The 72,089-nt window shown below is 39.0% G+C and overlaps 1 protein-coding gene, 1 long non-coding RNA gene and 2 pseudogenes across 3 annotated transcripts; 1 reads left to right on the top strand and 3 right to left on the bottom strand.

Annotated features, from left to right (window-relative positions):
* The first annotated feature begins 47,111 nt into the window (after nt 1-47,111).
* Nucleotides 47,112-48,188, top strand: LOC143570751 (putative clathrin assembly protein At1g25240 pseudogene; annotated as a pseudogene).
* Nucleotides 48,189-48,338: 150 nt separating this feature from the next.
* LOC143570744 (uncharacterized) lies at nt 48,339-49,176 on the bottom strand. Of its 2 annotated transcripts, none has more exons than XR_013141986.1 (3): nt 49,053-49,176; nt 48,888-48,956; nt 48,339-48,806 (listed from the first exon to the last, which is right to left on the bottom strand). It is a non-coding gene; the product is annotated as an uncharacterized LOC143570744 (long non-coding RNA). The 2 variants fall into 2 exon arrangements; XR_013141987.1 differs by having other exon boundaries at nt 48,888-48,952; nt 49,053-49,148.
* Nucleotides 49,177-50,897: 1,721 nt separating this feature from the next.
* On the bottom strand, nt 50,898-51,458 carry LOC143570750 (uncharacterized). The gene has a single exon (XM_077056322.1). It carries the CDS (start codon nt 51,456-51,458, stop codon nt 50,898-50,900), a length of 561 nt encoding a protein of 186 aa, XP_076912437.1.
* Nucleotides 51,459-58,419: 6,961 nt separating this feature from the next.
* On the bottom strand, nt 58,420-63,284 carry LOC143570749 (5'-3' exoribonuclease 3-like; annotated as a pseudogene).
* Nucleotides 63,285-72,089: the final 8,805 nt, after the last annotated feature.

The following is a 72,089-nucleotide window of genomic DNA, read 5'->3' as shown; positions in this document are numbered from 1 at the left end:
AAAGCAATAAAATTTCTAACCTGATAGCTTCTCTACAATCTGATCAATAAATGGAAGAGGGAAATGATCCTTTGATGTAGAAGAATTTTGCTTCCGATAATCAATACAAATCCTCCACCCGGTAGCTACCTCATTACATGAGTTGTTCTTGAAGACTTGGATGCCCACCTTCTTGGGTATAGTCTGAGTCGGGCTCACCCATGTGCTATCAGAAATGGAAAATATGATACATTCATCAAGACACTTCAGCACCTCCTACTTGACTAACCATCTCATGATTAGGTAAAACCTCATTTGAGCGTCATGCGCAGGTTTGACTTCCAGATCCGTGAGAATTTTGTGCATGAAAATTGAGGGACTAATCCTTTTTAGAGTCGCGATGGTCCACTCGATAGCCTCCTTGTTTGCAACCAGCACCTCCAGTGGAGCACTTTCCTGTTCAAACGACAAATTAGAAGCAATAATAACTGGTAAAGTTTCATTCTTATAGAGAAAGACATATTTTAAATGCTTTGGTAGCTCCTTCATCTTGACTTTTGATGACTCATGCAACGACGGTTTTAACCAAGTATCAATCTTCTCGGGTAGTGGCTCCACCTTAACCGACCATGGTGGTCGATCTCCTCTTAAAGAGGCAACCTCCAGCTTCCTTTCTTCCTCCAGTTGCTTGACAATTTCCATCTGTAACCTGTCAAACATAAAACACGTCTCCGTTGTGCCATCCGTGTGCACGACAAAGTCGTATAACAGAATGCACTTGTCAATAACATCCGCCATAAAGCACTCATCATCGTCCGAAGAGTTATTTGCATATGTGAAAACATTCATCCTAAACTTATGGTTACCAAATATCATGTCAACTGCACCACTTCTGCAATTAATGTTGGCATTTGCGGTTGCCGAAAATGGCTTACCAAGTATAATCGTGGGCTGTTTGGTTCTTTCACCCAAAACATGGTCAAGAACCAAAAGTTCAACTGGGAAATAAAAATCTACCACCTTAATAATCACATCAATCAGTATCCCTCGGGGAAGTTTGGGTGTTTGGTCGGCTAAAACAACCGTGGTGGCGGCTGCCCAAAGCGGACGAAGTCATACTGACCGTATAGACTTCCTGGAAGAATACTAATACTAGCTCCAAGATCTAGGAGTGGTTGTGTCATTTTAAAATATCCCACTTGGATGGGTATGATATCCGCTCCCGGATCTTGCAACTTAGGTAGGAAAGCACCCGAAAGAACTGCACTCACATTATCGGTGAAGTCAAGTTGTTTAGGATTTTATGGTTCCTTTTTTGTGTGCACAAATCGTTTTGATACTTAGCATAGGCGGGAATTTGTTTTATGACATCTAGTAAGGGATATTAAATTTAACCTATTTAAATGATTCCCATATCTCCTCTTGTTGTGGGCCCCGTTTAGTTGCCATTTTCGCCTTAGATGGCGCCAACAAAGCATCGGGATTGGGGGAGGGTTTTAGTTTCCTTCTCTTTATCCTTAGGATCGGTGGTGTCATCTTTCAAAAATGGTTTGTTTTCTTTCCCGTTTTATTTTGTTCAGTTAAATCAATCGGTTTTGGTTTGTCATCACTGATGATATTTTCATCAACTTCTTCCACCACCCCCTCAACCAATGGTGGTGGTAGCACAACCTTATTATCATACACCTTTTAACTACTTAAAATACTTACCTGGTTCATGTGTTTCTTTGAGCTCGTACCGAAGTGTTGTAGGTTTATTGTGGTACAACTCGGTTGCCAACCCACACTTTTATGCAATTTAGCCACATCGGAGGTTAACTAACCAATCTGCTTCGCCATATCTTTTGTTGAGTCAAAGATTTGACCTAAGTGAGATATATGGAAGATTGGAATCTTCTCAACCTCCTCAGAATTCGCTAATTATGGATCCGGGCACACCTTAGACCTCCGAGCAAGCTTTTACTTAGCCGGGCATGATATTTTGTCTATCGGGCAAGGTTATCTTCAAGAAGTCTTCTTTAGTGGATATCCGAGCAGAGTTTGCAAATTAGAGTATTACCGGGCAAGGTTCACTAGTTTATGCCAATCCGGGCAAGGATCACTATATCAAGCAAATATGTTCTTCATAGCCAAGTATGGTTTACTTCCAAGTAAGCTTTTGGCTAAACAAGCTCTTGAAGCCAAGTGATTGGAAGACTGGGAAAGGTATTCTTTAATTATACAGTGGTCCAAGTAGGCTTGATGATTTAATGGAATATCTCTAAGTATCATCGGGCAATGTTCAACTCAAGCAAGGAACAGTGCTGTCGAACACGCTTTGCTAATAAGCTATTCTCTAGCAAAGAGTTGAAAGGGACCTTTGAAGAGCAAGGTTGCTCATAAGGGTTTGTCAGGCAAAGTCTGGCAAAGTCAAGAAGATTGAAGTCTACACGGTGAGTATTTTACTTGGTAAAATACTCTTCAAGTAAAGTCTACCCGGAAACTGATCCCGGGCACACTTCTATGTTACCAAGTTCTGAAGGATGGCAAAGCACACAGCCTACTCGGAAAATCAATTGTTGGGCCTAGTTTTGTGGTTTGAGCTTGTTTGTACTTAGTTCTAGCTATTGGGCTTTGGTTTTGGGTGCATATGTAAACCGAGAACACTCTTGTGTTCTCGGTGGGCTTTTTGGTGTTTGGGTCGGCCTTTTGGTTGTTATCCCTATGTATAGAGATGTGATGTATAGGGTTATGGTTGTTCATTCTTATTATTCTCAAGTATTGTAAGTGCTTAAGCACCCGACGTATTCAATAATATACGTGCATTTTGAAGCAATTCCGTGTTACTTTACTTGTTACTATTCGTGTTCTTGAATCACCGTGGATTGGTATTCCGCACCAATACTCGTTTGGTTGATATCATATTGTAGTGATACAGATTCGGGAATTACAATTGGTATCAGAGCCTTTGACGAATTCAGGCTCGTTATTGTGATATTAACAGATTTAAGATTTTGATTTGGTGGTGGTTGCGTTTGTTTTTCCGGTGAAAAGGGTGATAGGAGAAGAAAGAGCTATTTTTGGGAGAATATTGACTTTGGTTTGGAAATCAAATCAAACTCCCAATTTCTCGGAAGTTTGTTGCTGCCAAAACCCATAAAGTTTAGAGTTTTCGGCCAGGATCAGATTGTGGCCAAGCTTTGTTCTCGACTTCACATTCCTGTCCAAGCTTAGTTCTCAGCTCTCATTGATTCTCGGTTTACATTAGTTTTCGGTCAACACTGTTCTCGGTCAAGGACTTGGTCAACAAGCTCTATTTTCGGTCAAAAGCTTGTCAACATATCGAGTTCTCGGTCAAGGGCAGTTTTCGGTCAAGAAATTGGTCAACAAGAGTGGTTTTCGGTTTAGGTCTCGGTTGACTCTAGGTTCTCGGTCAACATATCTCAGTGTGTTCAGCCCAGACTGTTAGTGTGGGCTTGCCTTCTTGGACTTAGCTATTGGACTAAAAAATTTTTTGGACCTAAAAGCAAACCGTAAAAAATTTTAAATGGCACAATTAACCAATGGCAGCAATTCAACCAACTCGTCACTTCACCAAGAACTTGATTCCATCATGGGCACCGCTACTCGCATACCCCGTCTGTTATCCCATGAGGGGTTCAGTGAGTGGAAATTCCGTTTCGAACATTATGCCAAAATGAAAGATTCAAATATTTGGAAAAGTATTGTAAGGGGACCTCAAAGGATTACTTATCAAAGGGCTGGTTCAACTGAGGTTCTTGTGAAACAAATTTCTCAATACGATGATGATGACTTTGCAAAAGTTGAAGAAGATGAGAAAGCTTTATCAACTCTAACTATGGCACTTTCACCCGAGATTGCTCTCCAGTTTAGAGAGCTCCAATCAGCAAAGGAGTTGTGGGCCGCACTGATAGAAGTTTATGAGGGTAATGAGGATATGAAGAGAAGTCGCCAGGATTTGTTTCGACAAAAGTTTAATATGTTTAATCATGTTCTGGGAGAGACATTGGAATCTCAACTTCAGAGGTTTATATCCCTCGTAACTGAAATGAGAACTGCTAGGATTTTTCTGCAAACCTCAGAAATTAACAACAAGCTAGTGAACTCTCTGCCGAAAAATTGGGATATGAATGTTGCAGTTATCAAAAAGACCAAAGATCTCGATAGAATGAGCATGACTGAAATGATTGCCACCATTAAAGCATGCGATATGGATGATAAACAACGGGCAATAAATCATGCGAGTTCTTATAGTGCTGCTGGTTATAACGTTGCTTATAATAGTGCCCTCATGTCTCAAGATAGCTTCTCACTGTTCAAACCTACTCAACAACCACCACAGGGAAACTTTCAGATGTTTTCGTCCACCCTTGGTCAATCATCATCATCATCACTTTCACCTAATCCAGCTCCAGTATTTTTCACCAAATCTGCTCAGTCTACAAATGATTTTGTCAAGACCACTTCTAGTCCAAACCCCAATCAGATTCCCACTATACCTAAGGAAACTCAAGAGAATATCGCTCTAATGGTGGGCTTTATGAATTGCTACCACGCTTTTCTGGCCGGAGACTTGGTTCAACCGGTGGTTATTGCTGAACTAGATCAAATTCATCCCGATGATGTTGAAGAAATGGACATCTCGTGGAAAATTGCCATGGCAGTTTTCCGTGCAAAGAAGTTTACAAAGAGGACGGGTAGAAATAACTGGAACATGCCAAATAATCAAAAGGTGGGTTTTAACAAAGAAACTCTCAGGTACTACAATTGTCATGAGCCGGGTCATTTTGCTCGTGAATGTACTAATCCAACTAAGGATGGGAGTACGGAAAGGGCTTTGGTTCCAGTTGGAAATACTCGGGGTGAAGCTGGAGGTAGTTCAGGTAATGGTGAAAGAGGTATGGCTGCGCTGAACATTGGAAATCAAACTGCCAATTTCGCAACAGTTGATGAATCTGAAGAGGAAAACACTGCTGAGGAGAAGGTTAAGGAGCTCCAATTTACATACATGGCGTTCACTTCTCCGGATTCATCTGAGGTACGTTTTCAACCATGTTCTTTAAATTGTGGTGAGAAAATTGAGATGTATCAACTTCATAATGACGGTCTAATTAGAGATATGGAAAGAATAAAATCAGAGAGTTTTAAATTTAAGAAAAATGAAAAAGGGTTTTTAGACAAAATTGAATCTCTCAACAAAGACATTAAGAAACTTAAGTTTGATTTTAGTATTAAGAGCTGTCACTATCTTGATGCTAAACAAGAAATCGCTGAGTTGACTGCTAAACTGGAAACCGCCAAATCTGAAATTTTAAATTTAACTAGCAAGTTTGAAAAGGCTGAACTTGATTTTAAGAAATTCGATGGATCCAGTAAAGTTGTCAACTCAATGATTGAAAATCAGTTGTGGTGGAAGGAAAATGAAGGTGAGGGGATAGGATTCAGTCAAGTTCCCCCACCATACAACCACAATTATGTTCCTACTCCTGTTACCAAAGAACAGGAAGAAAAGATAAAGGATTTGAGGTACAGTAAACAAGATAAAGGTGAGGGGACCGGTTCTACTAATGCCGGTTCATCTACTTCAAGTATGAATGATTCTAACGTGTCTACTTCATGTGCAGAAAAATTAATTGTGAAGGAGTGGACTGATGAGGATGACGACCCTTGTTTTGATTTTGATAATAATTTTGCTTCTAATGTTTCTTTAGAACCTCCTGTTTTGAATTATGTTATTTCGACTTTTTGTGTGGGCTCTATTTTAAAGAGCAAGGATACTTGTGTGACTGATTCAGTTGAAACCTTAAACTCTAATAATGTGATTTCTAATAATACCAAAATTTCAAAAAATTTAAAAACATCTGAAAATTATGTTGCACCTAAGTTTGTCAAGGAGGGATGCTCTAATGACAAACAAGGTGATAAGTTCAAAAAGGAAAATGTGAATTCTCGCAAATCTAAACAGAATGGTCCACACAACCAGTCCAGAAAAGGAGCTGCCCAGAGTGAATTTTTCATAAAACGTCAGACATGTTTTAACTGTGGCACTCCTGGTCATATTGCCAGAAATTATCCACATCGTCCTTACATTCCATACTACGGATTTTATCAAAGGAATATGCCATATGTGCCACATAATGCATGTAGGCAATGGTTTAGACATTATTCGGCTAGTTCCTTTGACGATGATTGGAATCGAAACAAAACTGGCAGGTTTCGTCCTCATCAGACCAAACCCAACATGATCAAAAGAAGGGTTAGTAAGGGTGTTTCAAGTTCAAAATCTAAACACTAACACTAGACCTAAACAGGAGAAGAAAACAGTTTCATCTAATCATTCTACGTCTAAAGCACCGGAGATAATGACAACCATTCGTACTTATAATTCCAAATCTTCCAGACATAAATGGTTGCCTAAGTCTCCGGTGAAAGCATCAAATCATTCTATTTTTGATGATCAAAAGGATATGTCATGGCAGTCAATGTCGACCATAGATGAGTCAGGGTCACCCAGTGTAAGCATGGACGGGGTACCAAAATCTAATTAATCCCGCGCTTCATGCAGGGACAGCTATGGAGGAATATCATCAGACCTTGGTATGTTGATAGTGGCTGTTCCAGGCACATGACAGGGGACATCACCCTGCTACACGACATTCATACTTTTAATGGTGGGTATGTGTCCTTTGCGGGAGGAGAGAAAGGAAAAATCACTCAAAAGGGTACTGTAAGTAACGGTGTGTTGAAGTTTGAAAATGTTAATTTTGTTCCAGAATTGAAGCACAGTCTTTTAAGCATGTTGCAAATTTGTGACAAAGATTTTTCAACTCATTTTACTAAAAAGGAGTGCCTGATTCTGAACCTGGTATAATCATACCAGAAGAATGGATTCTTGTTCGATCACAACGAAAAGATAATGCTTATGTGATCGACATGAACCAAAATGTTCCTGACGAAATAACATTTTTGTTTTCAAAAGTGTCAGAACATAATGCGATGCTTTGGCATCGTCGGCTTGGTCATGCTAATATTAAAAATCTAAATCGTCTTGCTAAAAACAATTTAGTGCGTGGTTTACCAATCAAATATTTTGTGACTGTTGAAAAATGTGTAACTTGCGCTTTGGGAAAAGATCATTGAAAATCTCATAAGCCTAAGTTAATTAATACCATCTCGTCATTCTTTCAGTTACTTCATATGGACCTCTTTGGGCCGGTTCATGTTTTAAGCTTGTCTCGTAGTTCTTATTGTCTAGTTATTACTGATGAGTACTCACGTTTTACATGGGTGTTTTTCTTGTCAAATAAGAGCGAAATTGCAGATCTGATCAAGAAGTTTGTGGAGTTAATGGAGAATCAACTGAACCTAAAGCTGAAAGGAATCAGGTGTGACAATGGAACGGAATTCAGGAATGCAGTTCTAAATCATTTTTGCTCAGAAAAGGGGGTGCTTCCTCAGTACAGCGCTCCAAGGACACCGCAAAAAAAATGGTGTCGCTGAAAGAAGACACCGAACTCTGATCGAGGCAGCGAGAACGATGTTATGTGACTCCAAACTGCCATTATTTTTCTGGGCCGAAGCCATCAATACAGCCTGTTATGTTCAGAACCGGGTAATAATCAATAAGTCCAAGATGAAGACTCCGTATGAGATCGTTTATGGTCATCAACCCACTGTCGCACATTTCAGAGCCTTCGGGTGTCCGTGCACGCTGCTAAATCTAGAAACCACTCCAAAATTTGGAGCTGCAGCAGATGAGAGTTACTTCGTTGGATATGAGGGAAATACAGCTTACAGGGTTTAGAACAAGTCCACTAAACAGATTATAGAATCCTATGAAGTTCGTTGGTTAGAAGAAAATGAGACTGATGCCCGTGTTGGTCCTGATTGGTTATTCGACTACAATGAATTCTTCAAGCCTTTTAATGTGTTTCCAGTCATCATCACAGACTCTCAAGGTGGTTCCACAGTGGAGATTACTCAAGACAGTTCTCAATCACTGTCTCATAGTTCTCCGTCACTGGATGATGAGGTTATTGAGATGACTAGTCTTCGACCACAACCGATAATCCGCCTATCCAATCTTCAGAGACCGATCATTCACAACCAATCTCGTCTGAGAATACTGCAAATGTTGAGGGGGAGAGTTCCGTTCGTCAGATATTCGAGAGCACATTATTTCCCAACGCAATTCCAGATGAATACGTTGCCGGCACCTCGTACTCTCACAATACAGCAACGTCTGGATGGAAAAACCCCCTCACTAATTCTGGGGAGAACATAACAAATCTTCAACCTAACAGTGATGTTTCTGATCAGCTTATTCCGTCAAGAATCCAAAAGAATCATCCGATTGAAAACATCATAGGTCCATTGAAGCAGGTGTGTCCACCAGAAGTCAGACCGGACATATAAACAGTTGTATGTTTTCCTGTTTCATATCTCAAATCAAGCCAAAGAATGTTGAAATGGCACTTCAAGAACCTAGTTGGGTTGACGCCATGCATGAAGAACTGAATCAATTTGATAAGTTGAAGGTATGGAGATTAGTTAAACTGCCAGAAGGGAAGAATGCTCTTGATACAAGATGGGTATTTAGAAATAAGCAAGATGACACTGGGGTTATTGTTCATAATAAGGCTCGACTGGTAGTTCGCGGGTTTCGCCAGGTAGAAGGGTTAGATTACACAGAAGTCTATGCTCCAGTGGCTAGACTTGAGGCAATTAGAATACTTGTCTCGTAGTTCTTATTGTCTAGTTATTACTGATGAGTACTCACGTTTTACATGGGTGTTTTTCTTGTCAAATAAGAGCGAAATTGCAGATCTGATCAAGAAGTTTGTGGAGTTAATGGAGAATCAACTGAACCTAAAGCTGAAAGGAATCAGGTGTGACAATGGAACGGAATTCAGGAATGCAGTTCTAAATCATTTTTGCTCAGAAAAGGGGGTGCTTCCTCAGTACAGCGCTCCAAGGACACCGCAAAAAAATGGTGTCGCTGAAAGAAGACACCGAACTCTGATCGAGGCAGCGAGAACGATGTTATGTGACTCCAAACTGCCATTATTTTTCTGGGCCGAAGCCATCAATACAGCCTGTTATGTTCAGAACCGGGTAATAATCAATAAGTCCAAGATGAAGACTCCGTATGAGATCGTTTATGGTCATCAACCCACTGTCGCACATTTCAGAGCCTTCGGGTGTCCGTGCACGCTGCTAAATCTAGAAACCACTCCAAAATTTGGAGCTGCAGCAGATGAGAGTTACTTCGTTGGATATGAGGGAAATACAGCTTACAGGGTTTAGAACAAGTCCACTAAACAGATTATAGAATCCTATGAAGTTCGTTGGTTAGAAGAAAATGAGACTGATGCCCGTGTTGGTCCTGATTGGTTATTCGACTACAATGAATTCTTCAAGCCTTTAATGTGTTTCCAGTCATCATCACAGACTCTCAAGGTGGTTCCACAGTGGAGATTACTCAAGACAGTTCTCAATCACTGTCTCATAGTTCTCCGTCACTGGATGATGAGGTTATTGAGATGACTAGTCTTCGACCACAACCGATAATCCGCCTATCCAATCTTCAGAGACCGATCATTCACAACCAATCTCGTCTGAGAATACTGCAAATGTTGAGGGGAGAGTTCCGTTCGTCAGATATTCGAGAGCACATTATTTCCCAACGCAATTCCAGATGAATACGTTGCCGGCACCTCGTACTCTCACAATACAGCAACGTCTGGATGGAAAAACCCCCTCACTAATTCTGGGGAGAACATAACAAATCTTCAACCTAACAGTGATGTTTCTGATCAGCTTATTCCGTCAAGAATCCAAAAGAATCATCCGATTGAAAACATCATAGGTCCATTGAAGCAGGTGTGTCCACCAGAAGTCAGACCGGACATATAAACAGTTGTATGTTTTCCTGTTTCATATCTCAAATCAAGCCAAAGAATGTTGAAATGGCACTTCAAGAACCTAGTTGGGTTGACGCCATGCATGAAGAACTGAATCAATTTGATAAGTTGAAAGTATGGAGATTAGTTAAACTGCCAGAAGGGAAGAATGCTCTTGATACAAGATGGGTATTTAGAAATAAGCAAGATGACACTGGGGTTATTGTTCATAATAAGGCTCGACTGGTAGTTCGCGGGTTTCGCCAGGTAGAAGGGTTAGATTACACAGAAGTCTATGCTCCAGTGGCTAGACTTGAGGCAATTAGAATATTTAATAGACATAGCCTCGTATATGGGTTTCACATTATATCAGATGGATGTTAAAACCGCATTTTTGTACGGGGAGGTCAAAGAAGAAATTTATGTTGATCAGCCACCGGATTTCCTTGACTCTAAGAAGCCAAATCATGTTTACAAGTTAGACAAGGCTCTGTACGGGTTACATCAGGCTCCACGAGCGTGGTATGCTACACTGACCGCTGCACCTACTTGACCACGGTTACAAGCGGGGAACGATTGATCGAACTTTGTTCCGAAAAACTATCGGAAAGGATTTGATTCTGATCTAGATTTATGTTGATGACATCATCTTCGGTTCCACCAGTGCTGACTTGTGCAAAGAATTTGAAAGCATTATGAAGAAAAGATTTGAGATGAGCTCGTTGGGTGAAATGACAACATTTCTGGGGTTACAGGTTCGGCAAAGTCCAACGGGAATTCTGTTACATCAAGGAAAGTATGTTGAAGATATGCTGGCTAAGTTTGAGCTTCAAGATTCCAAGAGTGCTAATACTTCAATGGCAGAAAGACCGCTATTGTCATCCGATCCTGAGGGGAGTCCTGTAGATCAAACATACTATCGATCAAAGATCGGGTCTCTGATGTATCTCACAGCCAGCCGTCCTGACATAATGTTCGCAGTCTGCCAATGTGCTCGCTTCCAGGCTAATCCTAAACTCTCTCATTTAATTGCTGTTAAACGTATTTTTGATATCTGAAGGGACAACCAAAGTTAGGTCTTTAGTATCCCAAACAATCAGAATTTGATCTTTATGCTTTTGCTGATAGCAATTATGGTGGAGATGACATTGACAGGAAATCCACGTCAGCTGGCTGCCAGTTTCCCGGAGATCGGTTCATCTCATGGCAATGTAAGAAACAACAAACAGTGTCCACCTCGACGGCCGAAGCAGAGTATGTTGCGGCATCCGCTTGCTGCTCCCAGGTTATCTGGATGCAAAATCAGTTGCTGGATTACGGTTTGGAATTTCTTGACACTCCTATTTTCTGTGATAATGATGCAGCCATGCTATTGTGAAAAACCCAGTCCAACATTCTAAAACCAAGCACATCGATATTAAAATTCATTTTATTCGTGACTGTTTCGATCGAAAATTGATTCATCTTGAACAGGTCCACACAGATAATAACGTGGCGAACTTATTTACAAAACCGGTCGGAACAGCAAAATTTAACGTGCTTGTGAGTTTTCTTAAAATGCTACGTTTCGAGGATTGAGTCTTTTTGGGAATAAATTTTTCAATTTTGGTTAGTTTTTGCACAAATTTAGGGGGAGAAAAATCAAAAAGACAAAAACAGTGTATGTGCGTTGTCTCAAAAAGACAAAAACAGTGTGTGTGCGTTGTCTTCAATTAAAAAAAATTATATATTTGAGCTTTTCAAGGTTCATTTTCGCTTAAAATTATGTTGGTTGCTCAAGTTTGAAGGACATATACTTGTATATGGTTGGTCCGGTGTTCTACTTGTAGTTTCACAGGATAGCCATTCACCTAATGACTGAAAGCACCCGGGGCGATTATGATATGTTTTTGTGTTTCATGTTCTTTCACTAAAAATTATGTCGGTAACTCTGAGTTGGAAGGACATGTGTTTTCATGCATGTTTGGTCCGGTTAACCACTTGTGGTTACAATGGATAGCCATTAACCTGAAAGCTTAAAGTGACCGGGGTGATTGAATGCTTAACACGTGTGTTTTACTTAACTCTCCGGGAAGTGATATTACTATTCAGTTAACGGTTTTTAAGAAGCCTTAAAATATTTTCAAATGAAAATTGATCCAACCTTTGGAAAGTGATAGATAAATTGTTTCTGTGTGCCTAACGGGTGAAGTTATTAAGCTTAAAAGGCTCTAGAACAGTCATTGATATGTATGGTACTTTCCACGATGCGTAAAAGTTAATGTAATATAAACTAAATTTGCTAAACTTAATGTGGAGAGTCATTTTGAAGACAGGTGCATGTCTCCAGATACATCTCTCCGAATGATAGGCAGAAAAGCAATTACCCAGTCATACACGAGCCCGTTAGTGTCTTAATCACCAAAATATTGTAAGTCAAGCTATTGCTATTTTTATTATTATTATTTAAAAAAATTGATTGAAGTTATCTCTGTTTATTAAAGCTATCTCTTTATCAAGGCTTAAAGGGTCAAACTAGAACTACAGAGATGGGGGCACACAAGTAAGTCCTGTCATGTCTCGAATGAAAGGCTTGTCAGTTTGCTGGCACTAAGTCCAACGTTCAACCCTTAAAACTAAGCCTGCTTTGTATAAAATTATTTTGATCAAGCACTAGGGGTTGGAGTCAAATTGGGGTGATATGGGGAAAGCCAAATACGCTTTGAGAAGAGATAGGATGCTTCACAGGTCCATGAGTGATGTCCATCTAAGCTTTATACCTAACTGAACCTTAATCGTATCACTGATGCGATGAAGGATCATGCTAATTATGGGATACACGCTATCAATTTGTCTCTTAATGTCATAATAACGCTGAACATGAATCCTTGTGACAGCCTCTTGAACGATATGATTTCATGTTCGGATCTTTTCATAAAAGGGCGGTAGATTTACGAAGAACTGAAATTTGATCCCGACGTTAAAATAAAGGGAGTAGTTTTTTTGTGTGAAAATTTATTTCTATTTTGTTTGATTTTATCTTATTTTATTTTATCCTGTCTTGGGTAATTTTATCTTTCTTCGAAATTACTCTCCTCGAAACGTTTGTGTAAATGGTGCTTCTCTTAAACCTGGTTTTGAAAGATCTGGTAATGGGTCATGAGTCCAGATGGGCTGGTGTTTGGTGTTCGGCCTACTTTGAGCCCACAAAGAGTTTTCAGCCTACTGAGTTTGATATAAATATCCAAAGGGCTTCTCTTTCTCATTTTTATTATTTTACCAATCACAAACCCCTCTCAGCCGAGATCCTCTTCTATAATACCCTTGCCGAGATCAAAACCTTTTCACTCATCAAAGTTTCAAGTTTGTTTTGTGATTCGTAGGTACTGGATATAGTTATATGAGGTTTACATGTCACTAAAACCTATTGTTGTGGTCTCACAAACTGTTCTTACGGATGATTTGTTGAACTGACCATTGGTGTTATGAGTAATTGGGATGTTGATGGATATCTTAGGTTTGATTTGGGGTTTTCGGTTGATCTTAACCAGTTTGTTGCAGGTTTAATGGACGTTTTAGGGATCTCGGTGGGTTGAAGGCGATTACTCATTTCCCGAGGTTGAATCCAAAAGGGTTTTCTGTCCACAGCTGTGAAGGAGTTCTCGGTTGACTTTCGTTGACCGAGAACCCCCTATCATGACAGAAAATTTCGTTCTTGGCAAATCTTGACCGAGAACCCCTGTTCTCTGTTAAATGCTGACCGAGAACCCACTATCATGACAGAAAACTTCATTCTCGGCCAAATCTTGACCGAGAACCCCTGTTCTCGATTAAATGCTGACCGAGAACCTCAGTTCTTGGCTAACTCTTATTAACTTTTGTTGACCGAGAATCCAACTGTTTGACCGAGATCCCTCCTGCTGGGCCTAATTCTCACTGATTGGGCCCAAACCTTCACAGAAGGGTGAATTTGGATCAGACTAATGTACTTTGGGCTGTCTGACGAGTTTTATTTAGGCTTCTCTTAGTCTAACTAAAGATCCTTATTATTTATGAACAAATTGTTGATCAACTTCAAGTTAATTTAATTATTATCTAACTTGAAGCGTTTGGTGCAGATATGGCTTATCAAAACCCGTTAAAGTTTGTTGATACTCATAACATAGCTGGACACTTGTATGATCCACCAATGGCTCATAAGGAATTCAAGTCGATGATTGTTGGACTCAATACTTGCAGGATCTCTCATGCTCTTCGTGAGAATCCTGTCATTTGCAAGAAGATGGTTACTGATTTCTGGAAGAATGCAAAGATCAACTCTCAAGGGGCAAATGGAGTGATTTCAATCGACTCCAAAATACAGATGAAGCCTGTTACTGTCACTGAAGCCATTATCAGAGAGGTACTTTTGTTTGGGGATCAACCCGACTACCCAACAGAGTATTCTACAACTGAAGTTACTGAAGTGATTACAAGAATGGGTATGAAGGCACTTATCCACCGGCAATCAAGAAGTTGTTTCACCCTTATTGGAGATACTTACTGCACACGTTCTTCACATTTATCTCGGGAAGAAATGGAGGTTCAGATGAAATCAGTCACACCCAAATGTCTGTTGTTGCTGCTTTAATCATGGGTTGGAATTACAACTATTCCAAGTTCGTCTTCAAAGAAATGATGAGCAATCTCAGGGCGAAGAAGAATGAGATGTTTTTGATGTACCCAAGGTTTTTGCAGATGATTTTTGACTCTCATTACACCGACTTGGTTAAAACTATTGAGACTTTGGATATGAAAACTATGGGACCCAACTCATTTGGGTTAATGAAGCAGTCAAGAAAAGGAGCCAAAGTGGTTTACAGGGGATTGAGACCCCTGGAAAAATTCGGTCATTTTGCTGAGACCGAAGCTGAGCCTGTCATAGCTCAGGTTGCTGACGAACACGTGGTACCCGGCTCAACCACGTGCTGCTACGTTTGAGATCTCCGATGATTAAGCTGATGAAGAAGAGCTCCGTCAGCCAAGTACTTTTACAGATGATGAAAGATTAAAGGCCCTCGAAGTTGCTAAAGTCCTATTTCAGTCAACTGCTCGGAAGCCTCCTCTGACAGTTATCGAAGATGCTGAGGATGACTATGTTGAAGAGCCAACTGTTGATCTCATCCATCGCAAACGAAAAAGGGATGATTTGAGATCAAGCGAGTTGGTCAGTGAAGTCGAAACAACCAAAGCTACACCAACACCAACAATCGCACCAGCACCAGAATCAACCACCAGCCCTCAACAAAACACCGATCAACCAGAATCACATGCCCCAGAATCGTAAACTGAACCAGTTGCATCTACTGCTGAGCCAACATTTATGGAGCTATTGTCCATTGATTTCGGTGATGATTTTGATTTTGAAGCAGAGATTCCACACACTGATACTGAATATATTCCCTCTGGTTCAGCGGCCAATTTGATCAAGGTCAGTCAACTTCTGGTGTTTCTGAAAAGGTTGTTCAAATTCTGGCCATGCGGGAAACCTATCTTCAGAACAAGGGAAAAGGAGTGGTTCTCTAGAATGCTCCTGTGGATGTCCAGGCGCTACAACGTCAAGTCTTTGAACTCGAACAAGATTCAGTGATTAAAGACATCCATATCCAGGAACTTGAGGCTAGCAACTCGGATAAAGATTCCAAGATTAAAGAGTTGCAGTCTGGCATGGGAGGTTTGACAACTATGTATCTTGATCTCCAACAAAAGCTGTTTCAGAAATTTGGAGATGAGTTCAAATGTAATGAAGATATGACATATCAAACTTCAACTGCTAATCAAAACAAGGATTCTGATGATCATCCAGATGATAACACTGGTGTCAGTCGACATGAAGAATCAGAGTCTATAAACCAGTATTTGAATGCACCATCGGTCACAAAATAAAAATCTGAGAGAATTAAGAAGAAACTGCTTGAAAAGGGAAAGAAGAAATTGCTGGTAATGAAAAACTCCGATCAAAATGTTGTCTTCGGATCACCCAGAGAGATATGTTGTTACGCTTCAAAAGGGTTTCTCTGATAAATATGGTGATCGATCTGGAGTTCTATCCTGGGGTTTTGATGCAGATAAGAACATGTGGTGGGTCAAGAGAAAGTCAGGGACAATGGAATACTATAAAAAGATGAAGGACTTTGGTTCTTGGACTAAGTTTATTTGAGTGACTTAATAAATGCTCCGTTTTCAAATCCATCACACGACAAACGGGGCACAGATTTCTGGAACATTCTCAAGCGTCAAGTTGATAAAGGCTTTCCAAATATGCCAACTGCTGAATCTTTCACGAACTGGGAAAACTATGGTGAATGTGATATGGCCTTCCACAAAGAAAGCTACTTACATTCCCGTACCAGGTGCCATTCCCGATGGTAAATTGGATAACATGAGATTCTGGTTCTTTGATCCCTTTACTGCCATAGCTGTTGTCAAGCTACAAAAGGGGAAAGGTCAATATCGCTTTGTTGACCCTAAGGATCTGTTGAAATTTAATGAGAATGACATCAAGACACTCAGTACGCATCAGATTGTTGCTGATGGCATTTTGAAACAGCCGCCAAAGAATACACGAGCATGGTGGCATCTATCATAAATAACAAGTTTTGGCAAGGAGGATTGAAGGATGCGGATATTGATTACATGGAGGAAGAGTAATGACAAAGCTACAAACCAAGGGGGTATTGTTGGGCCTAATTTTGTGGTTTGATCTTGTTTGTACTTAGTTCTAGCTATTGGGCTTGGGTTTTGGGTGCATATGTAAACCGAGAACACTCTTGTGTTCTCGGTGGGCTTTTTGGGGTTTGGGCCGGCCTTTTGGTTGTTATCCCTATATATAGAGATGTGATGTATAGGGTTATGGTTGTTCATTCTTATTATTCTCAAGTATTGTAAGTGTGACACCCGGTAAATTCCCAATCCCTTAAGCCAAGTAATCAACCTAAATATTAGGTAATTATGTTATATGCGCCTTACGCGAGCGCGCCATGTTAGAATCAGCGCGTGCATTTGTTATGTGCGTCCTGCGCGAGCGCGCCATGTTAATCAGCGCGTGTATTTGTTATGTGCACCCTGCGCGAGCGCCATGTTAAGAACCAGCGTGGGCATATGTTATATGCGCCATGCGCGAATGTTTTGGCTTTATGTTTTCATGTAACTTAACGATATGTTGTCTAATGGGTTGACCATCCCGCATGATGCTAAGGCGGGTGCATCCTAAATCGTTTATGCGCGTGCGGAAGGGAACTAACCTCCCCGCATGGCGGGAACATTGAGAGCTAGTTTGTCTGAAGCTCCAAGATGGAATTGACTTCAACATGACTGATCACTATGTTGAAATACCAAGACACCTGGAGAATCTACAAATGAAACTCAATGTCCCTAACTGCGAGAAGGTTACGTGCCTACCCGCAGCAAAGAAATGTCCTTCACGCAGAAAGCTATGCGCACAAAGTGATACGCACAGAACACTCAGTCTATTCTCCAGACGTAAGGAGATTACTCCCGCCCAAAAGGAAACAGTAGCGTGTTTCAGAGATTTTCCACTTTTTACTGTACACTGACAAAAGTACCTGAAAAAGCACACTGTAACATGAAAAGTCAACTGTCAGCCACCCTATTCTCACCAACCCCAGACCTACATGTCCTGACCAAATCAAATCAAAATCTTTTATCCACTACTCCACTTTTAAATAAATAATAATAATTTCCATACTTTATCATCATTACACCTAGATATGAAAAGATTACAATCCCCTAAAGCAAGGGATTGTGTTCCCTTGAGTTTGACTATAAATATGTAACCTAAGTTATCACCCAAACACACTTCAAACTTCTCTCTTAAGAACTGCAAACTTGCACTAATCATCTCCCAAGCATCCGATCCTGTTACTAGACCTTCAATTCAAAGGCCAACACCAAGAAAACCCGAATCTCGATTAATCCCTTAACAAGAACCACAGGTGAGTCTCACAGCCCCTATTTTCACTGTTTTCACTATTTTTAAACTGTTTTCGGGGCGAGGGACACGTACTTAAATTACGATTTATCATGGTATACTTACAAGTTATGTAAACGATTATGTTTAAATTATGTTTCATGATGAGCAATGCAAACGGTTAGCTATGATTTACGATGTATGTGCGCCAGAACTCGAGTAAGTGATCACTTTACCATTGGAACTCTAAGGGTAGGGACTGCTGGTTTGATCCGCCCACTCGTAGGGGTCGCACCTCTTACACAGACGAGTGCCTCGTATGGTCATGGGGCAGTACTATGGGTTTGAGCCCGCTCGTAGAGGTCGCTCCTCTTACGCAGACGAGCGCCTTGTTTTCCGGCACAACGTCTGCGCGTAACCCGCGGGACGGTATTATTCGCTCGTAGTGGCAGCGCCACTTACACAGACGAGCACGGTTTTTCAGATGTGTCCGCGCGTAACCCGCGGGACGGTATTACTTGTTTCGCTCGTAGTGGCAGCGCCACTTGCACAGACGAGCACAGTTCCCAGAAATGTTCGCAGCGTAAACCGCGGAACGATTTTTATCAGATTATGTTCAGAACTATGTTTTACTAAGCATGTGTTTCAATGATGCTATCAGAATTATGTTTATGACGCGATACGATTTATCAAGTTACTAAAACTTGTGAACTCACTCAGTTTATACTGATTCAAATGTTTTACGTGTCTTTCAGGAGATAACTAGGTAGCGCATGGAGTCACACTTAGAGCACCTCACGCTGAACATCTAAAACTAGCTTTTTGGAAGATTTTAGTTCTATCCCTTTGATGCGCATGGTTGTTCCCGCCGCGCAAAGGGGATATGGCGTGGAAATCTTCAACAGTTTTTATACTTGGATGTTTTATGTAATTTTTAAACAATGTAATGTATTTGTATTAAACATTTCATGCGCAATGAAAATCTTTGAATGTTTGCAATGGCCCGTGCTTAATTATCAATCCCCACTCGCGCGCGCCCGGCTGTTTCCGCCGCTCAGGGCCGGGTGTGACAGATTGGTATCAGAGCACTGGTTATAGCGAACTAGGAAAAGAAGTTTTAACCTAGACTATAACCGTTGGGGAATCGCATGAAATATTTTTTTCAAAGAAAATATTTTCAAAAGAAACTATACACACACTTAGGAACACGGGTCACACAGTGTCTAGTGAATAAAGATAAAGAACATTATGTGCTCAGAGTACATGCGCTAAGTTTAATATATTTTCACTCTTTTAAAGCGAGAATGCCTCCAACCAGAGCCAAGGGAATTACCATGACACCCGAGGAACTCGCGGAAATAATCGCGCAGGCGATTGCGACACATGAGGCTAGCAAGGCCGAATCAAGTCAGGGTCGTCAGAACGAGACCCCAGAACCCGATTCAAGAGCCTTGGACAAAGGGTGCTCCTATAAGACATTTATGGCCTGTAGGCCTTGGCCATTCAAGGGTACCGAAGGGGCCATTGGGCTCTACAACTGGATTGACAAGATGGAGACAGTTCTCTCCATTAGCAGATGTAGTGAGAACCAGAAGGTTCTTTACGCGACATGCATGTTCCAAGAAGCAGCTTCGTCTTGGTGGAAACTTCAAGTGAAGACTTTGGGGCGAGAAGTTGCTCTTCACAAGACCTGGGAAGAACTGAAGGAAATGATGATGAGAAAGTTCTGCTCTCGCGCAGAAATCCAGAGTCTGTAGCAGGAATTCTGGAACCACACCATGGTAGGAATGGATATCGACGCCTACAACAACCGGTTCAACGAGCTTTGCCAGTTGGTACCAGACATGGCAAACACGGAGGAAAAGAAGATCGAGAGGTATATTTTTGGGTTACCTCCTGTTGTTAGGGTTCCGCTCAACGCCGCAGCGCCTCCAACCTTTGATGAGGCGGTAGCACGGGCCATCACCCTTACAAGGGATACGGTCCGTGCGGGTATGTTGACTACGCGCGGAAACGAGCAGCGAACCTCTGACTCCAAGAGGAAATGGAACTCTCACCACCGAGGGTCCGACTCCAAGCAGCCACCGTTCAAGAAGCAGGAAAGCGCAAGGGTTTACGCGATCCAAGCCGCGGAGCCATCAAGGAAAGGATACAGTGGGCCTTACCCATGGTGCAACAAATGCAATTTCACCACGAGGGTGAATGCGCGAGCGTCACGTGCGCCAAATGTAACAGGCCAGGGCACAAGACGGTGAATTGTCGTGCTAAAGAAGCTGGAGCCAATGACAACTGCTACGCATGCGGAAAGCCAGGGCATTTCAGTCGGGATTGCCCGCAAAGGGGAAACCAAGCTCGCGGGAGAGCTTTTGTGATCGGCGCGGGTGAAGCTAAAGAAGAGCCGAATGTGGTAACCGGTACGTTTTTGCTTAACGGCCATTTTGCATCTGTCTTATTTGATACTGGCGCTGACCTAAGTTTTATATCTGCTGAGTTTAAAAACTCCCTAGGCTTAGCAACCAGTAGGCTAGACACGCCTTATACTATAGAACTAGCCAATGGAAGGCAGTAATGCGCGAACGAAAGAACTGAACAATGTGTTATAGTCATGGGAGGTCACGGGTTCAATATTAACTTGTTGCCAATAGACTTGGGAAGTTTTGACATCGTGGTAGGTATGGATTGGTTAATCGAGAACCGCGCGGAAGTTATTTGCCATGAGAAGCAGGTTCGGATCCCACTGTTGAACGAAGAAACCTTGGTAATTCAAGGGGAAAGAAGGGGAGTTGCGACAAAACTGATTTCGTGCCTAAAGGCGCGCAAGTGCCTAAGGAAAGGGTGCTACGCCTTCCTGGCGCATGTCGTAGAGAAGAAAGGAGATGAGCGAAGAATTGAAGACTTACCAGTAGTGCGCGAATTTCCAGAAGTTTTTCCTGAAGATTTGCCCGGATTGCCGCAGCCGCGACAAGTAGAATTTCGTATTGATTTAGTCCCAGGAGCTGCGCCAGTAGCTCGAGCGCCTTATCGATTAGCTCCATCTGAGATGCAAGAGCTATCCAATCAGTTACAGGAACTATTGGATAAGGGTTTCATACGCCCAAGCTTTTCACCTTGGGGAGCTCCAGTACTGTTTGTTAAGAAGAAGGATGGTTCCTTCCGGATGTGTATTGACTACAGGGAGCTGAACAAGCTGACAGTCAAGAATCGGTACCCTTTACCGAGGATTGATGACTTATTTAACCAGTTGCAGGGATCCAGTTATTATTCGAAGATAGATCTACGGTCAGGATACCACCAACTTAGGGTCCATGAGGAAGATGTGCCGAAAACAGCCTTCCGAACTAGATACGGCCATTATGAGTTCTTAGTGATGCCCTTCGGGCTAACTAATGCGCCGGCTGTATTCATGGATCTGATGAACCGCGTGTGCAAACCATACTTGGACAAGTTTGTGATTGTGTTTATAGATGATATTCTGATTTACTCTCGGACCAAGGCCGAGCATGAGCAACACCTGAGATTGATTTTGGAATTGTTGAGGAAAGAAAAGTTGTATGCGAAGTTTTCCAAATGTGAGTTTTGGCTTAGAGAAGTTCACTTTCTGGGTCACGTTGTAAACGAGAAAGGAATACACGTTGATCCTTCCAAAGTCAAGGCCATCGAAAACTGGGAAGCGCCAAAAACCCCAACTGAGGTGAGGCAGTTCCTAGGACTAGCTGGCTACTATCGACGCTTCATTGAGAACTTCTCCAAGATAGCTCTACCACTGACCGCGCTAACTCAGAAAGACAAGAAGTTTGTTTGGGGCAAAAATCAGGAAACAGCATTTCAAATGTTAAAACAGAAGTTATGTAGTGCGCCAATTCTGTCTCTGCCCGAGGGGACGGATGACATTGTCGTTTACTGCGACGCTTCACATCAGGGACTCGGATGTGTCCTTATGCAGCGGAACAAAGTCATAGCGTATGCCTCGCGCCAACTCAAGACCAATGAAAAGAACTACACAACGCATGATCTGGAACTTGGAGCGGTTGTCTTCGCGCTAAAGATTTGGCGCCATTACCTCTATGGTACAAAGTGTATAATTTTTACGGATCACAAGAGCCTTCAACATATATTTGATCAAAAGGATTTAAACATGAGGCAACGAAGATGGGTGGAGTTGTTGAATGATTATGATTGTGAAATTAAGTACCACCCTGGAAAGGCGAATGTGGTAGCAGACGCGCTAAGTAGGAAGGAGCGAATAAAAACGCTGCGAGTCAAGGCTCTAAGGTTGACCATTCACGCAGATCTCTCTACCCGCATCCGAGACGCTCAGCAAGAAGCCTTGAAACCAGAGTTTGTTAAAAACGAATCCCTTGGGGGTATGATTAAGAATTTGGAGATCAAAGAGAACGACACTCGATATTTTGCTAACCGCATATGGGTCCCTCTCAGGGGAGGATTACGCGAGCAAGTATTAAACGAAGCTCACAAGACGCGGTATTCCGTACATCCTGGCGCAGACAAGATGTACCAAGATGTTAAAGCGCTGTATTGGTGGCCCAATCTTAAAGGCGCCATCGCAACGTATGTCAGTAAATGCCTGACGTGTTCGAAGGTGAAGGCTGAATACCAGAAACCATCAGGGTTGCTTCAGCAGCCAGAAATTCCCATGTGGAAGTGGGAACAAATCTCTATGGACTTCATCACCAAACTGCCAAGGACACCTGGGGGTTACGACACGATCTGGGTTATTGTGGATCGGCTAACTAAGTCAGCGCACTTCCTGCCGATCAAGGAAACCGATAAGATGGAAAAGTTAGCCCGATTGTATATTCGAGAAGTAGTTTCAAAACATGGAGTCCCAGTGTCCATCATTTCTGATAGAGATAGTCGGTTCACCTCAAGATTTTGGAGATCGTTACAAGGGGCTTTAGGTACTCGTCTTGACATGAGTACGGCATATCATCCTCAAACGGATGGGCAAAGCGAGCGAACAATCCAGACATTGGAAGATATGCTACGCGCGTGCGCAATCGATTTCGGAGGTAGCTGGGATACTCATCTCCCATTGGTTGAATTTTCTTACAACAACAGCTATCACACAAGCCTCAAGGCTGCGCCGTTTGAAGCTTTGTATGGGCGTAAGTGTAGATCCCCACTGTGCTGGGCTGAAGTGGGTGACAAGCAAATGACTGGTCCAGAATTGATCCAAGAAACAACAGACAAGATTTTTCAGATACGGGATCGCCTTAAGACAGCGCGCGACAGACAGAAGAGCTACGCAGATGTGCGAAGGAAACCGTTGGAGTTTCAAGTAGGGGATAGAGTACTTTTGAAAGTCTCTCCATGGAAAGGAGTCCCCCGTTTCGGCAAGCGAGGAAAGTTGAATCCGCGCTACATTGGACCATTTGAGATCCTGGAAAGGATCGGTCCGGTTGCTTATAAACTCCGTTTACCCGCCGAACTCAGTGGAGTTCATGATACGTTTCATGTGTCCAACCTCAAAAAGTGCTTATCTGACGAAACGTTGATTTTGCCGTTGGAAGAGATTCACATCGACAAACAGCTGCACTTCGTAGAAGAACCTATAGCAGTAACCGATTGGAAAGAACAAAAGTTACGCAGAAGCAAAATCAAGTTAGTAAAGGTTCAATGGAACTCGAGGCGTGGGCCTGAATTCACTTGGGAAAGAGAAGACCAGATGCGCATGAAATACCCACACCTCTTTCAGAGCATGGCTTCTGCCAGCAACGTCTCCTAAATTTCGGGACGAAATTCGTTTAACAGGGGGAGAATGTGACACCCGGTAAATTCCCAATCCCTTAAACCAAGTAATCAACCTAAATATTAGGTAATTATGTTATATGCGCCTTGCGCGAGCGCGCCATGTTAGAATCAGCGCGTGCATTTGTTATGTGCGTCCTGCGCGAGCGCGCCATGTTAATCAGCGCGTGTATTTGTTATGTGCACCCTGCGCGAGCGCCATGTTAAGAACCAGCGTGGGCATATGTTATATGCGCCATGCGCGAATGTTTTGGCTTTATGTTTTCATGTAACTTAACGATATGTTGTCTAATGGGTTGACCATCCCGCATGATGCTAAGGCGGGTGCATCCTAAATCGTTTATGCGCGTGCGGAAGGGAACTAACCTCCCCGCATGGCGGGAACATTGAGAGCTAGTTTGTCTGAAGCTCCAAGATGGAATTGACTTCAACATGACTGATCACTATGTTGAAATACCAAGACCACCTGGAGAATCTACAAATGAAACTCAATGTCCCTAACTGCGAGAAGGTTACGTGCCTACCCGCAGCAAAGAAATGTCCTTCACGCAGAAAGCTATGCGCACAAAGTGATACGCACAGAACACTCAGTCTATTCTCCAGACGTAAGGAGATTACTCCCGCCCAAAAGGAAACAGTAGCGTGTTTCAGAGATTTTCCACTTTTTACTGTACACTGACAAAAGTACCTGAAAAAGCACACTGTAACATGAAAAGTCAACTGTCAGCCACCCTATTCTCACCAACCCCAGACCTGCATGTCCTGACCAAATCAAATCAAAATCTTTTATCCACTACTCCACTTTTAAATAAATAATAATAATTTCCATACTTTATCATCATTACACCTAGATATGAAAAGATTACAATCCCCTAAAGCAAGGGATTGTGTTCCCTTGAGTTTGACTATAAATATGTAACCTAAGTTATCACCCAAACACACTTCAAACTTCTCTCTTAAGAACTGCAAACTTGCACTAATCATCTCCCAAGCATCCGATCCTGTTACTAGACCTTCAATTCAAAGGCCAACACCAAGAAAACCCGAATCTCGATTAATCCCTTAACAAGAACCACAGGTGAGTCTCACAGCCCCTATTTTCACTGTTTTCACTATTTTTAAACTGTTTTCGGGGCGAGGGACACGTACTTAAATTACGATTTATCATGGTATACTTACAAGTTATGTAAACGATTATGTTTAAATTATGTTTCATGATGAGCAATGCAAACGGTTAGCTATGATTTACGATGTATGTGCGCCAGAACTCGAGTAAGTGATCACTTTACCATTGGAACTCTAAGGGTAGGGACTGCTGGTTTGATCCGCCCACTCGTAGGGGTCGCACCTCTTACACAGACGAGTGCCTCGTATGGTCATGGGGCAGTACTATGGGTTTGAGCCCGCTCGTAGAGGTCGCTCCTCTTACGCAGACGAGCGCCTTGTTTTCCGGCACAACGTCTGCGCGTAACCCGCGGGACGGTATTATTCGCTCGTAGTGGCAGCGCCACTTACACAGACGAGCACGGTTTTTCAGATGTGTCCGCGCGTAACCCGCGGGACGGTATTACTTGTTTCGCTCGTAGTGGCAGCGCCACTTGCACAGACGAGCACAGTTCCCAGAAATGTTCGCGCGTAAACCGCGGAACGATTTTTATCAGATTATGTTCAGAACTATGTTTTACTAAGCATGTGTTTCAATGATGCTATCAGAATTATGTTTATGACGCGATACGATTTATCAAGTTACTAAAACTTGTGAACTCACTCAGTTTATACTGATTCAAATGTTTTACGTGTCTTTCAGGAGATAACTAGGTAGCGCATGGAGTCACACTTAGAGCACCTCACGCTGAACATCTAAAACTAGCTTTTTGGAAGATTTTAGTTCTATCCCTTTGATGCGCATGGTTGTTCCCGCCGCGCAAAGGGGATATGGCGTGGAAATCTTCAACAGTTTTTATACTTGGATGTTTTATGTAATTTTTAAACAATGTAATGTATTTGTATTAAACATTTCATGCGCAATGAAAATCTTTGAATGTTTGCAATGGCCCGTGCTTAATTATCAATCCCCACTCGCGCGCGCCCGGCTGTTTCCGCCGCTCAGGGCCGGGTGTGACAGTAAGTGCTTAAGCAGACGTATTCAATAATATACGTGTGTTTTGAAGCAATTCCATGTTACTTTACTTGTTATTATTCATGTTCTTGAATCACCGAGGATTGGTATTCCGCGCCAATACTCGTTTGGTTGATATCATATTGTAGTGATCCAGATTCAGGACTTACATCAATATTGTTGTAAAGCCAACCCAGAAAACTTATTTTACACTTAGAATAATTTTGAATATGTAATTTGAATATGTATTAACGTTTGGGGTTTCTAGAAGGAATGACAGCTGTAAAGGAGGTGTCAGGCCTATAAATAGAATAATTTAGGGCACACCTCCTGCGGCGAGAAGGACGGATTCTATCCTTTACACTTTTCGGATAAGAAATAATATTTCTTGAAAGTGACGGCTGTCCTAGGATTTGTACGGATAAACTTTCCTTTCAAGAAACCCTAAATCGATTATCCTTTTGTATGATGAACATTATATGAATGAATATCTTTTGAGTAAATCTTGTGTGTGTTAGTTACCTTTGATTATTGTTTAGCAACCACATCATTTGTTATTGATTCCTACTTTAACAAATGATAATCTTTCTAAATATAGCAACCTGTCATTAACTCCCTTGTCGACACATCTATTTGTGTGAGTTATGACTTGATTTGAGTAAGATCCAGCTGAAATCGGGGACCTGACAAGTGGTATCAGAGCTTGTTGCTACTATTTTGGAAAGATTCATGTTGCTTATTGAAGATTTGAAGAAAGATGACGTATGCAGGCCACTGTTCCATTGAAAAGTGACGTCAGCAGCTCTGTTTTTCATTTTTCTTCTAGATCTACAATCTTTTTGTGTCTTCTCTTCCTTATTTTATTTAAAGCTTTAATTTCTATATATAAATATTGTTCTAATCGCATCAGACACATCAGATCTGAACAACCGATTTTCAGATCTGATTATTTTTAAACTCTGTTTTTACAAAGAATCTATTTTTGATTTCTCAAAATGTCTGGTTATGAAGAACAAGAAGTGTCTACTAACAAGATTCCTAGACTGTATGGACAGGAAAATTTCACAAAATGGAAGGTCTTGTTTGAAGGAGCCGTTTGCTATAATGATGTGGATAGTGGAAGTCAATCAAGGAAGGTCCACAAGGCACTGAAGAGGATGGTGCAAATCCGGCTGCAACTGCGGCTGTGAGAGAAAGAATGAGAAAAGTAGATGACAAAGCTTTAGCAATGTTAAAGTTAGGTATGTCTTGGGAGATACTTACCCAGGTTGCACATCATGCCACCGCAAAGGCAATGTAAGATGCAATACTTGAAATGTTTGAGGGAAACATTGAGCTCAAAAACATCAAGAAGCAGAGACTGAAACAACAGTTAGAGAAGTTTAAGTATAAAGATGGAGAAAGGTTGAAGTCCATTCTTGAAAGGTTCTTAGCAATAGTGAATGATCTCAGAACCACAGACTATGTCATGACTGACTTTGACTTGAATACCAAGTTGCTCAACTCAATGCAAACGAAATGGTACATTGCTTGCAAATTCATCCTTCAGAAGCACAACTTCAATGATTTGAAATTGGATGATGTAGTATGCTTCCTTCAGGCTGCAGAGATTGAGATGATAGAGAATGAGATAATTAAGGAGGAAAGACCTTGCTTCAATGTTTTAAATGCATTGATTGCACCCATGGGAAATTTGACTACCAAGAATCAACAGCAAATTCCCATTATTGAAGAACCAGTTGAGCATAATGCTAATACTCAAAAATCTTTTGTTGGTGGTAGCACAAGTAATCTTGGAAACCAGCAAAGGTTCAATGTGTAACTGATTGATGACACTGATTCTGCCTCGATGGCAAGTGGGCATGTACCTCATACTAGTGGTGGAAATGGTCAAGGCATTGAAACACAAGCCTTGTTTTCAATGTTTACAGAGTCATATAATGCTTTTGTTGCAAAGAATTTAATTCACACAAGTGTGGTACAAGATGATCTTGAGCAGATAGATGTTTATGACTTGGAGGACATGGATTTGAAGAGGCAAGCAGCCATGTTGGCTCTTAGAAGCAAGAGGCTATACAACAGGACTGGTAGGTCACTCCTATCAGGGCCAAATGAAATAATTGGTTTTGATAAGTCACAAGCCATTTGCTATAAATGTCAACAGCCTGGTCATTTTGCAAGAGAATGTAACATGCCAAGAAACTTTCAAATGAACCAGTTTTAAAACCAACCAAGAAATCAGCAACCTCAATATCAACAGAATCAGCAGAGAACCAACAACAACAACTTTAACAACAATCACAACAACAACTATAATCCCAACTTCAACAACTTCCAGCCTCAAATGAACAATCATAATCAAGGAGTGCCTCAGAATCAAGGATTTCAGAGAAACTACAACCAAAACCTCCAAACTGTTCCAAACAACACTGTTCCAGCCAACCAAAATCAGATCAGAAATCAAGGAAATGTTGCTGTAACTACACAGCATGAGGGTGGTTTTGATTGGAGCAATCATGAAGAAGATATTACAGATGATATCAAGAAAGGAAATGTGGCATTCATGGCCATAATTGAGAAAGCAAATGTGGCACTCATGTACACTCTGCTCCTACTATTGATTTAAATGAAATTATCAATGAGTTAAAAGTAAAAGTAGGCAAGCTGGAAAGTGAGTGCTTCAAGAAACAAAGTATTATCAATGGGTATGAGGCTAGTGAGATGATTAGTGAAGAAAGGATGAAGAGTCTTGAAGATGACTGTATCAGTAGTTACAGAGCTCAGAAAAGGTTCACAACTGAAATAGAAGGGTTGAAGAAAATGATTATAGAAGAGAAGATGCAAAACACAAAACTGCAAGTTTACAATGAATTCTTAAAGAACTTGGTCACCACTGGAAACATTTGTGGTATTCTAAACCAAGTAAAGGAAGAAGACAAATACAAGGCAGTTCCACCACCATTCAACAACAACTTTATGCCAAAAGTTGATAAAGAGAAAATAAATGCATATCTACAACAATTCAAAGATGTTTTTCAAGAAAAAGAAGAATTTGTGGATTTGTATAAGAATGTTGAGGTGAATGAAGAAGGAGAATTTGTAGTGAAGAAAGATATGAAAGAATAAAAGTCAATTGGAGTTCAAGTCTCTGAAGATGACTTTGATTCAATTGATTTGAATCAAGATGACTTGAGTGATTTGAGTGATCAAATCACTGATGAGGAAATTAAAGCTGCTGAAAGAGGAAGGAAATACATCCATTGACAAACTTTCAATGTATCCACCTGTCACACCAAGAATGAAGAAACAGAATGAAAGAATGAAAAGAGAGAATGTGTCCTTTGACATATGTGAAAAGAAGAAGGTAAATTACAATGTTGTAAGGCCTCCAAGCAAAGCTGTATTGGAAAAGATAAAGCAGAACAACAAGAAAAAGGTGAATGAAAACGTGGATGTTGAAAACTTTATCCCAATTTACCCTGTTTTCTCTAATCATGAGGTGCTTGATATTGGAGAAGTGGAAACCATGGAAGAATATGAGAAGAGACAATCAAGACATAGAGAGAGTCAAGATGAAGTTCCACCACTGAATATGCAAAAAATTATGTTTGTAAAGAGCAAGACTGAAAGACAAGACATCAAGATTGATGAGTTTGTTCCTTTCTCAATCAATTTTGATAGTCTAAAAAATCAGAAGACCATTGGTGTCAAAGAACCCAGACCAAGTGAAAGGTTCAGAAAGGGAAGTGATCATGAGAAATACAAAGGAAAGGTTTGGTGCAAGAAATGTGATGAGTATGGTCATCACACAGACTCTTGCAATGAAAGACTCAAATTCAAACCTTTTCATGTCCCTAATGAAACAAAGTATGGACCAGACTTTGTTGTGTATAAACAAAAATATGATGAGTACCTGGGAAAAGAAAAAATTTGTGAAAAGGAAGATTTGAAGAAAGAAAGCCAGAAGTTATCAGTAAAAGCCAAGAAACATGTGGCAAAACAATCTCAAAGGAATAAATCTCCTGTAAAGCATGAAGAAAATGTCAAAAAGGGCTTTCAACCCTTGAGAATCATTCCTAAAAGGGATACACAATCTATCAAATCTGATAGTTCTCAAGGATCACCAAACAGTGAAAAGACAAGAATCAAAGGTGTATTTCCTAGAAGGAAACCAACTGAACTTACTGGTGATGAAAAGTTTCTAATGAAAAATGGGTTTGAACCTGAAGGATTCCTTTGGAAACCTAAGGCTGAAACTAAGGTTGAAATAGTTGCTGATGTAAGAGATTATTCAGAAAAGAAAGATTATGTGATAAAAGAGTATGACACTGCATCAGTAGAATGCCAGAGCTCAACATCATTTGTTAAAACCCCAAGAGAGTGTGGTTATGAGACAGACAATATAGAAGTCACTCATGAAGATCCTGAACCAACAACACTCACTTCCCAAGCTGCCACTGAAACTGAAGTAGATGAGTTGCAAGCTAAAATAGCTTGCACTTCATCACTCAACTGATCAAATTCTTTCTTTTGTGCAGGAACAGTCCACACCTCTGAATGACATATGGTATATGGATAGTGGTTATTATAGGCACATGACTTGTGACAAAAGATCACTTGTCAATTATGAAGAAAAGTTTGAAGGTCCTGTAGCATTTGGGAGTGATGAAAATGGTGGAAAGCTTGTTGGGAAAGGAATCTTAACAAATGGAAAAGTTTCATTTGCTAATGTATTTCATGTTGAGGGTCTACAGTATAACCTACTGAGCATATCACAAATGTGTGATAAGGGGTACAAAGTCAGTTTTGATGATTCACATTGTTTCATACTAAAACCTGAGTTTGTAATCCCACCTGAAATGATTATGATGATGGCACCAAGAAATGGCAATTTATATGAATTGAATATGAAAGAAGCTGTTTCAAGGGGAGGTGCATGTTTTGTAACCAAAGCCACTGAAAATGAGTCAAAATTGTGGCATAGGAAACTTTGTCATGTAAACTTAAAGAACATGAATAGACTTGTCAAAGGTGAGCATGTAATTGGGTTACCTATAAGAGAGTTCAAATTGGAAGATCATTGTAGTTCATGTCAGAAAGGAAAACAGCACAAATCTTCTTATAAGACAAAGCTCATCAATTCAATTGATCAAGTACTTAAATTACTTCACATGGATCTCTTTGGTCCTGTGAGTGTGCCAAGTATAGGAAAGAAAAGATATTGTCTTGTGATCATTGATGACTATTCAAGATATACTTGGGTTTATTTCCTAAGTACCAAGGATGAGACTACAGAGTTGATTAAGGAATGTGTAACAATGATTAAAAACAAACTGAATAAGAAGGTTAAAATGATGAGAAGTGACAATGGTACTGAGTTCAAAAATGGAGTTATGCAAGAATTTTGTGTAGAAAAGGGAATACTTCAACAATTCTCAGCTCCTAGAACTCCTGAACAAAATGGTGTTGCGGAAAGAAGGAATAGAACTTTGATTGAAGCTGCAAGAAACATGTTAGTAGATGCTAATTTACCTGTTACATTTTGGGTTGAAGCCATAAATACAGCCTGCTATATTCAGAACATGGTACTTGTCAACAAAAGGCATAACAAAACTCCTTATGAAATATTTCACAATAGAAAGCCTTATATCAAGTTTTTCAAGCCCTTTGGATGCAAATGTTTTCTTCTGAACACAAGGGATTATTTGAACAAGTTTCAAAAAAAATCTCTAGATTGTTTCTTTGTTGGATATTCTACACACTCAAAAGCATATAGAGTATATGTGAAAGACCATTTGAGTGTTATAGAATCATCTGACATCATCTTTAATGAGAATCAATTCAATACAGTTGATGGTGCAGCATGGCTGTTTGATCATGAGAAGTTGATAAGGTCTTTCAAGATTTATCCTGAAGACTTTGATGACTCATTCTACAAGACCAGTGTAGTTGAAGATAAAAAGAAGAAATCATTGGACTTAGAAGAGTTGTGGAAAAAGGTTGCTAGAAAAGAAAAGAAATATACTTTTGTGAAGAATTCCTCAAGTGAACAAGTTCAAGAAAATAATCAAGAAAACAATCACAGTCCTGAACAAGATCATCCTGATATCAATCAAGATATTCAAGAAGTACAGAATGATCAAATTCAGAATGAGGGAAACACAAGTAACCAAGCAAATGAAGAAGAAGCTGCATCTACTGCAAGGTTTCAAGATCTGTTTCAAAGACCGAATTTAGAAAACAATGGTGCATCTACTTCAGGACAAAATAATGAAGAAGCACAAGAATTTCATGATGCAGAAACTGATTTGATCATTGAAGAACCAGATCTCAATGAATCGAATCTTGACACAAATGTGTCTACAGATATGATTGTTCAAACTCCTTATGTAGAAAAGAATCATCCTTCTGAAAACATCATTGGAGATTTGCATGAAAGAGTCACAAGAAGTCATTCTGAAATTGCAAACATCTGTCTTTACTCCTGCTTTCTTTCCCAAATAGAGCCAAAGAACATTGCTCAAGCACTAAAAGACAATAGTTGGGTGGAAGCAATGCAGGAGGAAATGGCACAGTTCAGAGATCTACATGTGTGGGATCTTGTTGATAGGCCAATAGACAGATATGCAATAGGAACTAAATGGGTTTTTAGAAACAAAAGGGATGAGAGGGGTTTGGTGATTAAGAATAAATCTAGGCTTGTGGCACTGGGATGCCTTCAGGAAGAAGGAATAGACTTTGAGGAAGTCTTTGCACCTGTTGCAAGACTTGAAACTATCAGGATCTTTCTTGCATATGTTGCCTCAAAGAACATTAAGGTGTTCCAGCTTGATGTTAAGTCTGCATTCCTAAATGGAAAGATTGATGAAGAGGTGTATATAGCTCAACCTCCAGGTTTTGAGGATCCTTTGTATCCAAACAGGGTGTATAAGTTAAATAAAGCCCTATATGGATTGCATCAAGCTCCTAGAGCTTGGTATGATGAGTTACCAAATCATCTTCTTGAAAATGGTTTTCAAAGAGGAGCCATTGACAAGACACTCTTCTACAAAAGAAAGAGATCATATTTGCTTATGTTACAAGTTTATGTGGATGACATCATCTTTGGATCTACAAATGAACAAATGTGCATGGAGTTTGAAGGGGTAATGAAATCCAAATACAGCATGAGCTCTATGGGAGAAATGAACTTCTTTCTTGGACTGCAAGTTCAACAGAAAGCTGAAGGGATTTTCATTTACCAGACCAAATATGTGCAGGACATCTTGAACAAGTTCAACTGTCATGAGTACAAAACTACTTCAACTCCAATGGACACTAAAGAAAAGATGATTGTTGATGAAAAGGGGGAGCCTGTAGATGAACATGAATACAGAGCCAAAATTGGATCCCTGATGTACCTTACTGCAAAAAGACCAGATATTATGTTTGATGTATGTGTGTGTGCAAGATTCCAATCAAATCCAAAAGTCTCCCATATGAATGCTGTGAAGAGAATATTTAGATATTTGAAGGAAAGACCAGACTTGGGAATTTGGTATCCAAAGAATGAATCTTTTGATCTGATTGCCTACACAGACAGTGATTATGATGGCTGTAACATGAGCAGAAAGTCAACCTCAGGAGGATGTCAATTTCTGGGTGAAAGGCTAGTGTCATGGCAATGCAAAAAGCAAACTACTGTCTCAATCTCCACTGCAGAAGCTGAATACATTGCTGCATCTGCATGCTGTGCAAAAGTTCTTTGGATTCAAAACCAGATGCTGGACTATGGTTTGAATTTTCTGAATACCCCTATTCTTATTGATAATACTGCTGCATATTTTACTGTTAAGAATCCAGTTCAACATTCTAAGACTAAGCACATTGAAATCAGACATCACTTCATAAGAGATTGTAGTGAAAAAGGTTTGATTGAAATGCAAAGAGTTGATACAAGTGATAATTTAGCAGACCTATTCACCAAACCACTTGATAGAACCAGGTTCAACTTTCTTTTGAAAGCCCTGGGAATGATCAACTCTGATGAGATCTGATTAAGGATGTGTGCCTAGTTGTGTACCTCTATGTGCTAACTGATTATATTGTTAGAGGTTGCACTTAATGAAGTTAAGTGAATATGCTTGATTATGTTACTTGATATGTGACTGCTATGTGCTTTAACTGATTATGAGTGCAAAGTTTTGATAAGATTGATGTTTTTGCATGTTTATCAGTTAATGTGTTTTTGTGATGTTAGGATGAATGTTCTTGTTATGAATTACTTTTTAATATAAGATTATCTGACATCACTGCTTAAATTGCTTGAATATGTGTTTTATCTAATCTTCTGATGTTATTAAGATAGGATAGACCTTGAATGTTAGTACTATCTACTTATCTTGATGATATTATGTTTGATTAAGATTTGATTGTGTTACAACTATTTGTGTCAAAATGAGTCTTATGTCAAAATTAAATGATAAAATGAATTTTCTAATGAATTTTGCATAAACACTTTATTTTGGTCAAAACATGAGCAAGTTGATTAATGGTGTTGAGATATGATAAGATTATTCAGTTCAAGCTTTAAAGAAGCTTAAAACAAGGATTTCTTAAAGAAAAGTCTCAAGTAGTTATTTTTGCTGAAAATTGAGTCATTTGCTCAGTTGAAAGGACATACACTTGTGTATGTTTGGTCCTAAAATCTCTACAGATTCAAAGGATAGCCTTTGACCTGAAAAACTGAATGCATTTGGGGCAATTATGACTTGTTTCTTATTCATTCACTTAAAACTATGTCAATAGCTCTGACTTTGAAAGGACATATATTCACATGTATGTTTGGTCATGTTGACCACTTATGATCAAACAGGATAGCCATTTACCTGCCAATGAAGAGAAATTGGGGTGATTGAATATTAAACTGAATTTTAATATGGGAAATGATAGTGCATTGACTACTTAGCCAATCATATGGAATTAATAGGCTAAAAAGACCTTAGTATAGTCATTAACATGTATTGTTGCTTTCCATGATGATGTAAAATCTAAGGTGATATAAACATAATGAATATGCTAATCTTTATGTGGAGATACATAGTTGTCTTTGCATGTCTCAAGATAAATCTCTCCGAATGATAGGCAGAAAAGTGATTACCCAGTCATACACAAGCCTGTTGTTATTTGGTCAACCAAAAATGAAGCATCTTTAAATATGACAAAGAACATGTTTTGAGAAAAGTTGAGAAAATATCAAAAACAAGGGGAAGAATGAATAAATCAACCAAAAGTTGATAAGTGTTTTAAATATTTTATCAAACAAGAGGGTTACAACAAGAACTACAAAGATGTTGACAAAATATATTTCATCTTGAATGAAAGGCCTGTTATTTAACAGTAAGTCCAACGTTCAACCTCTATAAATGTTTGAATATAAAAAAAATACAAAAAGATCCAATAAGTTCTGTCATACAAAAACAATTTTTGACCAAATACAGGAGGTTGGAGTCAAATTGGGGTGATCTGGGAAAAGCCAAATAAGCTTTGAGAAGAGATATGAGGCATCATAGCACAGTGTTGACCATTAATGTATTATGCTACTAAATGAACTTTAATCATATCACCAAAGAGATGAAATTCATGCTAAGTCTAGACCTGCTGTTAACTTATCTATGTTGTCATAATAATGCTGAGAATGAAGTATTGAGAAAGCTACTTAATCAATATGATCTCATTCTTGAGATCTTTTCAGAAAATGGAAGAAATTGTTTTTAAGAGAAATACAACTGAAATTTGATCTCTAAATGCACAATTTTCTCTTAAACTATGATCTTTAATGAAAAATATGCTTTGACAAGTGGTTTAAGTCAAAAAGTGTTGCATTTTGCTTAAAAAAGGTTTGAATATGTATTTTCGGGTAAGGTTTGATGTTTTCTAACCTTCCCGAACACAAAACAGTTGAATAAGTATTTTCGGGTAAGGTTTGATGCTCTATAACCTTTCCGGGCAAGCTTAGTCACTTTTGACTAAGTTTATGATTTTCGGGCATGCTTTGAAGTGTTTACACTTTCCGGGTAGTTTTCCAAGCATGCTTGAAGTTTTGAGATGAATATGTGTTATAGCTAGCTTTTAACAAGGATTTCTTGTTCCGGGCAAGCTTTGCATTCTATATGCTGAATGTTATACCAAGCAAACTTTGTGAACTTAGGTTAGTGCACCGAGTAAGCTTTGTGATTTGTGTGAATATGTTTTTCTTTGAAATTACAAGTGTTTTCTGGGCAAACCTTGTTTTCCGGGCACACTTTATACTTCGGGGCTCGGGCACACTTTGAGTTTTCAAATGTTCCCCTAATATACTTGGGTAATTTCAAATCTAAATTTACGGGTACATAGTGTGCTATGAATCCCTTTCTAGCATTTTGTACTCTTGAAAGATTGTCGAGCATACTTTGTTTCAAAGTATACTTGACTGATTATTATGAATGCTTACTAATACGGGTAAAGTTTGTGATTAAATGTCTTAAATGTGCAAGGTAGTTAAATTAGATGAAAATTGTTTGGGCATCTTAACTGATTCCTAGTAAGGTTTCATGCTTGATGTGTTATACTTGATTAATGTTACTTGTGATTTAGTTCTCAAAAAATCTTGTATTTCGAGTAAGCTTTCTTCATTTTAACTTCTAATTTATACCAATTTATAATCGGGTAAGCTTTGAGTAAGTGGAGTATACCGAGTAGACCTTGCAAAGATTTACTTTTCCGAGTAAGGTTTACTAAACTTAAATGATAAAAAGTTGTATGTTTTTCAAATGTTTTTAAAATATCAAGTGGATAAACCGACTCATCGCTTTCGATTAATCCTAACCCTAACTTTACCAGCCCACTAATCCCGACTCGGTAAGAAATAATAACTCGTTTTCCGACCACGATTAGTTGATTATGGGCTTTGATTATGTATTTGATTACTTATACTCTGTGTTTTGTGTTTAGGTTATTAATTTGTCGAAGATCAGGTTTTTAATAAAATTTCTCTCTTTCTTCTTCATTTTTATAACTTGAAATTACTTAAAGTAGTGAACTTTATGACTAATTTCACTTTGAATATGTTTAATTGTGTTTTTCAGATATGGCAGAAGAAGAAGTTCAACCTAAGTATGACTTTAAAAAGAAACACAATATGTGTGCACTGTTGCAAGTCACACCTGATAATGAGCCTGTGTCAAGAATGATTACTTGGATGGCCAGATCCAATGTGAGCTTTGCTTTCACTGAGTGCCCAGTCATCTATAGAAATCATTCACTTGATTCTGGCGCTCTGCAAGACTTGTTGATGGCATAAATGGTCGAAGAATCAAAGCAACTGTTGCAAGCCATGAAATACATGTGACAAAAAGAGTGATAAGACGATGCTTGCAATTAAATGATGATGACCATAACCCAATAAACTTCAATACAGCTCACCTGATGAGGATATTTGAATAGACGATGGGATATCAGGGAACTTTACACGATGGGCAATTTCAAAAGGGAATGTTCCCTATGCTATACAGATTCTTAATTCACCATGTGATACAAGGGTTTGCTCCGAGAAAAGGATCATGGACTCTGATGAGTCGTGATTTAGCAAATGCTACTGTGGGTATTATATATGATTTGCCATTCAATTTTTCAAAGATGATTTTTGAAAGCATGGTGGGAAATTTGAAAAAGGCTGAAGTGGATAGATTCTTACAGTACCCCAGATTCTTACAGATAATCTTTAACAGGGAACTACAAGGTTTACCTTTAACTGGCACTACTCATCTGCTGCAAAATCCCAACACTTATAGAAGAATTGCAAATCCAGGAAGAGCAAACAAATTTAACTCCAACATACCATTTGAAATTTTACCATGGTTACTGAACCATGATTTGGAGATAATGACAGTGCCTGAGTTGAGCTCAGAGGAGGAAGAAGGGGAAGATGATGTTGAAAGTGATAATGATGATTCTGATGGTGAAGATAATGATAATGATGGGAATGAAGGAGGGGCTGGAGTAGCCATGGATGTTGATGCACTTGATCAGGGGGAGAGCCAACCAATACCATCACCACCACAAACTCCACCACACCAACCTTTAACAACTGGCATACCTATACAAACACCACCCGAATCACCACAACCACAAGTCCACACCACTCAATCCTAGCCCAATTCATTCAGATCCTTTTATTCCAAGCCCAACACCACAAACACCACCAACCACTAGCCCAATTCATTCAGATCCTTTTATTCCAAGCCCACCCCATACACAATCACCACCACAACCCATTATCCAAACCCAAACCACAGCCCAAGAACAACTTGAATATGAACCTTTCTCTACATCACAGCCTACAACCCCACCCACTGACACAGAAATATTCCAAAGAAATATGGACTTGTTAAGAGAAAATGCGGAATTAAAGAAGAGAAATGAGAAGGTGACTATGGAGAATGTTATGTTGATGGATCAGTTGGCCCGGGCTATGATGAAAGTTAAAACCCTGGAGCAGGAGGTTGAGAAGACCTCAGCTGCCCCAAAACAGGGGGAGAATGTTAATATGCCAACTGACTCTTTGGTGAATGTTGAAACTGAGAAGGAGAAGGATACGGGTGATAAGACTGTGGATGGTTTGAAATTTATTTTGAGTGCATATGATGATGAGGATGAGGATAGTGAGGAGAGGAGAATGGAGGAAGTAGACTTTGAAGCTGAAAAATCTGATGTTGGAGAACAAGATTATGATGTAAATGATGATATTGTGAATGTTGAGTGGAGAGAGGAGGATGATGAAGTGAGGAATGATGAGGAGGATGTAAATGAAACTAGAATGAAAATCAATGAAGAAAATGTGGTTTTTACAGATGTAGCAACTGATGTCTTGACTGACATTCAAAATGAAGATCAAACTGATGTAGTAAATGAAGAAGATGCTGCTACTGAGGAGTTGATACTAACTGAACTAGAAACTGAACAAACAGAGAACTCCAAGACTGTAGAGTACGATGAAAGATGTTGTCCTCAGGTAGTGGGTTTTGGTTTTGATTGTGGTTCATGTTCTGGTTTTGGTTCTAGACTTCCATTTCTGAACCTCTGTGCTGAACTCGGTTCTGTCGGGCTATTCTCTCAATTTATGGCTCGAAAATAAGCGGAGATTGCCTTCCTGAGTGATAGGTGTGCATAAACATGCTACCTGCACAATTAACACACCCCTCGTAAAATGGGAAAATAACAATAAAAACTCAAATTAAAAACTAAAACTTATACAAAAATAAACCAAAGAAATCAAATCACACAAAAACACTAAGCACACTAACTCCCTGTCAATGATGCCATTTTGATGCTAGACTGTCGCTATCTAGTAAAAAACAATAATAATCAAGTGTTCCTAATCACCTTAACCTAGTAAGGGAAAGTAGGGTGTCGAAACCCGAGGAGTATGTGGTTAGTGTAAAGTGTAACTAATTACTAACATTATGAAGTATGCAGTTATAAGTGCTGATCACACTAGAAAAGAATTGGTTTTAAAATCAAGCAAGCAAATTAATCAAAGCTCCAACAATTAACAAAATTAAATCACACCTGGGGTTCAAACATGTAGAAAAGCAGTCATCTCATGTCACTTAACAGATTAATTGTCAATAATCAAATCAGGCTGGTTAACTAGTTAAACCTTAGGCATCAACAATCACTAACACACGACACTGGTTATCAAATAGTCCCTGTCGGTGTGACTCAACTAAGGGAAATTGTATGCGTTATCACATTTAAAAACTAATCAAAACAACCCTATGAGCAATTATTACAGCAATTGGAAAACTAATTGTTCATCTCGAATTAAATCTAAACAGACTGAATGCACAATAATACAAAACATCAATACTCATAGATCAATAACTTACAATTACAATTAGTTGTTCATAAATATGTGATAAAAATTGTCAAATGTACAATACTCTACATCCCGGGTATGATTCGAGAAGATTAGTCGCACCTTGACATCGAAAGGTATTAAATTCTGATGATGTAAGTCATTCGTGATGATCTCTCAATGATTTGGAAGGGTGGAAATCGTCTATAAGGCTCTGTAACTACTATGGAACATGATGAATGAGTCTAGAGTCGTCAAAATGTTTCAACATAAAAAACCTGATTATCCTGATTTTGGTGCCCATCATGTATCGCGATGGGGTCTTCCAGAGTTGTTGAATCTGATAAAAAACAGATGGCCAAAAATATCAGTTGGTCTATATTATGATGTTTTGTTTTCTATTGCTCTAAACTGCTGACATTACAGAATTGAAGACTCAACAACTGATTTACAAACTGTTGAAGACAAATAACTGATGAATTAAACATCAGTTGCTAGAAGAAAGATCAGCAGTTAGCATAGGATTCTATATAGGCAATTGTTTGTCTTTAGTTCATCAGTAGTTTGACTGTTTTTCTTAGCTGTCACTATCACCTTTAGCTCATTAGTAGTTTTGAACTTGTATACAATGAAGATGAGAGTCTCATCTTCATTGACACTTTTCACGTCATAATACTCACCTGAATCGTGTACTTTCGTACTCGAATGTTCAATGTGAATAATGAGCTAAGGTTGAGGGGGAGCAATAGATTAAATTCATTCGATTATAGTTAATGCATAGTTGTTCTTCCAGATGAAACATATTATTTAGCTCAAATGAATTCTGTTGATTAACTTGTTAGTTTTATAAACTAATTGAAGTTGTAATTCAATATGACTTCAGTTAAAGTACTAATCCATCCAAAGGATTAGATCAGTTTTTTTATTGTTTCATTGATTGCGATTTGTGTTCAAGTAGCTTAGTTATTAGATCTACGATCCTAACAAGAGTCCATCGCGTAGCACGATGGACAAAAAGTCAACACATCATTAAAATAAGTCCATCGCACATCGAAATGGATTGTCTTCACACCCGTCGCATAGCGATACGGGCCTCCTCATCAGCAAACTTCATTTCCTTGCCTGGTTATGCGTGTTGGTCATCCCATATTCCCATGTCTTCATTTTATGCTCGTATAGGTCCAAAATAGTTGCACTAATCACTAGTGACCTGAAATAATATATCCACGTATGAAGTACCAAAACAATTAACATGCTACAATATGTACAAAATAACTAACCATCATTATGTAATAGCTATATTGAATACATGTAATGTATGTTAGTCACAATTCCATCAACTATAGTTATATTGCATACGTGTAATATTGATTCAAGTGTTGTTCGTCGTACGTTTGATTCTTTCTTTTTTTATCACAACTCTCTCAGCTCTCAATTTCTCGAATCTTTTTTTCGATTGACATTTTTGCCACATATTTGTGGTACATAAACCATCTTAAGTCTAAGACATATCCTAAAAAATAAGTATAACTTATTTTCCCAAAAAGGCTTCAATTTTCAGATACGTCTTACCCCTAAAAAAGTTGAGTAGTCAAAATTTAATGAACTAGCAACCTAGACCTACATTTTTCATTAGTGTCTTTTGATACATAATATTCTTATCCTAATTATAATAGTATATTTTGAGACATTACTTTTGTAACTATGACATGTTGAACCGGCAAAAGGGTTGATGCGACATTTTTATCAAAATTATTGTTGTAAAAATTAAATTGTAGCATATATATACGGATGTCACACCCCAACTTGGGTGCAAGAATTGTGACTACTAGTTGGTACCTGTTTTATAAATATATCAGAGTTGCGGGTTAGCGGGAGACTTTGTCTATAATAAAATATTTATTTACTTTGAAAACTTCTCAGATAATTAATACCGAGTGTTTGATTTACAAATCATGTTTAATCTATTTACGATATTTTAATTAAAAACTACTCTATTTTCATATAGCGAGCATCTATCTTTTCGAGTGACTCTAAATCATTGCTACATGTGCTAAACTTGATTCCCTGAAATGTTGGGAAAATACGTCAGCGATATGCTGGTTAGTTATTGATTCCAATAACATTTAACAAATCTTTAATTGACAATATAGTTTTCTTGAACAAACTCAGCCGGTACGCTTCAAAGGTTTAAAGGTTCTCCGGGAACTGATATGCATTGGTGAATTGATTATGACTGCTTGTTCAGTTATGTTTGGATCCAGACATATGTGTACTCGGTCCGAGTTGCTTTTATTTTCTATCTTGTATATGAGAGATCATGTAATCTCTTATAAACATTTGAGTGCCTTTTTAAGATAGACAACCCATTTATTATATTGACTGATTGTAAAAAGTTTAACGTATTCACATTTTTTATATAATAGAATAATGTGGTGATCTCGTTTGAAAACCTTTGCAAAGGAATGATGCTTAACCTATAACAAAATGGGTTTACATAAATACTCGGATCGTCTCTTGATCCGGTTACAGACCTTTAGTCTGGTTTTGATAGCTTAAACTTTGATAGATCATTTGTTTGAATAAAATATTTAGACATATAGTCTCTCTGTTTATTTGCCAATCATATGCTGAGTTTCTTCTTCATGAAGAAATATCTATGATAGGTTTCTTCTTCATGAAGAAACGTCAATTGACTATAACCTTTGTACGTAAAATCTTATGTTTCTTAGTCATGAAGAACCATATTTTGACTATACCCCTTGCATATAAAACTTTATGTTCCTTAATCGTGAAGAAACTATAATTTGACTATATCCTATTATGTATAAATTTCTATGTTTCTAAATTATAAAAAAACATTATTTTAACTATAATTTTTGTATGTACAAAGCTTATGTAAACGTAAATTTGATCAAGGTTTGAGTTAACCCCCAATTAAATAATCAATTAGGTACAAGAAAATATTAAGGTTTAAAGGAATGTTTTCACTGAAATCTATATGCTCAGATAAATAAAGTGTGCAGTGGTTAAATTGGGTGTCCCATCAATGCTATTTAACATTCTATTTATACGGATCAGACATTTCTTCTAGAAACCCTAATCACTAGCATGCCCGGCCTTGAACCCATGCAGGGTCCGAACTTGACCCCATTTAGGGTTCGGCCGGCATCTAGGGCATGTTTCCGACCGGGGCACTAAGATGGAGATGCTACAAGAAAAATTTCCAGGCAAAAATGCCATTTATGAATGATGATGTTTCAGGTTTGCAGTAAGATAAAATGGATAACACTAAAAGTAACGAAGAAGATGATAAAAAAGTAGGTGGTGGCCATTTGAAATTCCATATTAAATTTAAGAAAAAAGTGATATTTAATTACAAAGGAAATTGAGGTATACATTTCTTTTTTTCTACTTCCCCTTATCAATTTAGTAATATTGTTGACTTTAAAGTAATAATGTTTAAATTAAAACGTAAATTCTAAATGCCTTTTATGTGTTATATAAATAAAATAATGGATTTATTACTGATAGAAGACAATTTTGATCTAATACCAATTTTTCATACTTATTTGTATAAGGCACATATCTAATGCTTGTCTTGGGTACTTGAAAACCTAGAGACGGCACTGATCACTAACAAAAACATAATAATGTAGAAGTGTAAAAGGTTTTCGAGCAGATTATTTCTTGACAAGCATGACTCCTTTGACCTTGTAATCTTCGACTATTCGTTCAAAATCAATCTTGAAATGGCAATTAGGGATTCTCATATCAAATTCTTAAAGAGTCCAAATGTGAGGAATCTGCAAAAGAACATGAACATGTGAAGAATTCAAGATACAATATGATGGCATAAGTATCAATGAAATGAAGATCAATAACTATTATATGGCTTCTTAGGCGTCAGTCACATCAGCACCTCCTTTTTCATCAAATTCACCTGCCTTCCTTTCACAAGTTGCTGCTAGATGACCGCATATATAAGACTTGCCTTGTTGTCCAGGAGTAAATACAACCTGAAATGAAACATGAAGATCAGAGTACATAAACTAGATGTTCATTACATGTTTATATGAACTACTACAACACCCTTTTGGATAAGCTGTTGTAATCAGCGGCGGACCTAGGTAGGAACTCTTGTGTGCACGGGCACTCATTGATTATTGAAAATTTCGTTGAAACGTAACTGGAAAAATTCTAGTGAACCCAAAAGAATATTATATTAGAAAGTGAATCTATATTAACAACTTCAATATTGGTGTAGTGATGAAACCTTCCACTCAGTCCTCTCTTGCTTAGTTAACAACCTGGGTTCGAAACCTGATTGCTTGTTTTTTATCACCTATTTTTTAAAGAAAACTTGTTAAGGAATTAGGGTTTTATCAAGCAAAAATCCCCTAAAGTATTCACTAGCTGCATCGACTTATGACCTTTAGATCGTAATTTGATTGTGTTTTCTTGTTATCTATTTTTTAAGACATTGTATTGTATTATGTACTACATCCCGACCGAATGAAAATTTTACCGGTCAGTTGTGCGAAATTTGACACCCAAAAAATGTGAGCCCATTTAAAATAATTATTGGGTCCGCCACTGGTTGTAATCACCATTATGCTTATTGCAATAACCACTTAGCTATAGGCGTAAACGACGTGAGCCTGAGTTTGACTCGTTTAACTTAAAAGAGCTTGGCCATAGCTTGTTTAGAGCTTTATTTTTAAAGCCCGAGCTTGGGCTTGACTCGTTTATTGTTATTAATAATATTAAGTATTTTATCTATATAAATTTATAATTATCTACCTATACTAATAAAAGAAAATAATTCTGACACATGGCATTCTAATATTGACTCTCACTATCAAATTCCCGCCAAAATCACTTATCTTCTATTGATGGAAAAGAAAAAAAAAATCTTGGTTCTAAATATAGTATTGATTACAAATTCAACATACCGTATCAATTGGTCAATTTCCATTGATTGAATTATTAATGCATAAATTATATTATAAACATACTTAATATAAAAAAATTATTAATATAATAATTATGTGTCTAAATATATATATTTTTTAAATTGAAATGCATATATAAAAGAGTTTATGTTTGAAGAGTACATTAATATTCATTTTTTAAGACATCTTCATATTAAAGAAAACTATAATAAATTTTTTTAATTTTTTTTACAAATATTTAGTCTTAAAAATCATAGACAAATTTTCCATTATTTATATTTATTATAAGACTATTGTGATAGTTGAACAATAGTGTGTTTATAAGGACAACATGAAAGTTGTTCAAAAACAAAACTGTTGTCTTTTATGTCTATGGTCGGGTATGGAATATTGGAATGTATAACATTTTTGTGAAAAACTTTAGCTACATTTTTCACATCGAAAGACCTCATTATTTTAAATGTTGCTTATAGTGGCATTGCTTCATTATTGTATACCGATGGTAGAACAACCCATTTTCGATTTAAAATTCAAATATATTTGGTGATATAAAACGACTATATTTGTAATACATTTTTTTACATAATATAAAGAGACTTAATTATCTTTTTTGTATTAAATTATTCATTGTAATTTATACATTAATTTATTCCGTGTAATACACGAGTTTCTAAAGCTAGTAATTTTAATATTAAAGTATGATGCTTAGTTATTCGTATCATCATTTTATATACAACGATAATTATAATATCTCACACACCGGTTTTTGGGGTTAAAAACCAAAAACCGAACCACTAAAAATTAAAACCAAACCAAATCACTACTAACGGTTTAGTTTCACGATTCACGCTTACTAGCTATATCCAAATACACTAAAAAAAGTCCAAATTACACATATAATTAAAATATTAAATAAAAGTTACACAAATAATAAGTTTGGCGGCACCGTATCTATCCTTGGCATTTGGTTTTTCTCCGTTTTAGTTACGGTACCGTAACTAGGGCTGTCACTTTTATCCGAAACCCGAAACCCAACCCGAAAAAAACCTGTACTCGAACCGAAAAACTCGAACCCGAGAAAAGACTAACCCAAACCCGAACCGAAGTAATTCGGGTTGGTTTTCGGGTTTGATTTATTAGTTTCAGGGTAAACCCAAATAAACTTTTAGTTTTGAAATTAAATATATTTTTAGGTATAATAGGCTTAATCTTAGCCACCAAAGTTATCAAAATACGACCCTAATCGATTGTTGTCATTCCAACTATTATGGATCGATTGTTAATTGTTAATTTATGTTTTCCGTTTATTAGTAATAGCAACCATAATCGAACAACCAAATCACGTCCGATTGAAGAAGATTATGGTTCGAGTTAGTTACTTAGTTTTATTTTTCTTTTGAATTGTTTTATCAAGTTATGTTGGTTTATTATTTGATTATTTGTGTTACGAGCAAAAAAAATATGTGGCTTTATTTTAGCATTGAGTCTTTAAATTTTTTTTTTATTTTTTTGTTCTGTTTTCTAGGATACTTAAAACCCGATTAACCCAACCCAAATTACCCGAACCCTAAAGACCCATGAGATATTTGGGTTGGGTTTCGGGTTAAGATTTAAAACTTTGAAACCCGAAGAACCCGACTCGAAAAACCCGAAACCTGAAAAAGAAACCTGAAGAACACCCCTAACCGTAACGAACATAACGAAAGTCGGCCGAACGTCAATTTGGTGTTTTTTTATTCCCATACGATAACGAATGTGACGGAAACCGATCGAATTCGCGTAGACTCACAACCTTAACGTCTGGGACCGACAACGCTCGGGTTTCACCAACACACGAGTTTATCGACCAGCGTCAACCCATTGGTCCACCTCGAATTTTTTATCCCCCCCACCCCACCCACCAGTTTTAGTTTTTGTGCCGTAACGAGTGTGGCTGGAACCGGCCGAATTTGTGTCTAGTTGCCGCCTCAATGTCCGGGACCCACGACGCTTAAGTTTTACCACTTCCCGGGTTCACCAATCAAATAAACGTCGAATATTTTGGTTTTCGTTCCGGAACAATAAAGCACGTAAGCGAAAACGACCAACTTCGCGTCGATTTACTGACTTCACGCTTAGGTTTTATTACCGCCCGAGTTTTAGCTACCTGCCTGGTGTAATGCCCGGATAAATCACTAGTTGTTTAAATAAACTTGTTTATTAAAAAGAGATTACATGAGCAAATTTGAATAAAAGTAATTAAGTTTGTGAATATGAATTTCCAAGAGAAACTGGTATGATCGAGCTAAGTGATGATTATACGCGTTAAGGAAAGTGTGGTAGGCCGACACCTTGGGTGAGTGACCTAATGTGCCCAAATATTGAGGGGCGAATTTTTTTTCCGTCGTCACAGCACTCCTCTTTAATGGTAAGGAACCACGCCTCTATCCATAGTCCCAGGTTCGATACTAAATTGGGACGTTTATATTGTTTTCAGCTTATCTAAATTTATACTTTATGAGCTATTTTTACTAGTAGCATATTTTGTCAAGTTTATTGATTTTCGTCACAGCACTCCTCTTTAATGGTAACAGACCGAACAAGTCTTCTCAAAGCGAGTCTCACTCCTCGATCCACGCTTCGGAACCCGAGTATAGAAACCGCAGTCATCAAGGCCACCACCCATGATGAATCAACAGTTGATTACCGTAGCACACAAAATGTTTTCACATGGGTGAGGATTTCTGATGAATGTTTGTACCCTGTATTGTGGGTCCTCTTTCGTAGGATGAAGAGGACCCACAACTGGGCAGTCGTGTTGAAGGGACTTATGTTGTTGCATGGAGTTTTCAGTTGTAAGGTTCCCGGGATTCAACAGATCGGGCGGTTACCACCTGATTTGTTGAACATCAAAGAAAAGCATATAAAGCACGGATACATGTCGGGCTTAAGCACATTTATCTACGCTTACTACGCTTTTCTAGATCATAAATCGGCGTTCATATCACTCCATTCACAAGAACGGATTAAGCGGGCGATGGTAACGTCGGGAGATGAAATAAACGGGGAAGAGAAACAGAAGTTAGTTCTACAAGATTTAGTCTGGTTACAAAAGCTTCAAGTCTTGCTCGATTCTTTGCTCATGATCCAACCGAAAACGAGTCAAACAATCAACATTCTGGTTCTTGAAGCCATGGACTGCATCATGATTGAGATATATGATATCTACAGCCGAATTTCCATCGGTATTGGAGCCCTTCTCTTGAATATTTACCCGGTGGGGAAAACCGAGGCTATAATCACCTTGCCCGTTTTGCAAAAAGCAAAAGTTCAAGGCGAACAAGTCGCAATGTTTTTTGAGTTTTGTAGGGATATCGGGGTCGGTAACACCTCTGAATGCCCCAAAATGGAGCAAATTCCCGAAGCGGTAATTAAAGAACTTGAAAACATAATAAGTGGAAAGACGGAACAACCGATCGAAAACTTTCCAAAAGAAGAGGTGAAATCGGTTATAGTTGTAACCAACCAAAAACTGTTAAAAGCACATGGTCACAATGACTCAATATCAAGTTTGAAGACGGTAATCACCGATGAGTGGGAGGCCTTTGAAGATAAAAAGAAATCAAGTTCTGCGCCTTTACCGGATCTTATTAGCCTCTAACTGTTTTGTTCAGACCAAGAAGAAATGGTCACTTTTTTCTCGCCTGTATGAGTCAGAATTTGTAGTGTTTCTTAGTAAATAAGTCTTAGATAACAATAATGAGGTCCAAGAAAAGGTTGCAATATAAATCATATAAGCGTGGTTCAGTTAACTTTGAAGAGCCAAAACAAGCAGAGCAGTATGTTATCAAAACACTACAACATCTATTAATAACATCAAACAAAAACAGAAACACTTGGACCAAATTTGATGGCTGCTTTATGTGAAAAATTAAGTGAAACACAGAAAGAAATTTCATTCAAACCACATTTGATAGGAGATCATGTATCAAATTTTATCATCAAGTTGTAAAAGAAAAGATGAATAATAACCTTGAGACCCGGAGCTCAAATTGCATCATGATCATCAGCAGATGAGGAAGTTTGTTGTTGTTGTTGAAGAGTCATCTTCATTTGGCGTTCGGCGTGTTCTCTCTCGCAGGCACTAATTCCCAAAATGATGTCAACCATTGTACCGGTGGTTCCGAAGAAGACGAGGGGTGCGAGTGATTTCCTCTTGATTCCTATTGGAATAGCGAGCAAAGCACCAGCAACAGAGAAAACCCATGTGCCCAATGCACTGTAAAAAACAAGTTTATGTTATGTTGTTACAATTTCTTCTTTCATATAAAAGAAAAGTTAAAATAAAAATAGAATTTACTTGGCAACAGAGCAGTCCTCAATGTGCTTGACATCCTCTTGGCTTGCCATTGCTTAGATTCCTTCCTTCCTTCCAATATAACATATAATTTCGACAGAATCAATCATTCTATTTTGTAATTCTAATAATTTCATCAATAAATAATACTTGAAAATAATGAATTACCCTCAAGTTGAAGTCAACGTCGCGGCAGAGGACGGCCGGAGACGGAGTTTGCTGTTATGTTAGGGTTTCAAGTGGTCACTGTTTCTGTTCTTGTGTTACCGATGTGGGTGGGGTAAATAATAAATAAATAAATAAAAGCTCTGACTTCAGTAGTAACCAGTAAAATAAAAAAGATGAGGTTTAATGAATTTTAATGATCTCGGTATTGGCCAATAATAATCCTTATTTATTTTATCGTCATTGATCATCTCACATTTAAAATGGTTGGACCCCAACAATCTTCACCTAAAAAAATTTTGGTTATATTTTTTTTTCTAAATTTCAAACTAATGTTTTAAGACTTTTAATCGGAAATTAATACGAGTCGATTAATGAAAAACTTAGTTCAAAACGGTGCTCCAAAACGATGATACAATGCTTCAACTCGGATGTTTAGACTCACAGTTAACAAAAATCAAGTTGTTTAGATCACCGTTTCGAGCTAAGTTTTACATCAATCGACATGTATCCTCATTCCGATCAAAAGTCCTAAAACATTAGTTTGAAATTCAGAAAAAAGTATAACGACGGTAAGTCCTTTTAACGGGGGACCATTGGGGGGCAACTTTTTTAAATTTGAGACCGCCAGTAGTGATAAAATGAATAGAGATTATTTTCGACCAACATCAATCAATAGAAATTATGAAAATCCAATAAACCAAAAGATAAAGAATAAAAACAAATGCTATAAAAGTAACGTTGGTGGGAGATTCTAAGCTGACCGGGTTAAATCAATTGAGATTGAGATGAACAACTTTCTTGCTTATAGTTAGTTAGTGGAAACTCACTCTATTCTCGAGTTCAATTTAATATAGAAAAGAAAAGAGAGGAAATTTTTCTTTTAACTTTCTTTCTCTTTTTCCCTTTCCTTTCTTTCTTTCCAAATTAGAAAGAAAACATTTCCATCTAATTTACTTTTTATTTCTCTCTAATTTCCTTCTATTTGATTTTTTTTCTTTCGTTTAATGAAACTCAAGATTACAATTTTCTTCAATTTCTCTTTTCTTTCTTTAAAAAAAACCTATGGAACACAACTTCTTTTTTCTTTCCTTTCATTTCATTTATTTTCTATCAATAAATGAAATCGGGAACCAGTGGCGGATCCAGGAAATTTTCTCACATGGGTAGGGAATTTTTTGGTCGGTACTAATACAACTGTCGGGTCGAATCGGGTCGGGTCGAATCGGGTCGAGTCGGGTCACATATATAAAAAAAAGGATTACCAAACAAAATATTAGATAACAAATACATTAAAGTTGTTCTCTATGAGTTTTCATTTTTTAAAATCTAACTTTAACATTGATAAGCAAGTCTTTCTCAATGTAACAAATACAAATGTCGCTTAAATTTCATCACCCATTCGATTACGCAAATCGAACTTCACATACTTCATCGCCGAAAAGGATCTTTCAACGGTTGCGGTTGCGGCGGGTAATACGAGAGCTAACTTTAATAAACGATACACCAATGCAAAGGAATGGTGTTTCTTTGTTTGAACCATCAATTGAACAAGACTTGCTAAACCATTCAAGTTTTTAAATCGTTTATCTCCTTTCAAATTATCGATGTATGTCGCGAGTTCAACCGGGAGTCTTCTTTTATCACTTTCATCAAAATCATATGGGTACAACTCGACTAATCGTAATATTTTTGGAATAGAAAATGCCCGAAAATTATCACAAGGAGTTAAACAACTCAAAGAAACAAGTAAGTCGAATGTTACCTTGTTAAAACGGTCCCCAAACTCTTGGATTTGAAAATATAGAACCGCATTGAAGCAATAATACTCATAATAGTGACGATTTTTCATGTTTGTTTTTTTCTTGGCGTTAGTATGTTAATGTAGTCATCGTCCATCTTTACCTTTAGAATATCATGTTTTTCACAAAAAGAGCTAACCTTCTCCACAAACTTGTTATACCCCTCCAACCTAAAGTCTTCAAGTTGCCGCTTGGTTGAAGAAACCAATGAACTTGCGTTCACCAAATCTTGCTCTTTCCTTTGAAGACATTGAGACAATGAGTTTGTGACGTCTAGAATATGCAACATCAAGTGCAAGTAAAATACAAAGTCGTATTTTTTCATTTCCAATTGAAGTCCTTGCGCTTGGCTCATGATAGCTTTCGTCTTACCCGTTTCTTCAACATATTTAAGCACATCCATGATCATTGGATATAAAGTAACCAAACGATCAAGTGTTTTATAGTGGGAATTCCAACGTGTATCTCCGGGCCTTGTAAGAGATAGCTCTTGATTCAACCTACTTCTGGTAACCAAGACACCTCTCAAGTGTTTTTTTTTACTTTCTCGAAGCTTATATTGTCGTTTGCTAGATACGCAAACGACATTTGCTATAGATGCAGCCATTTCAAAAAATCTCCAAATAGGATTATGTTTGTTCGCAACACCCACAACAACAACTTGATGTTTGTGAGCAAAACAATGTATATAAAAAGCTGAAGCATTTTCTTTTAAAATTAAAGCCCATTAATCCGTTGAACTCACCCGACATATTACTTGCGCCATCATAACCTTGGCCTCTAATCTTGCCCATACTAAGTCCATGTTGGCTAAATAAATCATCAATAGCGGATTTGAGAGTTAACGCGAACGTCTCCAAGACATGAACAAGCCCAATAAACCTTTCCTTAACCCCCCCCCCCCCCTCTTAATTATTGGCTAGATGTGTGGTTGATCATAGTCAAACCTTCATTGGCGCTTTTCACAAAACACCCAAAGACACATTTGCTGTCTAAAAGCATCCAAAGCCCCCCTAGGGGTGGTGTTCCCGGCGCTATAGGGGGTTTTTAACCTCCATGGCGCCCCACTACGGGTGGCCTTAAAAGTTAGTTTAGAACTAGCTCACTTGGTTATTGTCTCTTTGTGGACGTCTTTAAGTTTTTGTTTTTTTTTAAGTCGTGTCTTGAAAGTTATATAACATAAGCTAGGGTTAACCCATACAACATTAATAAAGTAACAATCAAAATAAGCCTAATAATAATTACAAAACTAAAAAAGCACAATAATTACTTGTTGATAGTCAAGAACAGATTGATAACGGAAACACAAACGAGCGCACAATATTTAGGGTAAACTCACGTATTATTATAATAAAGAAACTAGCACAAAACTTGAATACAATAATCTCTCTCACACATCCAATAACCCTAACATGGCTATCTATATATAGGGATGATACCCTAACCTGGTTAAAATGTAGTTACCAAATAAAAAGCCCAATTGTAACCCCATAAACCCATTACTTCACTAATGAATTCCATAGGCCCAATAGGTCCAACCCGGTCACCTACATGTGACGGGCCTAGTAATATGGAAATTACCAACAATCACCCCCTAATTTCCGACTAGAAACTAAGAGATCTTCAACACCGAGCAATTTTCTCATCTCGTCAAACTTGATTCTCGCAAGTGCTTTCGTAAGAATGTCAGCTCGTTGTTCCTTGCCACTAATGTGCTCCACTGCTAACTCCTTCCGCTCCACACATTCCCATATATAGTGAAATCGGGACTTTATGTGCTTTTTTCGACTATGAAAAACGAGATTTTTAACCAAGGAAATCGCCGATGTGTTATCAATCTTTAACAGCACTTCTTTAAATTTCTTTCCGGTTAATTCCGCCAACAGTTCACCTAACCATACGGCTTGTCCCGTAGCTAAGCTCGCCGCCATGTATTCCGCCTCACATGATGAAAGCGCTACGGTGCATTGCTTCTGTGAGCACCAAGAAATCGGGGCTCCCCCATAATAGAACACATGACCGGTAGTGCTTCTTCCATCATCTTCATCAATGTTATGGCTACTATCATTGTACCCGATCAACTCCTTTGATCCACCTCGTTTATACCTGATCCACCATCCAACAGTTCCTTGAATAAACTGAAGAATTTTTTTAATTACCTCCAAGTGAGACTTCTTTGGAGTTTGCATATATCTACTAACCATGCCAACCAAAAACGCCAAATCGGGTCGAGTGTTTAACAAGTAACGAAGACACCCAACCAACTTTCGGTACTTCGTTGCATCTGTATCAACATCATCCTCGACTTTAGACAATTTCAAATTAGGATCCATGGGCACACCTTTAGGATAACAATCCTCCATCCCGGCTTCTTTCAATAACTTTCTAGCATAAGCACTTTGATGGATTTGAATCTCATTCTCCAACTATGAGACTTCGATTCCGAGATAGTAAGTGAGCATTCCCAAATCAGACATTTCAAACTTCTTGGACATCGCAAGTTTGAACTGATTAATGTGATCGTTTTTCGAACCCGTAACGACCAAATCATCAACATACACTCCGACAATAATAATATCGGTTCCAATCAATCTCCGATACACCGCTTGATCATTCGAACATCTCACAAATTTCAAACCCGTGAGAATACCGTCAAGCTTGGTATTCCATGCTCATGGTGCTTGCTTGAAACCGTATAAAGCCTTGATTAGCTTATAGACCTTGTTTTCCTCCCCGGGTTGAACGAACCCATCTGGTTGAGAAACAAAGACCTCTTCTTGTAGCTCCCCATGTAAAAATGCCGACTTTACATCCAAATGATGTAATTGCCATCCCTCGGTAGCTGCAATGGCAATGAGCATGCGTACGGTTTCAAGTCTCGCCATCGGAGCAAAGACCTCATCAAAATCGACTCCGGGTTGTTGCACATAACCCTTTGCCACGAGTCTTGCTTTATATTTATTAATCAAAACATCTGCATTTCTTTTCACCTTGAAAACCCACTTCAATCCAATAGCTTTAGCCCCTCTCGGTAACTCGGTCAACTTCCATGTGTCATTTCATTTAATGGATTCGAGTTCCGTTTGCATATCCTTTATCCACTCCGGTTTGGATTTTGCTTCACCAAAATTTCTCGGTTCACCTTCTTCTAACAAAAGAAGTTCAATGTCCTCCACTTCCGAACATAGGACATAATCATTGAACTTAACCGGTGCGATCGGAACACATGTAGATCTTCTCAGGTTACTTTCTGGTTCATTTAGTGCTGCTGTCGCTAAACCATTTGCTGCTGGTGTCGCTAAACTGGATGCTGAGCTGTTAGAATTAGCGACCAGAGTGTCAGAATCTGTCGCTAAAGGTGCTAATGGGCTGTGTGAATTAGCGACAGAAACTGTCGCTGATTCTGTTTCACAATTTGGCGACAAAGCTGAATAGTCGTCGCTAATGCTGTTGCTTCCAATAGGCTCGGTTACAACTTGCCCAACTCCGGTATCAATAATCTCATTCCAACCAACCCAAAATAAACCCGGTGCTAACTCCGTTTCTTCATTGGTTTGACCCGAATTAGACCAAACCCACGTCTTCTTCTCGTCAAAAACCACATCACGAGCTATCACAACCTTCTGGGTCTTCGGATTGAACAACCGGTAAGCTTTGGACCCAGTCTCGACTCCGATATGCACTAAAATCCTCGAACGATCATCGAGCTTTTTTCAAGTGAGTGCCCACAATCTTTGCATACGCCACACAACCGAATACTTTTAGATGGGCAACATTCGGTTTCTTTTCTTTTAACATCTCGTATGGCGTTTTCTCCTTTAGGGCACGAGTAGGAATCCGATTCTCAAGGTACGTTGCATGTCGGATTGCCTCACCCTATAAGTAATTCGGAACACCCATTGCTTTTAACATACTCCGTGTCATCTCCAATAAGGTTCGGTTCCGTCTTTCAACCACCCCGTTTTGTTGAGGTGTGTATGGTGCCGTTAGATGTCTTTAATTGCCTTCCATGTCAGAAAACTGGTTGAACTCATGTGAGGTAAACTCACCACCTCGGTCGGTACGAAACGTCTTGATCTTTTTCCCAACATCACTTTTAACCAATTCCTTAAACTTCTTGAAAGCTTCAAACGCCTCATCTTTAGTCTTCAACAAATACGTCCAAAAAAGTTGTGAGTAATCATCGATTAAAACAAAAACGTACCTGTTACCCGCTATTGTTGGAGGGGTAATCGGTCCACACAAATCACCGTGCACAAGTTCTAAGGCTCGAGTTGCCCTAAACGCCGCCGAATTAGGAAAAGATTGCCTCGTTTGCTTCCCGATCAAACAAGATTCACATAACTTGTTTTCATAGGTAACGCCACGCATCCCTTCAACCATCACCCACCTAGCCATTAGCTTTATTGACTCAAAGTTCAAGTGGCCAAGCCTTGCATGCCACAACCAACTTGTTTCTTCAATTTGGCTAAGTAAACTAACCGGTTTACCAATCTTTAATTGTATTCGGTATAGCCGATTGGGGGAACGAGTCACCTTCATCAATAACCTATCTTGCCCATCATGCATTGTAAGGTAGTTATTTTTTATATGAATATCTCACCCGTGTTCCGAGGCTTGACCGAGACTAATAATATTGCTTCGAAGACTCGGTATAAAATAAACATCCGTAAGCAAACGATGTTCACCACTTTTAGCCTAAAATAAAATCGACCCCTTACCGATTATATCAACATAAGAGTCATCCCCAAACTTAACCTTTCCCGTGACACGATTGTTAAGTTCAGAAAAGAAAGACTTGTTACCCGTCATGTGATTACTTGCGTCATTATCCAAGTACCATTCATCAACATCTTTAGACTCGTAGTTTCCGGGTATAACCTTATTTTCATTCAAGAACACCATTTCTTGAACACACTTCATCATAAACAAAGCAGGATCCCTTGTCTCGGATGCTTCAACTAGCTTTGCTTCGCCTTTAACTTTCTGTTTTCGGTTGGGACACTTATGGACAAACTGTCCAAACTCATCACATCGATAACATTGAACCTTTAAGAGGTCCAGGATTTTGCCCTTATGCTCACGGTTTTCCCGGTTCGTGGCGTTTTCTTGATGACCGCGGTTTTGACTCGACCCGCGACCACCTCATCCCCGCCCTCCTCCACGTCCACGACCTCCACGGGTGGACTCACGATCATTGTACCGACTACTTGAGGATTCAGACCTTTGAAACATAAGCTTACCTTGGGTCAATGCATGTCTTCTTCCCGAATCCGCTCCTCGTATGCTTTTAAACGTCCCACCACGTCTTCAAACCCAACAGTTTTGAGATCCAAAGTTTGTTCAAGAGACGCAACAATTTGAATAAACTTACTTCGGGGTAGACTTGAAAGGAACTTCTTGACCATCTTAGTTTCCTCGATCATCTCTTCTAAACTCGCCTCTTTCAACGCCGTACACGAGTGTTTCGCCACAAACTCATCAATGGTCTCCGTCTCTTTCATCCTCATACCATCAAACTCATTCATAAGAGTTTGAAATCTTGTCTCCTTAACCCGATCAGCCCCAAGATTACGCGTCTTAATCGCGTTCCAAATCTCCTTGGCCGAATCAAGATTACCCACTTGCATGATTGTCGCTTCCGGGATCGATTGATAAATCAACGCTATCGCGATGTTGTTTTTATCAGCATCGGTTTCACCCGGATCAATGGTATTCCAAACCTTATGCACGTTCAAGAGTACCTTCATTTTAATAGCCCATACTGTGTAGTTGGTAGAGGTAAGCATGGGACTTTGAAACACATTCAGGTTCCCATTCCCGTTTCCGCTCATACCGCTCGTCTTCATTGTTTCTTTATCACCCATCGTTCTTCGTCAAACCCCAGCCGTTAAAAAACAATCAACTTTTGTTGAGCTAATAAGAAAAATTAAACCAACGAGTTTAACTTTTGCTTCGTCTTCCGAACATGAGACCAAAAAGAAATAAAGAATAAAACCAAACTTTGCCAATTATCTTTCTTGAACTTGTCGATCAACAATAACAAATAATGGAAGTCAAATATCTTTCTGACTTAAATTGCCAACAGCCAATTAGAAAAAAACAAAGAGTATGCTCTTTCTTGCAAAATTGATCTTTGACGTCGGCAAAATTTGAATTCGATTACGGTGATGATTTAATCAACCACGACTTTGATCGACTAACACGAATACCTTAACCGGCTCTTGATACCAATTCAAGAACAGATTGATAACGGAAACACAAACGAACGCACAATATTTAGGGTAAACTCACTTATTATTATAATCAAGAAACTAGCACAAAACTTGAATACAATAATCTCTCACACACATCCAATAACCCTAAAATGGCTATCATGTATAGGGATACCATAACTTGGTTAAAAAGTAGTTACCAAATAAAAAGCCCAATTGTAACCCCATAAACCTATTACTTCACTAATGAATTTCATAGACCCAATAGGTCCAACCCGGTCACCTACATGTGACGGGCCTAGTAATATGGAAATTACCAACAGATAGTTCATAGAAATAGAATTATAGTTGATTTGAAATTACTTTATGGTTAGAGTTTAACACTTGTTGAAACTTAAATTGTTCTTTACTAGAGGGTTGTAAGCTAAAGGTATAACGTGTAAATAATTGTGTTCAGTCTTAAACAGTTGTAAGTTTTAGTCTCACGATGAAAAAAAAAGGGATTTAAAAGTAAGATTAAAGGATGTGCAAGTTAATTATTCTCTAAAAAAAAGATGTTAAGACATTCGATTTGATTTGAAACTAACTGTATGCTACATGCTCGATATATGATTCGATTTGGAAGTAATGGTTATTGGTTATAAGTTGCATATTGTTAACTTAAAATGTCCACATCGATACTTTTACACACTTCATTTAAATTGAAATCAACCACCCTAATAAAAAAAATAGACGGACAAAGGGTCAAATTTAGCATTTTGCCCAAATAATTTACGCAGTCGAGTTCCACACGAAATTCAAATCCCTTTTTTCTTAATTTTGAAATTAGCAAAGAAATTCATGCCAAAATCCACAGCTGCATCCACCAATGCTTTCTTTTGTTAGGACTTAGGAATGAACACCAAACATTTTGGCTCATTAGTCTCAGTCATATGTGAGTTGAAATCACCAACCACAACACAGCACGTCTAATTAAATTAGTTGTGTTAAAAATTTCAACACTGGTCCGACATTTTTAAAATTTATAAGTACAAAACCAAATCCGAAACAGACTGACTGAAGTACATAGTTGTATATATCTCACATTATGTTTTTATCTATGACACTGTTGCCGGTTCGACCCATTTGTTTTCATCCCAACCCAAACAAACTTCGATTACCATGTAGTCTCAACTCAAAATGAAAAGCCTAGGAATAAAGAAAGATGTGTTTATGAACTCAAAAAAGTGACAAGAATCCAACCATCTTCTATATGTAAACCTTTGGTGGGAATCCAATATAGTGAAAGGATTATCAGACAGACTATTATGATACAATTCATCATATTAATGAATCAAACTCAACGTTCAAACATTACCATAATGTAGTCTTGCGACGATGATGCTGATGTGACCTCCCGCTTCCATCTCTACTCAATGCGGAAAACTGGTTGTCTGGTTGCCACTGCCATGTTGAGCTCTCCCGCCTCCCTGATTCCAGTGCCACCCTGTTACTGATAATGATGATAATTAGTAGCACCACCATATGCATAGCCACCACCATGTTGTGGATACTAATTACCACCAGCAGGCAAATGCTGCTGTTGATTAGCGGAGCATATCCATGTTGACTCTGGTGGTATCCATGTGTCTGAGGGTTTGACCACCTGTAATGGGTGTCTGAACCATAAGGTTGACCATAACCCGGGTCATAGTTACGTGGTGGACAACCTGAACTAGCTTGACTTTGATCGTAATAGGGTCTATAACTCTGGTAAGGTGGGTAGTTATGTGGGACCGGGTCATACGATTGATGTTGACCGTTATGTCTATCTGGTTTGACTTGTAAACTATCGGTGACTAATGGATGTGCAGCATCTCCAAGGTGTCGGCCAGTAATAGCCCCACGAGGGTTATGATTATGATTTTCGTTTGTTGTTTTGCCCATACCTACATTATATATAAAAAAAATCTAAAAACCTCATATTTTAAAAAAAAGTGTTTAATAATGCATTTTGAAAGTGATTGTACCTTCCTTCCAGTATAGCATCTTCATGCCATAAAGGAGGCTCTGGTTGCACATCGTCTATCGTTACAGTCTGCAGCAAAATCAACACAAAGTCAACATACTTTTTGTATGTTTGTAGGGTAGACTAATAATTACCTTGTTTGGTTGTTTGACCCCTGCAGGTGGTAGAGATATATGGTTATGATGATCATACTCTGGAAGTGTGTATAGAACACATCTGAAACAGAATGATAAACATTAGTAAAATGCTTTGAGTTTTGAAGTATACATGACTTGATTATCCATAATATCATCCATCCCATGAACAGGCGAGCTGAATATTGGAGGGCATGTATTTCCAGCACAAAGGGATGTGTATCCGTTCATTCCACCACTGTAAACGCACCGAAAATAATTTAAACTACATTTAAAAAAGAATTGCACGGAAAAACAACAAAACAAAAAGCTACCTTGCGAGTGCGTCAACTAGTTCTTTGACTCCAACTCGTTCCTTAGTTGACAGTTGTTTGCAACGGTCGTTTAGAGAAAATATGTATGGAGATAATGTGTGTGATACTGATAATGCCGCAAAAAGCATGTCACACATCGTGCTATTTCTCCTAGCCTCTTCCTCCTGGACAAAATCAAGTAACCAAAATTAAATAAAACCATTTCCATTAAAAGTAAATGTACATTATAAATAATTAGGAAACAAATATGTCTGGATATAATACTCCCCATACCGTTAATGCATGCTCTACTTTTTTCACTTCTGCAAGAAGACGAGTTTCATCAATGAATGGCAACTTTGCTATTCCCTATAAATAATTCTAAAGCAGTTAATGTATTCAATTACTTAGAAAAGGTAATAACATAATCATTAGTCAACCCTAAGCAAAAACACACACACCTGTCACGCAAACTGCTTGTCATTCAAAATCTGAAACAGAATATACAAACAAATGTATACATGTAAAATATATATTTGAACAATACAACGAAAGATTTATTTAGTCTTACCTGTTGGATAAAAATCAATAATGGGTGAATTTGGATCCACCATTAATTTTCTGTAATGTTCAGGAAGAGCATTGGCGCTGCAAAAAGGAAGTTAGTTATAATATTTCGAAGATGAAAACAAAATGAGGGGAAATAAATGTTACATGTTCAAACCTTGCAGCAGGAAACACACCCATCAGCTGATTAAACGGTTTAAATGGCGAACCTAGTTCAAAACTAGTATCTAATTCTCCAAATCCTTAAGATCAGAAGCAAATGGTGCATATATAATGATACGGATAAAACCTGAAACGACAAACATTAGTGAAAAAAGTAACACTAACTAAATAATGTGACAGGATATTCACATTTCTTTTACATTTCATTTAGCAATAAACATAAAAATCCTTCAACAGGTTTCCTAATTCTTTTAGATATTAACTGTTGATTCCAATAATTATATACAATTATTAGTGTTAACATCTTCAAAACACTTTGGCTTTTACTTTGTTGACATGTAATGTAAATTTTAAAGTATATAAATAACATCTCCTTCATTAGATCCTAAACACGCAATTACTTACTTAAAAAGGACTCAAAACAAATTGTATAAATAATTGAGTGTAATTATTAAACTATATAACGTTTTAAATGCTGAACTTAACATGTTAGTTAATTATAGTATTCCAAAAACGTTAAACAAGCGTCATTTTTCGTGCTTTCCAAATATATCATCGTGATACGTTTCAATTAATTTCATTAAACAAATTGAACTTTAATATCATAGAAACAACCAAACAATTTACAATGAAGTAGCAGGTAAGAGGGCAACAAGCTGCGTCGACCCCCTTTTGGATAGCAAACCCAATCCTACTAAAAACAAAGTTTCGGTTTTTATGGACCGATGTGTTACTATGACCAACTTTCTGAACCCTATTCAAAAGGTCCACGACATCCGGAGCTAAATAACCAAAAGTGTCAAAGGCAAAGAGGATGAACACGTGTTGATTCTCCAAACAAGCTCTCTCGTATTTAGCAACCTTGTCCGATGCCGCCTTCAATGCTGCTTGGTCTGCTACAAACCCATTGTCCCTAATCCCAACAAGAGGGGACACTCCTGTGAGGTCGATACAAGCGTGTTTTCCCCTACCCACCCAAAAACAAGAATATCGCCCGGTCGTAATGTGGATCTCCTTTCTTGAGGATCCGTAAGAAAGTTTACGAGGGCTTCCTTTTTAGCCGAAATTCCGGCTCGTTTAAGAACATCACATAGAACATCCCTCACAAAATCATGCATGTACTTAAACCCAGGTAACTCTTTGCAGTGAACCGCATGCTCGCCAAAAGAATCCAAACAACCCTTACGGCAAACCGGGCACGGCTCATCTACCGGAAACAAAGGGATCATTAATCGATACTTCAAGATGGCCCGGTACTCCAAAGCCGACATATGTTAGCCCAATCCTTCAATAGGGAGAACACTTAAGAAATCCTGAGCCCGAAGACACTCAAACACCGCTTTCTGACGAGAGGATAAAATAAACTTCATTCCCAAACTCTGGATGATTCCACTATAAAAGGCATGCTATATTTTGCTAGTTTTATTCAAAAACAGTGTTGAAATAGATAACAAAATTAATGAAATAAGAAGTTACCATTGCCAGGAACAAACACCTACATAATAATAGTGCATCAGCCAACATAAGCCTTCAGTATATTTATGAACATGTGAAAAGTTAAAGTTAATATATATGTCTTCATATTCTTAGTCTTTCTTTTTTACTTCTATAAAACTTGTCTAAAAAGGTTAAAAACCATACAACACCTCTCTGTATATCCACAAGCTCTTTAGGAGACGTAGCAGAAAACTTCTCTTCATAGTACCTCTCTTTCCACCCTGACTCTCCCAGTTTAATCTGTAATCAATAACATATATCAACATAAACACCATGAAATGACATGCATATCTTGACAACTAAACACAAGTACGCATTTTTATAATCTCTAACCTTATCCTCCCTCATGTGGTTGGTCAAAATTAAAAGCATCAGGTTTCTCACAAAGTATCTCCATCAGATTTGTTTTCAGTTCTTCTTTATTGTCAACTACCTGCAAAAATAACTAACAGCTGAGCAATAGAAAAACCAATGTTGCAAAAGTCGCTAGGCGGTCCCTAGGCGGCCGACCCCCTTGGAGGGAGTACTCGGGGAGTAATCGGAGAGTACTCGGACATGGTAAATATAAAGAAAATTAATATTTGGTTATTATATATATGCCAAATATCATAAGTTTACTAATATTTATAATAAAATAGGTGAATATCAATATAAATAAAAGAAATACATTTTTAAATATAAAATATTCTAAAAATTACTAATCATTAATTAAAAAAATGATATTTGTTCTTTAATACTATTGAAATAATAATTATGTTTTATTTTTTTGAGTTAAAATCGGTCCAAGTTCACCGATAAGATGTGATTCTGGCTGAGGTTGACCACATTTGACCGATTCTTAGTAACTAGGCGGATTTACAGAAACTCGCCTCGGTGATATACCTTGTGTACTCGGAGAGTACTCGGCCTTGTAATCCTACTTTTACAACATTGAGAAAAACATCAATCAGCCAGCTTTACAGGCAAAAAACATACATTGTCTCCTTCAAGACTGCTCTCAGCTTCAACAATGGCAGCACCAACAATTTTGCGGTCGTGGCTCATTAGATTGGTACAGTGATGGTGCAGGCCCAGAAGCAAGTCGTGAAACCGCAACTAATGATTCGGATTCTAATTCTGGTCTTGCATCATCTCCTCTTATTTTTTTGAGATTTTGCTTGAGCTTTGTCTCGTTTGACCCTTTCAGCTTGTCTCTAAACAAAACATTAAAAAATTAGACATAATAAATAATACGATCCAACTTATATAGATAGACAGATACAATATGATGGCATAAGTATTAATGAAATGAAGACAATAACTATGAGATTGTAAAATACCTGGTATGGCTTCTTAGGCGTTACATCAGCACCTCCTTTTTCATCAAATTCAGCTGCTGCTAGATGACCGCATATACATAAAACACTTGTCTTGTTGTCCAGTAGTAAATACAACCTGAAATGAAACATGCAGATGATAGAACAAATACTAGACGTTCATTACAAGTTTATATGAACTACTACAACACCCTTTTGAATAAACTGCTGTAATCACCATTATGCTTATTGCGATAACCATTTAGCTATAGGCATAAACGACCTGAGCCTGTGTTTGGCCCATTTAACTTAAAAGAGCTCGAACATAGCTTGTTTAGAGCTCTATTTTTAAAAGCCCGAGCTTGGGCTAGACTCGTTTATTGTTTATTAATAATATTAATTATTGTATCTGTATAAACTTATAATTATTTACGTATACTTATAATTGATGTTTAGTAATTTGTATCATCATTTTATACAATGATAACTATAATTTCTCATAAACCAGGTTTTACGGTTCAAAAACCAAAACCGAACCACTGAAAATTGAAACCAAACCAAACGGTTGGGTTTCACGATTCAGGCTTCCTAGCTATATATATCCGAATACACCAAAAATAGTCCAAATTATATGTTTAGTTAAAATATAAAATAATAGTTGGACAAATTAAATAATAAGGTTGTTTAAGCACGTGAGGCTAGTCAAGTTGAGCTTTTAGCCAACCGATCACAAGTAGAGAAATCCAAATGTAATGTAAGAAATTAAGAATAATAAGAGTATGAAATGTAATAATGAAAACAAGGAAGGAAGATTCCTTTGAAGACGAATGAATGAATGTAGGACAATATTATCTTATGAGGAACATTTTATTTGCATAACAAAAGAATAAAGAAACAGATTAAAACAGTAGTTCTGTGCATATATAACTCACATCGCCAGGGAAATCAAAACAAAACAAAAGAGGGTACCTAACTGGTTTCATCGAGTCAGGGTTTTCAAAGCAAGGGGCCAGCTTATCAAAAGAGCTGACTGAACCGAACCCAAGAAAATACAAAAGAAAAGGAAGCCGGGATAGGCTTTACATTTCATATTTGCGAGTCTAACTCTTCAGCAGCTCTTCCTTCCTATAGAGGTAGGGTACCAAAAAGACTCAAATACTCTTAAGTATTACCTGCGGGTAAATCAGAAGTCCCTCATAAGGCACATGCGGGACATATGGACCACCCACATAATTATTGACGGAGGAAACACCCTCACAAGGCATGCGGAAGCATCCTGGCACCCTCAGAAGTCATCCGCAAGAATGGAACATTCGTCCGCGTAAATAACTATGAGGTAATGTCCCGGGACAGCTGTCATTAGCCAGTAACATTCTAGAAGATCTACCAAGATGCTTTCTTGAGCAATACGTGATCCCTCAACCAACCAGAAAAGGACACCTGGCAAGGCCGTCATAACCGTGCACATGGCCAGGGTTGTATACCATCCTATCATATGAAGACACGTGTCCAGGTTGTTATACATGCACATGCAACGTATAAATTTAACCTATCATATGAGGACACGTGTCCGGGTGGTAATAAGAGCATCTTCTAAAGAGACAGCTGGCCCAATCACCTTCCCACACCCTTCGGCTATAAATACCTTCTCAACCTTCATGAGGTATTCATATATTCACTCCCACTGTACTCTCACTATTTGCTTAAGTACTTTATCTTCGCCGGAATTGTACTTATTCTCACGCCGGAGGGTGGTTACGGGAAGCCCCCCTCTTGTCCTTCCCGTAACGAGCTCACGGTGTTTGTTTTGCAGGTTCACGTCACTGGATTTTGGGAATTGAGGTCATATCGTATTGGCAGTTAACCGTATCCTACCCTGTAGACTCATTGGATCTAGGACCCATTAAGGGGAGTAGATCCATGTTTCTTAATTGGCGCCATCCGTATTTTTGTTAGAACAACAATAAATTTTTTCGTTCTCATTACGATATGAATCAGTTACCTAAAGGGCCGACGGAGAACCAGGCGCAGTCTTCACGTGATCTCAATCCTGAAGCATGTGAAGGAGCAACATCTGTTTTTGCTCGAAACACGACTCCTGTTACACGAACAGACGCCGTAAACCCTGGAGGTTTTATCTTGGGTGGTTCGACGACTCGGGGACTTTTAGTCAACAAGTAGGTGTTACCCCGTTAGACACCGGAACCGTTGTTACACCAACTATTGATTTGGGGCTTGTTACAGCCCCAGGGGGTTCCAATTTAGGAGATCTGGAACGAATCATGAGAGATGCTCACCGAACTCACTCAGAGTTAGGTTTGGATGATGATTCCGGTGATTCTGCTTTGAGAAAAACCCGTCACCATAGTTCCAGAACCGAAGGACTTTTGTCTCCGGACGAATGGCTTCGTATCCAACAAGATAATTTGAAAGCTGAGTATGAACGAAGGGTGCGGAACGAGCGTTTCCACGCTCGTAACCTGACGTATGATGATTCTACCAGAAGATCTGTTTCTCCTCCCATACGGGGAAGCCACATTCAATATAGTCAGTAATTGGAGCAAAATCTGGGTGAGATCCGGAGGTTACGTCCTCGTCCCCTCATAGACATGCGGGTACCGTCTTATGAAGATGAACCGGACGAATACGATTCGACGTATCGTCCCGAGGGTAGTTATTACGGAGGGGATAGCCGTCTCCCTTCATATGGAGGGGCTAGTTTTCCGCGACCAGTTGTCCGCCATGCAGAGTATTACAGTAATGCTGAGCATGATTTTTCAAAACCATACCGTCCAGAATCTTTTGCAGAAAAGTCAAAATTTATCTCAAGCATCGAGACAGCTCCATTTCCAATAAACGTAAAGATTCCAACATCTCTTGGAACATATAATGAAATGACAGATCCCAACGATCATTTGCTGAGATTTTTGGCAGTTGGAGGAGTCAGCGGTTGGACTCTTCCATATTGGTGCCACATGTTCGCGTTAACATTCACTGGAGCTACTCGAGAGTGGTTTGAAAAGTTGCCAGGCGGACAGATTAAAAGTTGGAATGACTTCGTAGCAAAATTTTCTCAGCACTTTAGTCAGCAGAAGAAGCATACTCGCGACCCCTCAGAAATACTGGATGTTACAAGGCGGAATAATGAGTCTATTGAAGACTTCATTACTCGTTTCAATAACGAGAGCCTTAACATGGGGGGGGGGGGTGGTCAGCGAAGATATGCTGAGGGGAGCATTCCGCAAAAACGTTCATAGTGATGCTTTGATTCGTACCCTCACAGGGAGAGACGGAATGCCTGAATCTTGGGATGAAATTATGAAGGCGGCAAAGTTATTCGCAAGAATTGAGAAAAATTTAGGTTCTAGTAGTCAAAAGCAGTTACCAAGGGTCGAGTTCCAAACTCCAAGACCAAATAGGCAGGCCAAGGGAACAATCTGGTCGAGACTACAGCCAACTTCAGAATCACCAAAGCAATTCAATGCAAGGTCCTTGATCGGCAACAAGGGTAAGCATAATTTTTTCAGCTCGGTCCCCAAAGAGTTGGACCCTATTATCAAAGACTCCCTCAGAAATCCTCACTACTGAGAACTTGACCTTCAGAAAGCCTCAACCAATACCGAGGAAGTCATTTCTCGATAACAAAAAGCGTTGCTCATACCATAACGATATCAGACACAACACGAACGAGTGTGTGGCCCTTAGAAATGAAATTGAAGCAGCTGTTAAAATGGTAAACTTGAGCATTTAGTCAAAGACACACGATCAGGGACTGGCAAGACTCCCGCAAGGGATAGCCAGGGCCCAGCTAAAAGGCAAGTTAAGGATTTAAATGTCCACATGATTCAGGGTGGACAATGGGTTGGAGGTAAAAGAAGAGAATATTTAGATAAAGAATGGAAGAATGAGCCTGTGATTTTTCCTCGAATCAGGGGCGGACCATGTAATAAGAATCCGTTGATAATCACTGCTCTTTTCGGTCACTACCGATCGCAATATGTGTTCTTTGACACCGGCAGTACGTCTGACATCATGTACGAACAATGTTTCGAACAGTTAGATGAGGAAGACAAAGAAAGGTTGAAACCAATTCACGCCTCCGTTCCAGGTTTCGGAGGAGAGATAATGCATCCACGAGGGGTGATATTGTTTCCGGTAACACTCAGCGACGGAATTCATTCAAGAACGGAGGAAGTTGAATTTTTGGTCCTGCCAGCAACTTCTAAGCATGACATCATTCTAGGACGAGAGGCGATTGGTGACTTCAACGCCCACCCGTCCACAGCCCACGTTGCAGTAGGAGTCCCGACTCGCACCGGTGTGGCAATAATTCATGTCAATCGGCATTGCTTTGCAACTGAGAGTTCAAGACACGACAAGGTCCCAAAGAAAACTTTAAGAACTGAGCCGGAAAAATGGGTTTTGAACAAAAGATTCCTTGATCAAACAATCGTGATTAGACCTTCTGTCTCTGAGATAGTAAGGACCTTTTTAAAGCAAATGCTGACCAAAAACGTGGACATCTTCGCTTGGCAGCCTTCGGACATGACTGGTATCCCGCGGAGCATTGCTGAACATAAGCTAAAGGTGAACCCGATGTTTACCCCAATTGTCCAAAAAAAACGAAAGATGGGGACAGAGCAAACAAAAGTTATGAATGAGCAAGTGCAAGATCTTCTTCATGCCGGGATTATCCGGAAAAGCAAGTATCAGACATAGGTAGCTAATCTAGTCATTGTTCCAAAGAGCAACGGAACATGGCGGATGTGTGTTGATTTTAAAGATCTAAACAAAGTGTGCCCAAAGGATTGCTATCCACTGCCAGAAATAGATCTCGAGGTAGACGCTGTGGCCCCGTTTAAGTTCAAATGCTTCCTCGACGCCTATAAAGGCTACCACCAAATTTGCATGGCGGCTGATGACGAGGATAAGACAGTATTTCGCACGGACTAGGGGACATTTTGTTATAAAAATGATGCCCTTAGGATTGAAGAATGCAAGTGCCACATATCAACGGTTAATGGATCAAGCGTTCAAAGATTAGATAGGTCGAAATTTGGAAGTTTATATGGAGGACCTAGTAATCAAAAGCATTGAAGAAGATCAAATGTTAAGAGATATTGAAGAGACCTTCAAAACACTGAGAAGTGTCAACATGAAGCTGAACCCAGCCAAATGTTCGTTTGGGATGGAAGAAGGAAAGTTCCTTGGAGTCATAGTCATGGATGCGGGCTTCAAAGCTAACCCCGACAAGGTCCAAGCTATAGCCCGCATGCCTTCTCCTTCCTCCCTCAAAGAGGTTCAGACACTTAACGGAAGACTCGTGACACTAAACCGATTCTTAGCAAATCATGCGACTAAGTCTTACCCATTCGTGTCAACACTTAGAAATTGCCTCAAAAAGGCACATTTCAAGTGGACCGCGGAAGCTGAACAAGCATTCTTAGAAGTTAAGAAATGCTTAATAGAGTTGCCTACTCTAACAGCACCATACGCGGGTGAACCCTTGACACTATATCTATCTGCTTCTGATATTGCCGTCGGGGCTGTGCTACTGACAGATAGAAAGAACGTCCAAACTCCAATTTACTATGTCAGTAGGACGTTGTCGGATCCGGAGACCAGATATTCAATGTTAGAAAATCTTGTCTTAGCACTGGTATATGCAGCCTGACGACTCCGCAGATATTTCCAGGGACACCCCATAAATGTTCTGACATGATACAAACTCAAGAATGTGTTGAGTAAACCAGAATTGTCCGGACGTTTGGCGAAGTGGGCCATTGAATTGGGCGAACATGCAATCGAGTATAAGCCCAGACCAGCAATCAAGGGACAGGTGCTCGCGGACTTCGTCACTGAAGTCCCGCAACACAAAGAGAAAGAATGTTTGATGGAACAACAACCCCAAGTACCTCCGGAACAAGGACAAGTTTGGTCATTGTTTATGGACGGAGCTTCAAGCAGTGAAGGATCGGGTGCAGGTCTCAAGCTAGTCAACCCTGAAGGTCATGAGTTCACATAGGCCATAAAGTTAGACTTTAAAAGCACAAACAATGAGGCAGATATGAAGCCTTTTTAGCAGGCCTGCGGATAGCTAAGAAGCTTGGGGTGAAATATTTGGAAGCACGGGTGGATTCCATGCTGATTGCGGGACAGATAAACGGAACTTACGAAGCAAAAAACGACGTTATTGCTTCTTATCTCTAGCAAGCAAAGGACTTAATCCGCCAATTCTCCTCCTTTAACATTATCCATATTAAGAGGAGTGAGAATAAGTCTGCGGACGACCTTAGCAAATTAGCTTCAAAAAATTTCGAGCACTTTGCTAAGGATATTCGCGTTGAAGTCCTGGAACACCCGTCCGTTCCACATAATCAAGTTATGGTAATTCAAACAGGTGTCGAATCATGGATGACACCGATCAAAGCGTATTTATCATCCGGAGTCCTTCCAGCAGAAAATGCTGAAGCCCGGAAGATTAAGCACAACACTTTGAATTACCAATTGAATGATGGCGTGTTATACCGGAGATCATTTCTAGGACCACTGTTGCGTTGTGTGGATGCTGAAGATGCGAATTATTTAATACGAGAAATTCATGAGGGCATTTGTGGCTTGCACGCGGGTCCTAGAATGACTGTGGCAAAGATCATGAATGTGGGGTATTATTGGCCCGGCATGCACTTGGACGCTGTACTAGAAATCAGAAAGTGTGATTCTTGCCAGCGCCATGCCCCAAATACCTTGCGTCCCAAAAATGAACTGCTTCCGGTAACATCCGCCTGGCCGTTCCAGAAATGGGCTGTTGACATTATGGGACCATTCCCAGAAGCCCCTGGACGAGTCAAATTCTCGATAGTGGCCATTGATTACTTCACCAAATGGGAGGAAGCCAAACCGGTTGTGTCAATAACGGCATCAAGTGTTAAAAAAATCCTCTGGGAATTCATCATTTGCTGGTTTGGTCTTCCGCATGAACTAGTAAGTGACAATGGGACTCAATTTGCTGATAGCAGACTACATGAATGTATTGGAACCCGATGATTCGTATCAATAACAATAACAACGAACATATCTCAGATCTATGTATATACTATTAATACGATTAAGGATCTAGCTCATAATTAACATCAATTCAGTGTTATATATGTATATCTATTATCAATATGTTATCAGTAGTGTTTGTATAATATTAGATGAAGCTTGAGACAGAGATTGGACAGCAGTTCGTTAATCCACTCAAACCTTTTTCTCAACTTTTTTTAAAACGTGAACAGGAGTTCACTATAAATAGAAGGTGATCTGGTTCGCTAACATCCCCTAGCGAACCAGCCTCCCCTTCGTTACATACATAAGCTTAGCGAAACATCCCCTGTTTCGTTAACATCCCCTAACGAATCAGGAGGGAATACATTACTTGGCTAGTTCGCTAACATCCCCTAGCGAACTAGCCTTTAACTTAGCGAACTGGTTAATAAATAAAACTATTTATTACATTAAACATAAATAAAAACGTTAATGATAAATACGAAGACTCTAGACGCAAAACCGTGCACTAACAGACACCCCTCGTCTTGAGCTCTTTGTCTTTAACTTATTTGAAGCGCTTTGACTGCCAGTCTCTGCAACTATGAATTCCATGTTCATGACACACACGAACCACACGTTGGAATTGCATAGCCAGGTCGTAATATTCTTGGCGTTCAAACAAAATCTGCTTCCTGTGTAGCACGTCGTTGTCGGTCTCTGATAAATTAACGAACCACATCGGGTCGATTATCTTGATAAGCTCGGTCTGTAGTCCTCGACCACGAACAATAACGGCCTCGCCAGTACGATTGTCATAGTACCAAGATTGAAAGACAGATAAATATCTTGTGGCATTGTCTTCACAGGAACCTGCTTCATCGTCTTTGGCGGCTTCACTTTCAAGACAAGTTTCTTCCAGCCGGTCCTTGTATCAATCTCGTCAATGAGCTTACGTCTTGGGACCTGGGGCTTGAAGAATTTGAAGCCATGATTGACCTCGAACAGTAAGTGTTGTTGAAACCACTCAGCTGTTCGGTAACCCCCACGATTGATAAATGGACGTTTCGCGAGGATACGAACATCCCACCGTGGCAATGTAAGAACATCCATTATCTTCTCGTAATACTGGACACCCTTTTCCCACTTGACTATACATACTTTAAGGTCAGAATCATAGAGCCAGGAGACAATATCACCATGTACCTTTGAAACATTCTTGAAGGTAGTCACCTGATTAGCCTTAACCCAAGCAGCAGCAGTATCTTTTCTTTCTTGATCTACATAATGATAAGCACTGATAATTTTACCCACTTTATGACGTTTGAACCATCTTTCTACGTCCTCATCAGTCACTTCTTTGAGTGAGGGTACTGTTCGCTGCACAACCTTTTCCAATTCATCCTCAGTCTCTTTAAACACCTCTTCTTGAAATACCGGAGCACCTTGATCAACGTTTGCGTGTTGATACAAGTCCGGGTACTCTTCAGCAGTCACATCCTCCATCTCTACATCCTCGTTCTCATAAACAAAATCCGTATTCATCTGAATTGACAGATCAACTTCCAAACCCTTCTCATTCTCTACCTCAACATCGGGCTCAGCTTCTAAAGCATTTAGCTGATCGTCATTCAGCCCAAGCAGAATCAAAATATGCTCCCGTGTCAAGGATCTAACCACAAACTCACCAACCTCTATCTCATCTCTGTTTACCACACTACGAACTACCCCTGATTCATCAACAAATATCACTGTGTTAGCTGCAATCATTTCAATTGGCTTGGCAGCTGTTGGATTTTGATAAATAATTATCTGCTTGCTCGAATCATCACCGCCACTAACATCAGCACCAGAGGATGAACCATGCGATTTTTTAGGCTCACCTCCAGCACCCGACTTGTCATGATCCTCATCATCGTTCTTGAGTCGCTTCAGGGCATCATCTTTACACGTCAGTTGTAGGATAATTTCTTCCTGCTCTTTCAATTTCACCCCCTAAGACGTAACAATCTCACGGAGGGCTTTAGTTTCCTTTTGA

Source organism: Bidens hawaiensis, unplaced genomic scaffold (assembly GCF_021521415.1).
Source record: "Bidens hawaiensis isolate Kalapana, Puna unplaced genomic scaffold, B.hawaiensis_p1.1 tig00025026_1, whole genome shotgun sequence".
NCBI classification, from domain to species: domain Eukaryota; kingdom Viridiplantae; phylum Streptophyta; class Magnoliopsida; order Asterales; family Asteraceae; genus Bidens; species Bidens hawaiensis.
The sequence above is the reverse complement of the archived record's forward strand: the minus strand, read 5'-3'. Positions and strand labels throughout refer to the sequence as shown.

Coding starts and splice junctions, on each gene's coding strand:
- LOC143570750 (XM_077056322.1), bottom strand. CDS start 51,458: ATGGCTGCATCTATAGCAAATGTCGTTTGCGTATCTAGCAAACGACAA.